Genomic DNA, 72,089 nt, shown 5'->3' with positions numbered 1-72,089 from the left:
GGATGATAAGCGATTCATCATCCCCAATACCACAAAAACATTACCGTGGGGGCATAAGGATATTGAGTTCTACCAAACCAGCCCTGAGGTGAATTTCAAATTCCTTATCGATGCCCTCAAAACTGTGCCTAATCATGAGGCGGATTCTGATGAAAAATTGGATCAACTCATAAGATTATTGGAGACGATTAGTTAATTCAATATGATAAATCTATACCTACGAAACTCTGAATTTATAATATATATATATATATATATATATATATATATATATACGCACACAATGTAACAACTAAATCATTCCTTAGTTGATTTCCATTGAATTTCAAATGTCACAATCCAGTATTGAAAAGATCAGTCACCAGATATATATTTTCCTGAAAAAAAAACAAATTAATAAAACCATTTAGATTTTATTCAAAATTATCCAATTACTAGGTGAGAGAATTGGAGAGGAGCTCATGAATTTTACCAAATGCAAATTTCAAAAATTAATTCTGTGAAATACAGAACATGAATTGTTATAAGACACCCAATATTAGATATTAGAGTTTGTTTATGAGTACAAACGGTTAATAAACTAAGTGTAGTTTGAGTGAAGTGCCAGAATTTACAAATTAGAAGATTTTGACAGCATCCAGAATTTTCCAAAATTGATTGCCAAGGAGATTTGGAGTCTGTTGAAAGGGGAAGCTAACAGGAGTCGATGATCAACGCTGGAACGACAAGCACGTAAAATTTTTGAAAGTTTTGAAAATTGAGAATCAATGAATCAAACCTATTAAAATACATATAGATTCAATTATAAACATATATATATATATATATATATATATATATATATATATATATATATATATATATATATATATATATATATATATATATAGTGGAAAGCAGATGATTGAACTTACCCATAGTACTAATTGGGAAAATTTGAGTTGAAAGAAGAAACATCCAGATCAATTCACCGCATCAAAAAGGAAAAGTTCAAGGTATTTAGAAATCATTTATAAAACTCAAACCGCGACTCACTGAACCTGTTTGCTGATAGAAGGAATTCAGGAGAGACATTTCAATTTCTCAGTGTTTGAAAACTCACTAAACATTCATTCACCATTTTAAAACACATTGAGAAAAATAACCATTTGTAAATTTGACATTAATGATTAATTTATAAACATTCACTGAGCAGCCATTTTAGTAATCTGTCATAAGGCAGATAACGTTGTAGCAGTTTATTTTCAACAAGGTTATACCACGGAACAGCAATTATTATAGAGTGGTACCTTTTTGTGTAATTCCATTCAGGATTTAAATTTTAAGATATTTTTCGCAGGTGTAGATAGGTTAAGGTTAATTGTATTAGTGCCATAATTTTTGAATTCAATATTATATTTATTATCCTTTTGAAATTTTATTTGGCACAATATCTTTGAAAACATCCAAGACTTTTCCAAGAACTCTACCTGTAGAGAGAAAGGGCGCTGCATGCTTATATAAATCCGACTCAGCTGAGCTAATCAAGGTAAGACGATCCGGGGCGGCGATGAAAAATTGGCGGAGATGGCAGCACGTAAACGACGATTTGAAGTTCGACAGGCGCAGCTAGTCGAACAGAAACGGCGTTTGTTGGCTGAACTGGCTGAGGTGGAAATCAGCATCAATGGGGTCGACGAGGAGTAGCGTGTTGAGGCGGATTCAACTAATCGGTACCGCATGGAGGTCGACGAAATGGGTGAGCGTGTTGAGGCTCTCAGGGAGCGAATCAGAAAAAAAGTTGATGTCGTTGGAACATAACCTTCATTTATTTCCTTTCCCTAGGTCCTTTTTTTCATGGAGTGCACGTGAGTTGGTTGGTGTACACAGGGCACTGCGTGGTTGAGGCAGTGTCCACTTCCCTCCCTTCTTTCCATTCCAGAAAAAAATATCTTGTGAACACTTCATTCCACATCATCCCCACTACCTCTCAAAATTATAAAAGTATGAATTATCTGATGGAATATTCAGTTGATCACCCACCTTCAACATGGAAGCCGATTCAACTACCGAGCCACATATCCTCCCGGAGCCTCAGTTACCATACTACATATCTCTCCAAGAAGGTTTCGTTCATTCGACCACTGCACCTCAGTGTTGGATTTGAAGACATGAATAATGATTATAGAATGCAGGTGCAGCATGTAACCGGTAGCGATGAAGCGGACCTATCTGATGGGGAGTATCCGGATCCTAACGGATGATGGGATACTGATTATTTGGACGATAACCCACTGCCCTGGGGAGACGATGAGTCTGAGGAAGTCGAGGTTAGTCCTCCACCATCCCCAATCCTCATCGAGGATAGTCGTCCACCATCCCCAATCCTTATCGAGGATAGTCCTCCACCATCCCCTATCCTATTTGATGACGATATGTGATCCTTTCTCCCACCCTTATTCCTTTCCTTCCACGGAGTACACACTTTTTGGTTGATATACACAAGGCACTGCGAGGTTGGGGCAGTGTCTTCCTTCCTCTCCCTTTTTAGTTTTACATAATAATCACTCAGAGTTTCTCATAATAATCACTCAAGAGTTTCATGAAGATCGTCATTCTTGTTGCTTTCGAATTTCAAACCCTGAATTGTTCTACATTTACACTTCACCCCCTGAAAATGATAACAATTAGTTTGTTGATTTTTTTTTCTAATTTAAAAATAAATTCTGACTAAAAAAATCTGCTTCTGCTTTTTTCCAACTATTATGCTGACATAACTACAAATTAGTCTGTTTGAAATGAAATTAAAGTAAATGTGGTTGAATGAAAATCATAAACACACCTATTAGGTATTCACCTCTCAATTATACTGCCGCCAGTAGTAAAAAGGCGGCAACTACAATTTTTAGTGATTTTCAGGTTTAATGGTCGGTAAATTGGTGAGACTGTTTTCAACCTATATACAAAGTTTAAAAGCGGTAAGAGTAGTCAGTATAGATAAAAAAGGCGAATCAAATTGGCCGTAAGTTCGGAGCGTCATCAGTTCAGGAAGTTAAACGGCGGCAAGTAGTAATTATTTAGTGAGAAAGCGAGAACTACAGAAAATGTTGTCAATTACCGCCTTTTTATTACAAACTTTTTGATTGATATATGTTAGTACTAACTGTTTTCTTGTCGGTGTCACAAATCGTGCTTATATTTTCTAAGTTAGCGTAACATTGTAGTGGTCAGTTCAGTAAATGAGTGACTGCTGAGTGGAATTGTTGATAAATAAAAATAGTGCAAAGAATCCACTTCTATCAATAGTGCATTTTGCTGAAATAATATTTCACTATAATGTCGACAAGTAGAGGTCATCTTCTAGTGGCCTTAGCTAGAAATGAAAGCCTAATGTCTAACATTGTAAAGTGTGAATCAGCGAAAACCAATGAAAATGATGATCCTACTTTTTCTCCCCCGGACAAATCTTGTTACCGAAGTAGTTGTCGTAGTAGTTTTCACTCTTCAAATATTCCTTGCACGCGAAAGGAGCTGCAGGAATTACAAAATATCAATTGCGACAGTCCCAACACTATTGATAATCTTATATATAAAAATAGATGTTTGTTGGTTGGTTGGTAAGTGATAAACTTCTACATCGCTCAACCGATCGTGATGAAACTTGACATATATAAGTAATTATTCATGGAGGTTTTCGGGCTATCAATTTTTCTGTAACCCGCACTAGATGGCGCTGTAGAACAATTTTTTGAAAGCATTGTTCTATAACTCTGCGCACGCCTAAATTCGTTGATTCTGATTCTGTCATTGGAACAGCAGCGATACAGCAACATAGTACTAGTATTCATATAAGACAAAGACAACAGGTTTATCATGATAATACGAAGACACACAAATGAAAATACACACAAATAGTAACAAAGACACAATAATCAATCCAGTGGTTGTGACAGAGAAGCCTTAAATGAAAATTTAATAAATCCTAACGGAAAGATACATCAACCCACAAAAGAAGTAATGATGAATAATGTCAATAAACAACCTATCAACAATAACTTTGAAATAAATACCAACAAAAGTAGTGATAAGGAAAATGAGGATAGACTTTGAAGGCCAACGGGTGCCAGCTCATCAAATGTTAGAATAAGCCCTTCCTCAGACAACGACATTATAAAACAATTCATGACGCTATTTACAGAAATTTCTCCCAACATTCAAGACACAGTAGTTAAACTGATAAATGAATCAAAAGCATATAGGGATCGGATTGTCCCAAATCATGAGCGGTAAATCTATCAATCTGGCTCCAATAGTTACTCTGGAAAATCTGAAGATCATTCGGTGGAATGTTAGAAGTGTGAATGCTAATAAACATAACTTGATCAAAATTATTAATGATTACAACTCTGACATTATATTATTAAATGAAACCTGGCTGAAACGTGGGTACACATTCACTATTAAATATTCAATATAATTAGAGCAGACAGAGATGATGGATATGGGGGGGTTGCAATTCTTATCAGATCGGGTTATAAATATAAAGTGATCATTTCTGATGAGAGAACTAATAATGATAACTACCAGTTTTTAGTAATACAAATAGGAAACATTCATATACTAAATTTGTACTGTACTCCGAATAATATTCCTTCAGAAAATATTTTGAACAGAATGATAGGTAATGTAGACAGGAAAATAATATGGATGGGAGACATGAATGCTCATCAGTCCATGTGAGGAAGCAATAATAGTAACTATAACGGAAATGTATTGATGTCAGTTTTAGAGGAAAACGATTAAGTTATATTGAATGATGGGTCCTCCGCCAGAGCCACTAACCCCTCCCAAACTCCTAGCCCACCAGACTCAACCATAGTATCGGCCGATATTGCTAATAAGTGTGACTGGGCAGTACTACTAGACTGTGGTAACAGTGATCACTATCCCACTATGTGTACATACAGAGAATATGAAAACGCAAATGTAATCACGAACAATAAAAACAATAGAATTAATCGCAAAGCCAACTGGGAAAAATATTATGATTATGTGTCGGATTGAATTGATAATAATCATAATTATACATATGAAAATATTATTGACATTATGAAAAATGCTGCAGATTAAGTATTCCTAAAAAAAAAAACAAATAAGAGCCCAAATCCTGTATGCCCATGGTGGAATAGTGATTGTGACATACAAGTAGAGGATAGGAAAAAAATTATATGAATATTCAAAAACACTCCATCATAAGAAAATTACATCTCAGTAAAGCAGATCATAGCTAGAACCAAAAGATTTTTAAAAAGAAAAAAAAAGTTGGGATTTCAAAAATTTTGTGTTTCATTAAATAGAGAAATGAACATTTCCTATGTATGGGGGGTCATTAAACATTTTTCGAATCAAAAAATAATTACAACTTTCTCAAATAAACTACCTGATAGTAATATTGCAAAATCCATTCTAGAAAAAAATCATGGTGTGCGACATTAATCCAGATTTCGAACTCTCTAACGAGACCAACTATTCTAAACCATTTCAGATTAACGAATTACATATCAGCCTCAGGTTAAGAAAGAAATCGGCTCCTGGTCGGGATAATATTCCGTATATCATGTTTCTCAAACTCCCAGAAATAATGAAATTCAAACTTTTAGAAGTATACAACCAAATCTGAAAAGGGCACAGTTTACCTCATGACTGAAAGGAATACCTTATATTAAGAATTGACAATCAACAAAATACAAGGACAGTCGCTGCGAGTTGCCGGTTTGAATTTAGAAAATCCATGTTTTTCTCATGGTCAACTCTACGTCGCTTGCTCCCGAGTAGGAATGCCAAAAACTTAATACATCTACGCACCAAACGAGAAGACCAAAAATATTGTATATCCACTCGCGTTACGATAGATTGGTTTTATTATCACAAGTTCCTTTCATCATATAGCAAAATTATTTTTCATTGATATTCATTCAAATACTGCTATTAAACTCTATATATTTTTTCATCAATTCTGTATGACTCATCTTCAATTTTTCCCCAGCACATTATCACCAATACCCAAGGATTGGAAAAATATAAAATCTAGTTTTTAGCTACAAAACTATATGATCCTAAGAAAACCAACATTCAAAGCATTTAAATGTTCAGATCTAGAGAAATTCATATTATGCATTGTGCTCTCGCGGCAAGGTAGGTAAAGCAGGCGTTAACCGAGGCGAGCGGGAAACGCTCGCTGGGATGGGAATTTTAGAAAGCGGAGAAAGCGATTGCATCAGTGCAGTTCGATCTGGCAGTTACTAAAGGCGTGCTTTGGAATGAGTGTGCAACTACGATTCGTTTTCTTTTGTTCAGCGCCCACGTGTTAGTTCCTTTGTTCAGTGCCACATGTATGTTAGTGAACTTTGAAAGTCACAGTATTCTAGAGTGACATAACTGCTGTATATAATAATAAACTGTTAAGTAGCAGCCGACTGAATTAAGTGTTAAGCCGCATTTTCACGTGTCAAGTAGCTAAAGCGAGTTACTAAAGCAAGTAACTAAATTTAGTAACTTGATTTAGTACTTGCGCAAGTACATAATTTAGTAAACTGTTTAGTCAAGTGAATAGAAAAAGTTCTATTTACTTGAGCAAGTTGCCTCTCCCACCTTCGCTTTCTAGCAACTACCAAGCCGACTAAACAAGTGTAGACAGCTCAGTTTAGGCAAGTTCATAGTACAGACTGCAAGGTTGGTTGTGTTTTAATTTGGTGGCGTGTTTTGAAAATGTCTCGTTGGAGTGAAGCGACTACAATAAAGTTTGTAGAAGAGTATCGGGAAAGGCGATGTCTATGGGATACAAAGGCTGTGATTTATGTACATATTATAATATTAATATTAAAGTAGGTATAGTCAAAATATCATCCGTTGCTGCCATGGCACCGCACCTTCGCCCACAAAGTACTGGCAGAGTCGATCTCGCAGTTCTCTTGCACGTCGTGACGAATGATTACTCCCCAAAGGTCTTATTGACGGCAAGGGTATATTACTGTCATTTCTCCAAGAACCTGGTCTAATCTGACCGCGTTCTCTATCTTCTTCATCTAACGATCCATTTGGTGTGTAAGTGTTCTGAGAAGTGATTCGCAAATAATTGTGTAGTGCGCAACTGGCCTTGATAATTTTGTCCACAGTTTCTGGTAAGCATGCCATAGGCTTTTCAAAAATGCGAAATCGGCTAAGCAGAATTCCGAACGCATTCTCTACTGTCCGTCTTGCCCGTGAAAGGCGGTAATTGAAAATTTTCTGATTTTCCGACAGTGTTACTTTTGAATAGGGTTTCATCAGATATGTTTTCAATGAAAATGCATCGTCACCTACGATGAAACCACCATCTGGTAATAAACCATTCTCTAGGGCTTCAAATAAAGATGATTGTTGGAAAACCCCACCATCGGATTGTCTTCCAGAACATCCAACATTAATATAGGAAAAACAATAGTTGTCATCTACCAGAGCTAACAGAATAATGCTGTGAGTACCCTTATAATTGAAGAATTCACTACCACAATTTGCCGGCGCATGAATCGTCACATGTTTCCCATCAATCGCACCGTAACATTTGGGGAAGTTCCACTTCAAACGAAACCCCTTTTCAATAACGTTCCATTCTTCTTGGGACTCCGGTACCTAAAATACATGATACGGTATATCTATTTGTTCTATTTCAGATGCAACGCGAAGAAGCAGTTGACGAACAACAACAACAAGATGAAGAGGCAATAATGACTGCCAGACAGGAAAAGTCTCAGGAACCACCACAGGAAAAGTCTCAGGAACCACCACAGGAAAAGTCTCAGGAACCACCACAGAAAAAAATCAGAGCTACGGCAAAATTGAGACAGGTTACTGCAGTAGTTAACGACCTAAAAAAAATAACCGAAACTATCACACATGACCCTGCCAATGAACATGAATACATAGCTTTTGGTCGCAGTGTTGCTGCACAATTAATGACGTTAACTGCTTTTTCTGCAATAAAAGCACAGGAACGTATTCAGTCTGTTCTTACCAGTTTTAAACTCCAAGACCTCCAGAGTATTCGGTACGACACAGACACACATACCAGCAGTGCTAACTCCCCATCTGCCATCTCTACACCAATGCAGTCCCCTACATATTCCGACATGCCTTCTTCGTATAGCGATGGCTTCAGCACTATAATCCATGCAGAAGCAAATCTTACCTATGACGACGATATTAGAAGATCACAGATGATAGCACATGCTTTTTCCAATATTTAACATGTTTTGTTCATCAACAACTTGTTCGCAATAAAAATATTCAAAAAATACATACCTTTATATATTTTCTCAGACTTTCAAAAATAGCATCACACACCTCGGGTATAAATTTGGAGATTGCAGGTGTTGACACACGAAATAACCTCTGCAACGTTCTATAACTATTCCCTGTGGCTAAATAGGACAATGTGATTTCCAATTTTATTCTAGCTGGAACAGCCGATCTCATTACAGTGTCGTATTTCGTAATTTGATGCGCAATTTGAGCCAGCAATATTTCAAACTGTTCTTGAGATATCCTCAGACAATTTCTATATTCTGGTGCGTCTTCAGCTGCTAATTCTCTTAATAACGTAGATGAAGCACCATATCTTTCTCTTCTACTCAGCCATTTACGTACCCAGCAACGCTTCTTTTTGTTTTTGTTCATTTCTTCTGCAAGTATTTCGGATACTACGCCACATAACGTCAATATACAATTTCGCACTGCTGCACGCGTCACTTTTCCTGCCATGTTTAATCTGTACTAAACAACTAAACAACAAAGCAGGTACCTACACATGTGAACGCTCACTAAAACGAACGGACTAAATTTTAGTTACTTGCTTTAGTAACTCGCTTTAGCTACTTGACACGTGAAAATGCGGCTTTAGTTTAAGGCAAGGCGCGCACTGAAGTGGTCAGCAAGTGCCGTGGCGGTGGCGTGATGACCAAGTGGCACGTGGAATCGGTAAAGTCTATGTAAACAAATGAAGACGCGCGTATCAAAATGGAATAGTGGTGAAGTGGTATTTTGCAGGTGGCGTGATGTCAGTCTGGTGCCACTGAGCTCGGACAAGCTTAATTTTCGAGTGGCAAGCGACTGGTGACGACGTGGATTTGTGAATAAAAATAAAATTATACGAAAACGAAAAAACATGCAAGATGACCATGAATTCAACATACATTTTGTAACCCTTGTAGAGGCATATCCCTGTCTATATGATAATACGCGGGAGGATTATCATATGAGCCATGTGCAAGAGCGGGCTTGGTCCAAAATTGCAAAAGACATAGGGAAAGAAGGTAAGTAATAAAAAATTTGGTTCTTTGAAAAATATATTGGTTTTTTGTGATTCTCCAGTACTCGCATGCCTATTGTTTATAAGTGTTAATACTTTTGTCTTCATACACAAAATCTTTTTTGACCTTCAAGTGAGCCGTCCACTGTGAAGAAAAAATCACAGAGTTTCGTTCGTGTAGCAATTGCTGGATTGGTAGCTCTTCTTTGATTTGAGAGTCTTGGATCACGCTGTTCTTCATTTTCTACTTCTATGTCATCATCGTTTCCTTTCTTTCCTCGTGGGCGCGAAAATACACCTTCCTCTTTTTTTATAAAATTATGCAATACGCATACTGCTTTAACAATACTGTCCACTGTATTTATATTAAGACCAATTGTTGTGTGTAAAATTCTGAACTTGGATGACATCATTCCGAACGCGCACTCAACTGATTTGCGACCTCTTGATAACCTTCCATTTAACATCCTTCTCCTATTTGTTAAGCCTCTTTTAGGGTAGGGCTTCATCATAGTACACATCAATGGAAAAGCTTCGTCTGCAGCAAAATAAAATGGAAAATTTGTGTCTTGTCCTGGTAATGGAGATGGATCTGGTAAGTCTAAAGTGCCGTTGGCTAATTTCTTTCCAAAATTACTTTCTTTTAATGCCCTCCCGTCACTGTTTCGGCCATACTCTCCTACATCAATGGCCAAAAAACATCCATCTGCATCTGATACAGCCATCAAAACAATGGAAAAATACCCTTTGTAATTTATAAATTCGGAACCTGACTTTGGTGGACGTTTGATCCTAATGTGTTTACCATCTATACTCCCAGCACAATTTGGCAGGTTCCATAACTCCCAGTATCTTTGAGCCGATTGTACCCATGTTTCTTTGGTAGGGTTAGGAAGATAAGTTGGTTGTAGAACTTCCCAAATTACTTCTGAAGTTCTCGCAATTATTTCCCTAATGGTAGTATGACCTCTCAAAAAATAACACGATAGTGCCTTTAGATTGCATCCGGTTGCGAAATACCTGGAAACAAAGACAATAATTTAGTAATTTGTTTTACCTTACAAGCGCAGCAAGCGGTATGGCATTTACTTTCCAAAATATAAGAAATTGCATTTTTTTTTCAATAGTGTCCAAAAAGCTAGGATGATTTGCATTTCCTTATGTATACATATATATATACATATATATATATATATATATATATATATATATATATATATATATATATATATATATATATGTTAATATTACAGCTACCGTTGCGGACTGCAAGAAAAGGTGGAAGAATCTACGTGGAAGTTACACAAAACATTTAAAGACATACGTGCCATCTGGATCTGGAGCATCAGTAAAACGCCCTTACTATCTCTCGGAGTACATATGTTTTGTTTTACCATTCACAAAGTCACGTCAACCTAAGGGTAATGTTGGCGCACCAAAGGATAATGAAGCGGCAGATATACTTGATGAAGAAATATTTACGGAAGACTTACAGACCGAAGAGCTTGAAAGTGAACAATTAGGAAGTGCAAAGAAAACTGGAACGTATGAAAATAATCAAGGGAGAAATAACGATAGTGATGGTGAACAGTCGATTACTGAAGAAGTCGACCAGAATGTATCAAATGTAAATGTAAAAAACGATTCCCGTGATCCAAAGCAAGGAAAACAAAAGAGAAGTGTATCCAGTTTGTCAGTACTCGGTGTAAAGAAACCTAAAATAATAAAAAATACTCAGAATCAAGTAACTTTGGAAGACGTTAACAAATCTGCATTGGAATATTTCAATAAAAAAAAGGAAGCATCCTATAGACCACCTGCTTTAACTAATGATGACGCCGATGTGCAGTTTTTGTTGAGTTTATTGCCAGACTTGAAAAAAATGACGGACAAGCAGAAAAGAAAATATAAAGTGGGAGTCCTAAATCTTGCCGGTGAAATCTTGGATGAACCTCTTACTTCTGCACCTCTCTTCTCCCCAACTCCTACTTATTCATCGCTTGCTGCAGACAGAATGTCTTCCATCCATTCATCTGCAGCATGTACTAACTGTACTCCACCTCGATGTGAGACAGCTGATTCACAGCCATCTTATGAAGATATTTCGTTTTCGACAGTACATCAGCTACCTACACAAGATACATTATTACCAAATAGTCAGTATAGTTATCTAAAAACCTTATTATTACCAGATACCTTCTAAGTATGCGTTACAAAATAATGTTTTATAAGTTTGCATTTGGTTAATAAATACTTATTATTTTAAGTGCTTATTATTTATATTTTCTATCGTACTTACCGCAGTGTTACTAGAAGTCTTTCTTCGGGAGACACACAATTTCTGAAGTTTGTATCCTTTTTTTGAAGCATAGAGCGTAGTTTTGTCAGCAACTTGCAAAATGTCCCTTTCTTCATTCGGTAGAAAAGTTTAAATTTTTGGTCGTCCAAGTTCAAATCCTTTTTATATACGTTAAAAATTCCAAATTCTTTATTTTTCTGCCATAGGGGATGAACCCAATAGTGTTTTTTCTCCTTCTCCTGATTTTTAGCATTCAGGTTACCAAGTTGCACAAGTAAAAGAACATCTTCATCCTCTGAGGACGACATGATGAATCGGTGACACCAACGTTGTTTGCCACTACAATGCGCTTTACACCATTTCCATACCACTTCGTTGCTATTTGATCGCCACGCCATATGCTCACCATCCCTATACCGCTCACCATTCCAATACCTCGCTACTACCACACTACTTCAGTGCGCGCCTTGCCTAAGAGAACATTCTTAGACTCAGAGTTCGGATAGAATCTTTTGGTCCGAGTTAATTATCAGACTTTGTTGCTCAGTCGAGCAACGGGTTTTGTTTATAAATCCATCACCGGAAAGGATTACTGCGGTTTTCCACCAGTTCCTTGGCTATTGGTTTGATTCTGTAGAATTGTGAACTCCAGAGGTTGCAAAGACTATTTCGAGTTGAGTGTGTGGGAGGTAATGTAACCCAAAAATTACCTTCAAAAAGAATTCGATCTGTTCACGCAGTGATAAACCAAACCAATCCGCTTTTGTCAAGGCAAAACCCGATTCACCGTTGTTCCTGCTTCCAGCGAGTAGGGGAGCCGTGCCGGGAGGAGTAGAAGAGCCGTGCCGGTACTGGGGTAAGCGATAGACATTTTCTTTTTATTGACTTTTGAAGTGAACCCACCTGGACTCTGCTGATCTTTTGTTTCATTTGTTTCTTGTGTAAAATTGTAGTGTAGTTGTTGTTTTTAGGAAATTTCAGGTAGTCAAATTTAGGACTTAGGTTAGAAAAATACAATTTCTCGTGCATATACATACATATATAATTTCATACAGGAAAGAGATCCTCCAGGAGTCAAAAAGGCTTCCTGGCACTGGTCTTCTGGGAGGCTCGGTGTCGACTGACGCACCCACTTGCCTAGCCGGGCACAAACGTCGACATTTATTTTTCCAAATTTAAAAAAAAATGGATCGTGAATTTCAAATTCACTCAACGCCGAGGCATCTACAACATGTTACATTCTTGATTACATACACATACAGGCATTCATTTTTATATATAGAGAGGTGCGTAGAGGCACGACGTCTGCCCGGGTTCGGCTAGTATCAATATAGAAATATGTGATGCAGATTTTCAACAAAATGATGACCTAGGTAAAAATCATTTTTTATATTACGAACTGATTATCTAATTGACACTCATTATTTCAAGATGTTGAATCTGATAAGATAACCGATTGTACTGAAATTAGAGATGTTATATTTGCAAGAACAACTTCAACGTCCGATCAGCTAGATGTTCTTAATGATATTCAAACAACTCCAATTGATGTTAATGGTGAGTTTATGACATTCTACTTGTGGTTTGGGGGTGGTTATTACTTACAATATTTGCAGACAATAGTTGGAATATTGATATCAACAGCATAAATGAAATAAATTTATGTCCGAGAGAGTAAGGATGATAGCAATTCAGGCGTCTTCAAATATGGTAAAAATGAGATACCATCAGGCTCAGCTGTGATATTGAAGGATACTAATTCTTTTACACATGAGCATGCACCATTTTTACCAGTCTCTAATGAGAATAGCAAGATTAACGTTATACAGCAGATTATAATAATACCGACACCAATCGTGAAAGTATATTCTGAAAACCAATTCAATCAAGAACATATTATGGATCCCTCGAATGGTCTTTTATTGGTCACTAAAAAAGGTAAATCCAGAAAAAAGCGTACTCTTTCGACGCCACTTGATGCGAGAAAAAAAGCCAAAAAAGATTAAAAACGAAAAGAATATTACGTTAAACCTCCGTGTTAAGTCAATTGTAGAAGAAAATGTATCTCGCATATAGATGAGAATGGGAGGATCCAGATAAATGATAAGATCTGGCAAATGAGCTGGGATGAACAACGTCAGTTTATTTTGAATAATACTCAAAGGTTGAACGTTAAAAGGCAAACTAACAGAGTTGATGTTTCTGCTAGGAAAAATAGCTACACCTATCACATGAAGAATGAAAATGGTACCATTTTTCAACTATGCAAACCATTCTTTCTGACTACCCTTGGTTTTAAGCCAAGCAACGACAAAGTTGTTCAGAACACTCTCAATATGTCTGTCAATCACCTTGTGTTTACACGCGATATGCGAGGTTTGTATATCATTTCGGTGTTTAATACAATTTTCCGCCTACCTCTATCCGAAGTATACATTTCCTGGCCTCAAAGTAGAAGGCAAAGTCGTACTTTGTTTTTTCCTCCTCCGCTACGCGACGGAAACTTCATACTCGGGTAGAAAAGTAAAACTTTTCTCCCTTGTCATACAAATAGCTATAATTCAATCAGTATTACTTTTCAGGAAAAAAGCCTTCTGCCAAAAAACTAGACAGAACTAAGATACGGCTCCATATTGAATCATTTCACCCCTCAATCTCTCATTATCGTAGAGAACATGCTCCCAATAGACGGTATCTACGAAGTCATTCAACTTTGACATATATGTGTAAGGAATTTAATAAGGATAATCCAAATTTTGAATGTTCGTATGACGTATATGTCTTGTATGTTTTGAAAGAACTCGAATATTGAGCCACGAAGTGGCCAAGTTTGGCAAAGGAAATATTGAGTGTGGAACATTTGATCAACACGAACACACTAAAGATAATCCGCAAGCAGATTGTATGCCAGATGCCAGGACCAATAAATGGACGGTTAAAATGATTTTTCATTTTACAGATTTGGCAATTGCAAATTCTTGGATCTTTTATCGAGAAGATGGAAAAATTTACCTGGATTGCTGTGTATACTCCTGACGTAATACTGTCTGTCACTTTGCAGCACTCATCTATTCGAGTACGTTGGGTTATTCAAACTAATGTAAAATGGTGATCCTCCGAACATTTATAGAACGTGGTTGAAGAAGAGGGGGGATGCACTTCTTTACCACAAGCTGGGTGTCCGAAAACACTACTCCAAAATAATGTTGTCTCTATCGCGTGACGTTGTTGGAGGTCATTCAAGGTCAGACACAAAACACTCACTCAAAGTCACCTTGGCTACGTTGTGTCGTGTAGGTTCAAAACTTCAAGAAAGCCCCGTAACTGGCTCGAGTTCATTCAGAGTCGAAGTCGCATTGTTGAATATATGGGAAGTTAATGAAGGTTATTCAAAGTCAAACCCAAAACACTGCCTCAAAGTTACCTTGCCTGCGTAATGTTGACCAAGGTCGTTCAAGGTCAAACTCGAAACAATCGTTCAAAGTCACCTTGGTTACTTTAGATCGTGTGATGCAAAACTAGCTCGAATTCATTGGAAGTCAAAGTCACCTTGTCGAAAATATACGGAAAGAATGAAGTTCATTCAAGGTTAAACCCAAAACAGCACCTCAATGTAATCTTGTCTGCGTTGCCGTATGAGGTAGGTCAAGGTCACTGAAGGTCAAACTCATAATACCTCCTCAAAGCCACCTATACGTCGCTACTTCGTGTGACGTAGAGGTAATTTCAAGGTTATAAGTGGTGGGGGGAGGTTCTGAAATCAGCTTAAATTAACTACTGGTCTTGTTCGTTTTTCTATCATCTTGAAAAGAATTATAAATGTATAAAGGTCTGCCAAACAATGTTCCTCAATACTTTGGGTATTGGAAAGTGGAACGTTCAGAATTGGAAGAATTAAATTCATAATAAACATTCACATAATCAACCCCTTTCGACCAACAAAGTTAGCGTGAGTACAAATGTTCACAATAATCGCTTTTTTCTTGCCGAAAACCAAGCCCTAGACTATTTCCTTGAAAAACTGCCGAAAATGGAGTCGCATTATTGCAGATAAACGATAAGGTCATTCCGGAAATGGATGACAAAAGCAAAAAGATAATTATATACACTGATGTATGCAAATACCAAAACAGAAATATCACAATGACAAATGCATTAATGAACCTAGCAATCTTACACGAAATCACCCATTGAGCAAAAATTCCTTGAAGTCGGCCATACTCAAATGGAGACCGACTCAATGCATGCCCAAATAGAAAGAAAACTGAAATCACGCATCATAAATATACCAGGTGAATATGCTGAAGTTTGTAGGTCAGCTCAAAAACAGCCAGGGACTTATGTCAAGTACCTAGACCACACCTTTTTCAAATCATTCGACTCATTGGTCTTTCATAAGTCTGTACGGCCTGGAAAGAAAAAAGAGGAATCTAAAGTTACTGACTTACGAGCATTACGTTATACACCACAGGGCGACATATTTTATAAATTGCGGTTCACTGAAGACTGCACACTTCTTCCTCAAAGAAAAAAACCACAATATTCTTGAAAGAAGCATTCAAGATCTGCAGCAACTTCATGAACATCGATTAGCGGTCAAAGCAAGAAAGTATAAAGATCTTCAAGATCTGCTGAGTGTTTTGCCGACAGATTATCATGAATTTTACAAAAATGTACCTCACGTAAATGTAAAAAGTATAACCTTCCAACTCCTTCATTTATCAATTATTTGACGATGTTGATTTTTTCAAATTCCTAAGTTTACTAACGAAAACTTAATAAAAATACGCATCAAATGGAGTTTTGAAACTCTTATATTGAAAAAGAAAAAACCGGAATATAGTTTTTTACTCCCCCTGTGAAATTTTGCCGAAGCAACATAGGAGTTTTGCGAATCAAGCCATCGATATGTTCATACATGAATTAAAAGAATTGATAAAAACAAAACTCCAATTCAACAATAATACTTTGAAAATTGGTATTGAAGCTTTTATCTGTGATGCTCCTGCAAGAGAATTTTTGATTAATGTCAAATCACATAGTGGTTTTAGTTCTTGTACCAAATGTATAACCCAAGGCGAATAATATGAGCGGCGTGTAATATTTCCCGATATAAAGAGTGATCAAAGGCCTGACCTGTCATTCAAATCTAAACAAGATGAAGATCATCACAAAGGGAACTCAGATTTAGAAACATTAGATATTGGAATGGTTATCCAGTTTACCTTGGATTACATGCATTTGGTTTGTTTGGGAGTGATGAAAAAAAAGTTTGTTACTATTGATCAAAGGTAAGATTTCCATAAGGTTACACAAAGAAACAATTGAGAGTTCAACTCTCAATGCAATATTTTAAATTGCAATATTGCATACCGTCAGAATTTGCTCGAAAACCAAGACCATTAGTTGAACTTGATCATTGGAAGGCCACCGAATATAGACAGTTTTTGTTATATACTGGGCCCATCATTTTGAGAGATAGTCTTCCTGAAGATCAGTACATACATTTCATGTCACTTAGGGTTGCTATTAGAATATTATGCCTTGAGGACAAAAAACTTTATTCATTAGGCCATTCTATCTTAGTGTATTTTGTTGATAATTTCGAAATTTGTTATGGCAAAGAGAATATAACATACAATGTTCATGGTATGATTCATCTCTATTCCGATGTGCAAAAGTTTGGAGCTTTTGATAATTTCAGTCCATTCAAGTATGAGAATGCACTTTTCAAATTGAAAAATGAGTTGAGACAAACTCATAAACCACTACAGCACATTTATAATAGAATTTGTAAAAGTTATTCACATATTCCAGTGTAAAATGTGCCAGTAACATATCCTTTCTTAGATACAGTTACGGTGAAAGATGGTCACTCTACTTTCAGATATATTAACTTTGAAAATTTTACCCTTCCCGTAGATTTCTCAATGATATTTGTATTTTTTGACAATATATTTTTACATAAAAAACATTTCTTGACAAAAAAACTATTCTTGACAAAACCTGATGTTTCTCGTTTGAATTTGTTTGTCATTAAATGTGGTAATTTTGTAGCCAAAATTGTGTATCTCTGTAACACAAATTGACCAAAATTGTTAAAAATTCAACATTGATTCAGAAAATTTTGTTACAGTACCATACATTCATCATATGGAAAAAAACATTTAATACAATAATTTAAACAATAATTGTAGTGTTTAAATTACAAATGAAGGAAGTTGAAGTCATTATTTGTTTATTTAATTCATGATTTTTTTTTTCAATATGGGAGTTTTCAGTTTGAATCAGTCAACGTGTTACGGGTTCAATTATACTGATACCTCCTAGTTGACTCATAACTTTAATAGCGCTCTCGTAAGCCAAAACATTATAAAATGTAATAAATCATTCAGGATGAATAACTTGAAGTCACTCGGTGATCTTGCACAGCAGAAAAATATCTGAAATAAAGTCATATTTTTAAAAATGTTCAATCAGCACAAGAAGTACTTTACCTACTTTGAATGCTTTCTCATTCAAGATACCAGTTTAGTTCATTGTGAATTTCCGAAAAGAATAAGAACATTATCTGTTTTATCACCATTCCTTAACTTTCCATTTTCATATAGGTTAGTTTGTTTTTGTTAGGATAGAGGTTATCTAAAAGATCCAACCCTGCTAAATATTCAAAATTTGACAAAAAGGATGTCATTCATCTTCAGTATTCTCAATTTTGATGAAATGTCACTAATATTCCTAGTTTGACCTCCAGAATTTATCTGTTTCCTTTTTCCTTTTTTATTGTGGGCTTATCAAAGTGGAACATGTGGTTCTGATTTTCTCAAGTTATAGAGGATTTTCTGAGTCTGAAAAATAAAAAGTAGTTGTAAAACCATCAAGAAAATTGTCATAGGATTGATATTTCAACCATCCAATGTGGATTTTGGTTTTCAACCAACCTTAAACGTTTCCTGACGAAACTCTCTCCGAGACCACCCTCCATCGAAGGTAGGTATTCTGCTGGGACACATTCTGGGGATTATCCTCTAATAAGTGCATTTCATATGTATTAATGAATCCACAGGTTAGTAACTTTTCTGTCTTTTCAGGTCTCTTTTTGTTTAGTACCTAGTTTTACGTTTTCTCTGTACGAAGGATATTACCAGCTCCCACATCATTATGTCTTATAGGTATACACCAATTTAGCTAGCATGCATGTTTAGAACTTTGCTTTTCACCTAACCGCTTGGAGACAGCTTCATCCCTACTTAGTAGATAGAGCTTGCTTGATTTCCTCTGCTAGTTAAAGTACAGACATCCCCCAATCCTGATAAACTGGACGGACCTTGTATAGAAAGCCGTTGTTGGGGATTGCAAAAGAAAGGACAACCTCCAAAGGAATATACAAGTAGGATCTACTTCATTTATTAATTTTGCCTTGTACAACTTTTGCTTCTTTTTAACATATAAGGAACATTTTATATCACCAAGAATATTCCGTGAACTCGTAAGAGCAAGTAGTGGTATTTTGTAGTTAGTAAATATTAGAACATAGTAAATATTAGTTATCAATTAACCTTATGCATTGAACTGACACCTTCATTATTTTAAATCAAAACTAGCTACTTACCAAGACGTCTGTGAACCAATAGTATATATACTAACGGGGAAAACATTCGTAAATAATATCATTCTTGTATTATTTGAAACATCTATATATATATTGTATTTATAATTGCAATTGCACATGCACCATATTGCAATTATTCAGACATTTGACAGTTTCTATTTAAGAATATAAAAATCGATCAGCTGATCGACCGTGGATTTATAGAGTAGAAGAATACGTTCCGATATACCGACGGCCCTAACATTCGGAAATTCTATCCAGGGTTACATTGTTACAGGAAAAGGGTATTTACCCAAAGAGGGAAATTATAAATATTGTTTTTTTTTGTTATCTTTAGTGTCAAATAATTTATTTTACCCACCAACCCTCTACCGGCTGACTAATTTTGATTTTAGAGTTTTGTTTTTGAGTTATTTCCATTACGCCCCAATAATTTGATTTTCCATCTTAGTCGGCGTAATAAACGAGTCATTTTTTTAAAGTTTCCCGTCGAACAAAATATTGACATTTATTTTGTAGTTGTTAAGTTTGTTTATAAGTTATCCATTTATACAGGGTCATTGTTATTTTAGTTTTTTCATAACTTTATCAGTCATGTATCACTCTTGATATATTAATGTGATACTGTATTTTATATAGATACCTTACTAGAAGATAAACCTATACACCTGGGGCGGATAGCGGTCCGTGAAAGGGATAAATTCAACCAATTTGCTTTAAATTATATATTTTTTGTGTAACCATTTCTTGATCAGTCTAATCCCACTTGTATTTAGTGCAATAATTTGCTTATTGGCTACATCACTGTAGTAGAGGTTCATTCAGAATTCCTTTTTTTTTAAATCTCAGTTTCTCGTTAAGTCTGATTATTGCAGTTATATCTCTACAGATTATCTCCTGTTATTTTGTTTACAGTATGTCTTATGCTGTGGTTTGCTTTCTTGATGAGAGTGAGGTAGACTCAGAAGTGGTGCCACTCAGGAGGTGCCACTAACATGGTTGAGAGAAGATAACACAATATGTTTATGGCCACTAACTAAACAATCCTACTACATTGCCAATGCAACACTGCCTACTGTTGGGTGGAAAAAATATAAAATTCAATGCGATGAAATATGTGGTTTGTACACAGATCCAAAAGATCAGCCAAATTGAATTTCTAAATTTTTCAGAATCTCACATTAGCGAGAAGACGGTGTCATAATGACACTTCTTCAGAGAAGAGAAAGGAAAGGGAAGTAGGAAAAAAATTCTGTCCAAGCACTTGACAGGTGAGATTTTAAAATTCACCTAATTTGTAAGTTTTTAAGTGACTCACAATATATGAAGGATGTTTATATGCGAAAAATTAAAAATTAAGGAAGTTTCATTTCTTATTTTTCATGATAATCGTCTACCACATAGTAACGGGTACATCCATCAATTTATGTTCATATGTGTTTTTAAGTGAAGAGATTGAGATCATTATTTCCACTGAACACAGGTCATATAGTTTTGTTTGACACAACTAAAAAGATATGAGTAATAATATAGTAAACCAATGAGATAAAATCATAGGTCGAACATTGAGATGTTCATTTACTACTATATGGATAATGATGCTAAGAAAGACAATTTTAAATGTTCCGTATTCGGGAGATAATAAAATTCATCACAAACGTAAACTCAATGTTTACAATGTTTATGGGATAAGTGCAATGAAAAAAAAAGCTAGTACTGAAGTGACCAGTTGTTTTTTGAAGTACATTTTTGATTTATCTGATAGCGAATCTCACATAGCATCTTTCAGTTATACGTGTGGAGAACAGAAACGTAATCAGTTCGTAATTGCAGCAATGTTGTATGATGTCAACAAAAAGCACAATTTGGAAACAATTGATTTGAAATATATGAAAGCAGGTCATTCTTATTTGCACGCAACGATTGAACGGAAGAGAAAATATATGAAAGTGTATACTACAAGAGAATGGGCCCTGTTGATAGCAAAATCAAGGATTAAACCGTCACCATATAAAGTGACAATGATGACATACACAGATTTTGTTGACATTAAAGCTGTTATTTCAGGAAATGTATTCAATGTTTAACCCTTCATTGCATTCTGTTGCAGAAATGCAACATACCGTTCAATCAGTTTAAGTTTCTATTCCAATAAGCAGAAGTATTCGTGCACGTTGTAACATATCTGCAACAATGTCTGGTACGGAATTTCGTACCTCAAAAAGCCCCTGAACGGCCCTGGTTTTAGTTTGAAATGTGTTTCCGTTGAGAGTGTGAGGTCAGAATTTCACTACCTGTTTATGGTGATATCTGATTTCTCTCCTAGTGTTCAAGAATACAAATAAATTACCAAACCATCAGGTAAGACACATTTTATGACATCCATAAATCGCAGGCTGTTTTTTTACATATTTTTTTTCGTTATGTTAAAAATATAGTTTGTTGTATATGTGCAACAACATGCGGTAAGTTCATATGAAATGTGTTTTTAGCATGACTGCTAAGAAATACCTCTCAGATAAGGATTTGGAAGAAATACTACAGAATCTGAGTGAAAGTAAAGACGGCTATTATTTTTCTGATGATAGCATCGCAGATCCAAATTTTCTGCCGAGCGATCAGGATTTGGAGAATTTTGTTTCAAATTTTGAAGATCAAGAAGGTGAAAACGAATTGGACTTGGATGATACAGCCGATGAAGAATGAACCCTTGATGAAACCCAGCAAGAAACTTTTTTGGGAACGATCAGGAAAAATAACTTCGAAACCAGTCAAAATCACAACTATGTTCGCCTTTGATAACATCATGACATTGGTTTCATATATCCCGAAAAAAAAAACGTAGTGCTAGTTTCAAGTCAGCACCACGACAATCGAATTGATGAAGCCACTGGAAAAACCGAGATAATAATCGACTACAACAGCACCAATAGTGGCGTAGACACAATAGGTAAGATGTGTGCAGCTTACGACTGTGTCAGGAATACAGCATTGTACAGACTACAGGTGCAAAAGGAATTCGGCAACAACAGGGAACAGAAAAATATTTTTTCCTGAGTGGAAACAAATACTGCAACTTGTAGTAACTTGTTTTCGTCTTAATAGAGTGCATTTCGTCGTTGAATACAGTCGGTCGAGAAGTGTGAAATAAATAGAAAAATGCCGTTTATGTGGACAAATGAGTTAGTGGTTGAATTAATCGAAAACTATAGGCTTTGTGAGTGGTTATGGAATAAAAAGCACGCCCAGTATAAATAAAGAAATGCGAAACATGATGCTTGGACAACATTGGAAGTTATTTTGCCATGGAACCATTCCTTCGGGTGACATAAAATATTGAGCAAATTCATCTCGAATTCGTTTAGCTTCCAACGTTGAATTACGTGCTTGCTTTCGCAGTGATGCAAAGATATTGTTGTTTATTTCTTTTTCCAAGAACCTGAGATCGTTTTGCCCGTATCTTTGTCTTCAGAATCAAACGTGCCAGGCGGTGAGTATAAATTCGGGAACATACACTGCTTCTCAGAAAATTATGGAGGCATACACAGGCAGCAACAACTAATTCAACTCTATCGGGTTCAAGTAGCATGTCTTTTCTCAATACCCTGAACCTGGCTGACATAATTCCAAAAACGTTCTCAGAAATACGCCTAGAGCGTGATACGCGATAATTAAAAATTCGTTTTGAGGAACCTTTCTCTTGAGTGCCAGGGTAAGGTTTCAATAAGTTTGGTGATAGGAGAAAGGCGTCATCTCCTAGAAAAACAAACGGAACAGCTTCGGTTCTTCCTTGCAATGGTTCTAATTCAGGTAAATTGAGCGTGTTTTCATGAAACGAGTACCGTAATTTGGGGTAACTTGAGACGTTGGGGTTACTTGGGACAATTTGCAGACACCATTATTTTTCGTGATGTTGGCAACCCTGTTGACATAGGTGATGTTGTTTTGTTCGCAAGAGGTGTGGAACGTGGTGTTATCAACCGATAATAATTGAACATTACATAACTTATGTCATAATTTCATGACTAATATATGAAAACAAGTAATTTTTGTAGAAAAGCTAACTTCTAATATCAATTGCAAAGTTTATGGTTGCTACAAAATATAAATTCACAACCTGACCATGATTGCGTAGCATGAGACAACTGTCTCAAGTTACCCCACCACAAATTATGTACTATAAAATCTTGTAGGTACCTACCTACTAATCAGAGTTTCATTGTTTCAGGTCAGTTATGATTCGAACCTGAAAAAAAGTTTTGGGGTCTCGTAATTACCGAAATTTCTCTAATGACCAACTGATTAAAACAGTGATTAAAACAGGTCTGGACTTTCTTTGAGAAAAGCGGAAGAACAGTTTGGTATACCACGATGCTCTATCAATAGAGCAATAAATGGGAAAAATACAGGGAAGGTCGGCAGACCATTTGTTTTGAATGAAAATGACCAGAATGCATTAACAATGTGTCTATGTTCAGTAGGGGATTGGGGCTTTTCCCTCACACTATACAACATTAGACTCATTGTTGAAGCCTCCCTGGACCGTTCTGGAAGAAATTAATATAGATTCAAAAACATACCAGGTCCAGATTTTGTTATGTCTTTCTTGAAGCGTCACCAGAACACATTAAGTAATAAAATGTGCCAGAACATAAAGAGAGCTCGAGCTCGACGCCAAAAATCTGTACTTTGATGAGTGGAACCATTCACTTGAGGGAGTTCTTCCTCATTATGTCATTCATTATGACGAAACAAATATTACAGACGACCCAGGCCGTAAAAAGGTTGTTGTTAGAAGAGGGTGCCGACATCCTGAAAGGATTATTGACTCCTCAAAGTCGAGCACTTCTGTTATATTTGCTGCTGCCGGGGACGGGACACGTCTCCCCCCCATATGTAACATATAAAGCTGAGAATCTTTATATTACCTGGACCGAACATGGCCCCAAGGGTACAGTTTATAACAGGAGTAAGAGTGGATGGTTTACTTTGGAGATTTTCGAAGACTGGTTTCGAAAAATTGCCTTGCCCTATTTCTTGAAGCAAGATAAAGAGGAGAAGAAAGTTATGATTGGGGATAATTTAGCGAGTCACATATCCCCATATGTAATAGAAGAATGTAAAAAACAACATCATCTTTATTCTACTTCCTCCAAACAACACTGGACTCACTCAGCCGTTAGATGTAGCATTTTTCTGTCCACTTAAAATCAAGTGGCGTGAAACTTTATCTTCATGGAATGCAAAAAATCGTGGAACTATTCCAAAAGATACATTTTCTCGTTTGTTTAAAAAATGTCAGGAGGAAATGGGAAAGGAAAATATTTCAAAAAACGTCAAAAGTGGATTTAGAGGAGCAGGATTAATTCCACTAAATCGAGAAGAGGTATTGAAGAGACTCCCAGGTAAAAAGGCAGTAGAAGAAGACAAAGAAAATGACAACACCGCCTGGGTGTCTACATTTCAAGAATATTTGGAAGAATGTAGAAGGAAAGAGACAGACGGTTTGAGAAAACAGACAAAAAAGAAATTATGTTCCTGCTGGTAGATGAATCAGTGAAGAGGATATCGTTATATCGGAAGACAACCCAAAGCAAGAAAAAAAGAAAAGAAAACAATTAATGGAAGATCAAAGTGTCATAAATGAAGAAAAACTAACTAAGAAAAGGCAGAAGCACATAAAGTACTTGAGTCCAGTGAAAGTGACGAAGACAGTTGAAATAATGAGGTTGTTCTTGACGACAGTTCAGATGATGACTGGGATTCATTTCGAGCAAAACAGATTATGAATATTGACGACAATATTGAAGAAAATAACCAAGAGAATATTTCCTCTCATCCTACTCTGCATCCAATAAATAAACAAGTTGAAAGTTTTGTTATAGTTCGGTATGATTCAAATTTTTATCCTGGGGTCATTGAGAAGCTCGACGATAAAGGCGCAATAATAAGTGCAATGACTAAAACAATACGAGAAAACTGGAAATGGCCTGAACATAAGGATGAACTCTATTATTGCTGGCAGGATATTGTAGGTGGCATTAAGCCTCCTAAAGCGCTGAATAAACGAGGTATTTTTTCAATACCAGATGTTTTGTATTTGATAAATGGACTGTAAAAAAATAGGAGTTCGCTATCTCAAAGAGTGTTTGACCGGTTTTATAAAGTTGCCTTTCAATGGCCAGAGAATAATGATGAGAATTTATTACACGAGACTGTGTTTTCCTACCTTGGAATCGTTCTGCATCCAGATCCAACGTTGATTGAATTCCTTTTCTTAGAGAGGAAACTGGGCATAAACACAAGTGTTTATATGAATAACTATTATTATCGAAGTCTTGCACTTGTAGAGCGAAATTATTATTATCGAGGTAGATCACTTATCGAGCCGTTGACAACCGATTCAAAAAGGTATCTGTTCACTTCTCTGCGAGCCAGCCTTCTCCGAACATGGAACGCACAGTCGTTCTCGCGATAATGAGAAAAAAAAATATGTGAAAAAATAATCAGACAAACACAATATCTCTTAATTATATGAACATAAAAAAAATGGAGGTGAAGACGGAACATAACCGCCCACCTAAAATGCAGAAGCATTTTACTATAACGATTCGGATAGTGGCAAAGGACAAATCTTCACCACTGATCGCTTAAACACTCCTTGAGGGGTTTTTACAGTTACCACCCGTACTACACCGTCAGTACCTGGGTGAATATCTAAGACACGGCCGAGCTGCCAGCGGGAAGGTGGTAGCGAATTGTGCCAATTTTAATATTGACAGTTGGATCTGTCCACTTGCCTCGCTGGTATAGTGTATGGAGATATTCTTTACTCCATCGAGACCAGAAGTCTTGGTGCAAGCGCTGAATTAACTGCCAGCGAGACAAATGGCTAAGCTTCAAATTTGAGAGGTCGTCATCAGGAGGAGAATTCAATGGCTCCAATGTCAGAAAGTGACCTGGAGTGAGGACCGAAATGTCATTGGGGTCTGTACTTGTTGGACAGATTGGTCTCGAATTCAAAAGCGATTCAATTTGTATGAGAAGCGTGTTAAATTCCTCATACGTGAGAATTTGCTCTCCAACAACTCTTGATATATGTGATTTTACCGATTTTATTCCCGCCTCCCATAAACCGCCAAAGTGGGGACTGGAGGGTGGAATAAAGTGCCATTCAATATCCTCCCGATGAGCTACCCCCTTTAAAGTTTTGAGTATACGGAATGCTCCAACAAAATTAGTTCCGTTGTCACTGTATATTTTTGAGACTCTACCGCGTCGAGAAATGAATCGTCTTAGAGCTGCCAAAAATGTTTCAGAAGACAGGTCGGTTACTAATTCCAAATGTAGTGCTTTGGTGGCAAAGCACACAAAAAGACAAATGTGAGCTTTCTGTGTTTTTGAACCTCGGTATCTACCAATAGACAAAGCATAAGGTCCACCAAAATAGACACCCACGCAAGAGAAGGGTTTAACCTGAGAAACACGCAGTGAAGGTGTCGTGAAACAAAACTGTTTGCTTTGTTTCCCGAGCCTCAGTGCAAGCTCCGCTCACTCTGAGGAAACTTGGAAAATGGAAAATTATGCTTTTATGATATTTTCAGCTTAGTATAGGTTACTCTGCATTGAAATATCATCTCCTGAGTGTTAGGAAATCTTTTGCAAGATGAATAGCATTCGTTTATTTTACATTAGGCGAAACCGGTCAGTTTCATGGAAATGCCGTTTTCACTTAGCTAGATAGGGAAATCGTGTTTTCTTCTAAGAGACATCGATAGAACTTTTAATTAGCTTTCGTTTGATACCAGAACGATTTCTGTAGCGTGTCTGGTTCAGATTTTATTTAGATTTTAGTCGGATTTGGAGTTTGAAGTATCGGAGGAATCGATTTTCGATAGCTTCGACCTAAAATCTTGGACTTAGAATTTCAAATGCATTTCACAGCCAAAAGTAATAGAAGGAATAGAGATATCGAAAAAAATTTCATCAATAGTTTCGTTTCGAATTGTTGAATACTATTCGAATATGAAGTTGAATTTTTTCAGAGAAAAAGTTGAAAAATCGCAAATTTCCGTTAAGAATTCCGTTAGGCGGTTGTTTGTTTGCAACGATCTTCGCCTCAGGGCATACTCACCCCACCGGCTAGCCGGTTTCTGATTAGCTGGAAGGAATGGTGTGATTATTGATTTTTTAGTCGATCGAACTGGACGTGACTTTTTGAGGGATATGATTGGCCGATTGGAGCTCGTCCACAAACATATAAATATACAGAGTTTTGCATGATTCGTTCAGATACTTTTCAGATCGAGAGTACGTTACATTGAGATTCGAAAAGACTTCTATACTTGCGATTATTTGACTGGCGATTGATATACTATTATTTGGCGAGCATTTGAAAGCTATTGCATTATTGGATTGTTGGATATTCTTCTGGAATTATTCAAAGGATTCATTGCGATTTGTTAGTTCTTTTTAGAACTAGGAGAATTCGATGTTTTATTAGTTCTTGTTAGAACTAACAGGAATTCGTAAATACTAATACAATTTTTCCGATTTCAGGTGGCTTTTGAGTCAAATAGAATTCGTATAATTTCTCTGGCTCTTTTCAGACCCAAATAGAGAAATACTTTCTTCGTTTTAGGGTTCTTTAAATGAATTCGTAGTCTCTGGTTCTTTTCAGAACTGAATAGAGACACTTGAGGATAGGAGTAAAAAGTCAATTGGACTTAGTTCTGGACATAGAGGATTTTCTTGGAGGATTGTTAGTTTCCGTTAGGATCTTCAAAAGAATTCGTTCTCTGGTCCTTTTCAGGACTCGATAGAGATAGTTTTCGGTAGGGATTTTCAGGAGGATTTTTCTAGGAGTTGTTATAGGAATTCCCTCCGTATTCCGACGCCGTGTTGGTTTGACTTGAGCAGACTTGGAGGTGCTGCGTTCCCAGAGTCGAGTGGACTCAGATCTGGTCGGATTGGTGGCCGGAATTTTTTTCGTTCCAGAGCACGGTTCCTTACGCCACGCCAGGGGAAGCAGTCCAAAATCCTACAAAGGAAGAGTAGGTCTCCACTAAAGTTGCCCGGGCTCAGTCCACCCGATCACCTAGCGGTGTTAAAGATCGAGGTGTTTAGAGCTTAAATTCGGGGGAGTCAAGCCATCATTAGACTAGCCTTTGGGCTGTCGACTCAACGTTACCGTTGGGACCCTCCAGGACAACGAAACCCTTTTTCCAAACTTCCTGCGGACGGCCCTCATCCTAGGGTGCGGTTCACCAGTTAGGCTCCTTGATCCTTATTTTTTAGCTCAGTTCACTCTGTAGGCCTTGTTAGGGAACTTAGTTTTCGCGAACAAGAGTGAACTTAGTATATTAGATTTCCGTGAATCCTCCCCTCTGTCTATCTCCAAGCCAGAGTCATTGTAGGGATTTTTCACAACCGAAAATGCAGACTAGGGCCCAAACGCGAGCAAACCTTGCAAGTGATACGACAGTGCAACAGCGCGTGGTCAACCGCTTCGACCAACTTGCATCCAATTCAGACAGCTTTAGTCGCCTTCGTGCGACTTCTTCGACAGAACAGCGAGAACCCCAAATGGAATCTGTGTTCGCTGGACACAGTATTCCCCGAACTCCAGCTGAGACATCTAGTCTGAGGATGTCTCAAGCTATTCGAAATACATCTGCCAATGAGGACATTAGCACCTCTTCCGTGGTCGCAGAGCGACAAAACCGTGGCACTTTCGGCTCCCTTGCAAGTCGTTTAGATAGAGACAGCGCAAATTCTCAAAGGACTCAGTCCTCAATTCGCGATAAACTTTCGCGCAGTCAAGAATTGCTAAACCGGATTAGGGCATTTAAAACTCCGGAAAACCAGCAGAACAGCATTTTCCAGGAGGAAAGTGTATCTAGAGAGCATCAGGAGATGACTCTCGAGAAGATTCCCAATAAGGGAAAATCGGCGAAACCACAAAGCGCACCCCAGTTAGGACTCCGCGCAATGCTGAGAGAGGCAAAAATTTCCGCAATACCGAGATCGGTAGCGACGAAGAAAGTGGAGGAAGGAATCCCTCCAACAAGGACAATTCTGTCTGACTTCCAAAAGAATTTCAGACAAAGAGAGGTGTTGGCTACATATGTAGAAACACCAAAGACAAACATGTACAGGGTGTACAGTCATCCTGTACCAATTGCAGAATGGAACACAAGTAGGCCATTGTCGACCTTAACGAAGAGTTCGTGCCGGAGCACAGAAGAAATCTTCAGGGAAGATTCGCCGGCGGGCGTTAAACGCAGAAACGGTTTCCGAAATACGGAGTATTTCGGAAATGAAGAGGAGTCGCCGGCGGGCGTAAAACGCAGAAATGGAGTAGAGATCGAGTCGATTAGACTCAGGTCTGGGTCGCCGGCGGGCGTAAAACGCGGAAACGAGACTTCCCGAAACACTAGGTGTTTCGGAAGCGAAGAGGACAGCATCAGGGACGAGTACCTAGAGGACGGGTACTCCGACGTGGGATGTGTTTTCGATGGGTCGCCGGCGGGCGTAAAACGTGAAAACGACGGAGCAGGACAGGTCGTCCGACGCCAGGCGTCGCGACGCCCCCAGACGCGAACCCTTAGCGGTTCCTGGGAGGGAGATGTTCGGCGCACAGGAGCGCCTTGCATCTCCTACAACGAAGCAACTGAGGCCCTAGCGGAAGTGCTAGGGGGAGGTGGAATGCCAGGGTGGCATCCTGAAGCAGTATGTAGCTTGGGGATGTCTTCATGGCGGGCGAGGTTGCTCACACAGATCCACGAGTACAACGAGCTAGTCCGTGGAAAACAACAACCTCCCGTCGAGCTCGGACAGAGTCTGGGTCCCGAAATCCCTGGGACTCAGGTCCGGGAGGCCAGCCGGCCGTCTCGACGTCGTGAGGCGGCAGCTGAAGTGTATGGCGGAGTCGGCGTTGCCGAGCACGCCTCCGCGCGCACCGAAGCACTTGGGTCGTGGGTAAAGGACGTCCAGTATACCCGGCTGGACTACGAGCTCCACCCCGAAGACCCCGCCGCCCAACGTTTTGGAGGACAAAGGGAGATTGCCCATCGGAGGACTGAACGAAATTGGATTTTGTCTCCAGCAACTGAGACACTTTGAAAGTATTTTGCGAATGGACCTCTTAGCAGAGATAATCCAATATTTCTGAAGTAGAAGAAAGTGAGTCATCTGAAAACCAGGATGAAGATATTGGCGATGGGTACTTTCGATAATCAAATCAGTGAGTCTGTGATGACTGGGGGGTAATATCGGATGACGCTTATCATATGAAAGTTGTGAGTTAGTGAGCCTACCGCCAACTCTCAGATTCCCATTGATATCGAGAAAGGGATTTAATTTGCGAAAAGATTTTGGTAATAATTTTCCACTCAGAAGTGAGGATATTTCTGAATGGAATACTCGACTCTGGACATATTTAATCAGTGACAATGAGGCTTGGTGAGTCTCCATGTAAGTGAGGTACGAGAAATTCCGCTGGGAATGAGGGACACGGCAGTTTTCAATGAAACGATGAATATAGCCAAGAATTCTTCGTATTTTAGGAAAGGAAGAAGAATTTTGTAACAATGTGTCGAAAAAGTCGTTATTATCGTCCTTTTGGGTGAACAGAGCCACCTTTCTTTCTTCTGTGAGACAGTCAGCCTTTAATTCAGAGGGAATTGACAAAGAAGGCCACAATGAAGGATGTTCGAGAAGCCAGGATGGCCCCGCCCACCATAGGGAATGCTCTACAATCTGGGCTGGAAACAGTCCACGAGAGGAACAGTCAGCAGGGTTTTGCTCGGATGGTACATAATACCATATCTCGGGAGGTAATTTCTCGTGGATTCGACTGACTCGATTGCTCACGAAAGTTTTCCACCTGTGGGGGGAAGAGCAAATCCAACAGAGGGTTGTTAAGGAATCAGACCAAGCGAGAATTTTTTCAATGTGAAAATGCCTTTCAAAAATAGGCAAGATGAAGGAAAAAAGATCAGATAAAAGGGTAGCGGCACATAGCTCGAGTTTCGAAATGGATAGAGTTTTCAAAGGAGAAACTTTCGATTTGGCACAAATTAGCTCTATTCGAATACAATCGACAGCGACAGATCTACAATATATAACAGCAGCGTAACCATGTTCACTGGCATCACTAAAACCGTGCAGGGTACATGACGTCATTGATGACAGAGACAAATGTCTTGGAATATTAATTTTTGAGAGAATTGGGAGTTCCTTTTTAAATCGACACCAGAGGTCTATGATATCGGGGGGTGGAGATTCGTCCCAACTCAGTCCAAGGGTCCACAGGCGTTGAATGAATTTTTTAGCTGATAGAGTGAGGGGGCTCAGAAACCCAAGGGGATCAAAAATCCGTGCGAGTTCAGAAAGGATATTTCTTTTAGAGCATGGAACATTTTGGGAAAAAATACTGAAAGAAAAACAGTCAGCAGAGGAGTTCCATTGCAAGCCTAAGACTTTGACAGTTGAGCTATTATCGAGATCAAGAGAAGTGGAAATTACGGGATCTCTCCCACAAATTTTGAATATTTCCCTTTCGACCACGAACTTTTTGGTACCTTTGTTTGGATTTGAAGGTCTGTGGGTCGTTTAGGTCCTCTAATAATGGGTGTTAAGATATCTATCAAGATTATGACCAAGTTTTTCATTTGTCTGAACAGTTTGACAAACTGACGTTCACTCAAGGCGAATGGATCTTCTGGGTTCGGTCTGTTATTCAACAAAGATTTATTTTCGAAATGTTACAAATTCTCCAGTAATATCAACTGAACTAATTCGTCCATTTTTATCGAAATTATACAATACAGTAAATCAGATTTAGAATTATAGTTTATTCCTATGAAGACAATATAATTGTGGTCGCAAAGTACAGTCATTCTCAATATCAAGTATTCTTTTCATGAAGAAGGGTCAAAAATTCAAAATATTCTTGCACTCTTACGAACTCGTACGATAATATCAAAGAGAAGGGTCAAAAATCGAGCCCCAGAGGAATTCGTAAGGATTTTCAGTTTGTGACATGCGCAAATATTTGGAGTGATCGAGTGATCCGATATCACGTTTGTTATGATTTTGGAATGTGGATTTGTTGGTTATGTTACGTACTAGAGAAACGAGAAACCAGAATAGAAATATTTAGTGACCTGATATTTGATTTAAAAATCTTGTTTTTTATAGAACGGCAATCCTCAAAACTGTCAATTTTTTCATATTTGCGTTTGGAAATTCAGGTAAGTGAAATGATTTTCTGTTTTTGAATGAAAATCATTTGGTGATTTTCAACCAAGCATCAACTATTTAACTCCATTATTGCAGGTAGGATTAGCCGAAATGTCATGAGAGTCATCAAGCTCTGAATCAAATTGGGGAAATAATTCTGAATTATCCAATGATGAGGAACTTGTCGAAATGCTGTTTCATCACCATGAGAGACCGAAAAATGAAGGCTACCTCGCGGTCACTGTACCACTGTACAATAACTAGGAATTTGTTGAACACTTTCGAGTTGGCAGACAAGTTGCACAGAATATTGCACATCAAAAAAACAGTGAATTTTTCAAATTTCAAACTGGGGGCAATGGAAAATTATCTGCCTTTGATCAAACCTTGATTTTTTTGTGGTTTGCTGGCCATGCAAGATCATCCTTCAGAGATATAGGAGACCGGTTCGATATAACAGTCAGCTGTGTATTTTATGTCCTCAGAAGGTTGATCAACTTCCTGAGTGGAATATCCTCAAACATCATCAAATGGCCATCAGACTTGAAAAAAGCTTATATTGAAAGTCATTTCAGAGAGAGACAAACCTACTATTGATCCAGACTGATATTTGAATAGGCCAGCCATAGAAACGAATTTCAACCTGAAGTTATCAACAAATCGGTATGTCATCGAACACTGCTTCGACTTATTGAAACAGAAGTGGAGACAACTGTGGCATGTCAAGTTGAGAAAAATGGATGATATAGTGCATTACATTCGTGCCAAGGGCTTCGCCAAGGGGAGGCAGGGAGGGGCAGCTGCCCCCCCCTAGAGATTCTAAAAAAGTTGCCAAATATAATGCAACCAAAGTCCTAAGTATTTGAGTTGATTTGCTTGAAGTTCAAGCCTTGAACAATCATTCCCGTGCGTCGAAACTCGAATGAATTCACCAATTCCACTCTTAATATTCCGTACTACGCTGCGCTCTGCTCTACTCTATCGTTGAAGCGGGAGAGAGGGAGTGGGGAAGCAAAGCAACATGTAACCGCGTGGCGCACGCGCCCCCCGCACAGCCGCCTTTTGTTTTATCGTCTGTCTGTCATTTATTCGTGCGTTAGCGTTGCCTGCCACTGCCCGCTTTTACGTTTGTTTTGTGCGCTATTATCACATCTAAATAGTTGCTGTGACCACGTAATCAATATGGACATCAGAAAGTTTTTTGGTGCGTTTAGCTTTCGTATTTTCCGTCCGTAAAATAACGTCAATTGATTTGATTATAAATGCTGATTTTGCATCTGTTTTTAAAATCGCAAAGATCCGTTTCTAGGCACGATATCCGATTCTTAAGGGTCGTCAGTTTAAACCAAAAGTAAAATTGCTCAATTTAATGGTTCAATCGAAAATAGGAGCGTATTAACATAGCTTAAAGTAGAAAATTGTATGAATGAATATCGGCAGTGCCGATTCGGCACAGTCGGCTCGCGTATGCTTGAGACTCCGGCGCGTGCGTGTCGTCGCGCCCGCTGTAGAGTGCTCGAGCGAGGATGCCCGAGACCGCGCGAGCATAGCCGCGGCTGTTAAACCGCTCGAAATAGCTAGGACTGTTGATATAAAAAATATCGTTATCGTTGACGCTAGTCCTTGCGCGGGCTCGAGCCTGCCGTCGTCTTGAAGGGCATTTATGCTTTCAATGTGAATTGCGGACCAGAAGGAGTTGTTGCTATTTCAAATATTTCATTTTGCAGTTTTAAAAAGAAAGAAACCTGAAGGAGCAAGCAGTGACAGCGATGATTCCGTGGGTGACCTGGCGAGACCTAGCACATCTAAAGAACCGAACTTAGTTCCCGACTCTTCGATAAATGACTGCAACGAAAATGACATCGGTAAATTTATTGGACAAGCATCAACGTTATCGACTGAAATGAAGAAAGAATTGCTTGAAAACACTTGGTCTCCGTCTGCGACGTATGACTTTGCGGAAGACGCTAAACATTTGAAGAGGAAATTCAATTATTCATGGTTGGAAACGTACTCTCCATGGTTGGCCTATTCCAGGCACCAAAAAGGAGCCTTTTGTAAATATTGTACATTGTTCCCGCCAAATCCAAATTCTTTTAGAGGCGTATTAGGGTCATTTATCGTAAGGCCGTTTTGTAAGTTCAAAGATATTCACGAGCATTGCAAAAAGCACATGGAAACCCACTTCCATAAGATGGCACTGGAAGCCGCTAAATCATTTCTTGGAAGTGTGCCTGTAGATTTACAACTCAACAAATACTCCCGAGGCATTATTGAAGAAAACCAAAAAATGATAACATCTATTATTTCCTGCATTACGTTTTGCGGGTCGCACGACTTAGCTCTGAGAGGAAAACATTATGGCGAAGGTATTCTCGAGGACTTATACAAGCTACGAATTGACGCGGGAGATTTAGTTTTGAAGAAACACATTGAGCATGGGAAAAAGAATGCAAGCTATCGGTCGATTCATATTCAAAATGAAATTATTGCAATTTGTGGAGATGTTATTAAGGCAGACATTGTGAAAAAAGTTAAAGAAGCAGAAGCTTATAGTGTGTTAGCAGACGAAACAGCTGATATTTCCGGTACTGAACAATTATCGATTGGGCTGCGATATTTTGACGAGGAAGCCAATGAATGAGGTCCAAGAAATGTTCGTCGGATTTGTTGAGCTGAAAGGTCTGGATGCGAAATCTATTGCATATTGCATCGATGAGTTTCTGACTAAAGACCTTAATCCTGCTGATAAATGCGTTGGTTTTGGATTTGACGGTTGTTCGACGATGTCCGGAAAAGACGGTGGAGTACAAGCGATCCTTCGCAAAAAATATACCAAAGCACTGTTCTTTCATTGCTCGTCACATAAACTGAATCTGGTAATAAATGATCTCAATATTCTTCCTGAAATTCGAAACACCATGGGAACCACTAAAGATATTAATTTTTTTCGGGAATCTGTTTTGAGAAGAAAATTGGTGCCTAATATTGCCAGGCTCTGCGAAACAAGATGGAGTGAGAAACATAAAACTATCAGAGTATTTAAGGAGAATTTTCCTGTTATATTGGAAGCCTTAGAAAACTTATCGCGTGAAGGAAACAGTGCTACTCGAAAAAATGCCTTTCAACTCCATGCGGCTGCTTTCAAAATTTCGTTTATACTTTGTATTACTTTGATAGCTAAATACTCTGCTTTGTTAGAACCTGTTGTCAACGCACTCCAATCCATAGCTTTGGATGTGGTTAAGGCCTCGCAACACGTCAAACGCATTTTGCAATTGCTTAAGAGCCACCGTGATAATCCCGAAAGAGTCACAGATGAAATAATAAAGGATGCTACTGTTGTTGCGGAGAAAGTCGGCCTGGAGGAGGATATCACTTCAATGCCGCGCATTGTTGGGAAACAACGTCATCGAAGCAATCACCCAGCAGAAAGCTCTTCAGAATTCTGGAAAAGATCATTAATAATACCATACTTGGACTCCGTTATTACATCGCTTGAAACACGCTTTGCTGAAGAAAATACTCCATCATTTGCTTTATCTAAATTACACCCCGCACAAATGCAAACGATGTCAGTCGAAAATCTCACAGAAACTTGTGAAACTATCGCTCAGTTTTATAATTTACCAAACATAAAAATTGAAGTCGAGCTTTGGCAGCAATTTTGGCATAATAAACCAAACTCAACAGATCAAATCGTTGTTGATATCCTAAAAGAAGCAAAAACCTTCTTTCCCGACACGGAAAAAGCGTTGAAAATTTTGATCGCTCTTCCATGCACGACGTGTACGGTAGAGCGATCGTTTAGCAGCCTTAGGAGACTAAAAACCTGGCTAAGAAGCACTATGAGTGAAAATCGCCTCAATGGTTTGGCCATGATGAGTGTGCACCGAAAACTTATACATGGAAACTTACAAGATTTTAATAATAAAGTGGTCGAGAAGTTTACAATGAATCCCCGAAAATTACATTTTAATTAACCTAATATAAACAAACAACGACCATTATAATATTAAAATCTGATTGATAATTAAAAAAAATACGCTGTACGCTTATTCAAATTCAAACTCCTTTTTATTCTATTTTTCTAATAAATGTTATTATAACTTATTTACATGTTATTTATTGCATAGTCAAGAGCTCGTGCTCGTGTAGCTTTACACATTGGACTCTGTACTGTCACAGAATACCTACAATTCTCATTCATAGAGAATGAGAAAAGTATGAATTGTAGTATGTAAAGTCAACTTGCCCCCCCCCCCCTGCGCCATCGGCTGGCGACGCCCTTGATTCGTGCTGTTGTGTGCTGCACAATTTATCCATTAGGGATCAATTTCCCATTGACGAAATTGAACCAAATGTGGAAAACGTCCTTTTACCCCCCAACAACGAGGAAGAAGATGAAGATAATCACATCAATAGAGATGCTGCAGACCACAGAAATTTTGTAGCTCGACAAGTTTTAAGATAGTAATAAAATTGTAATATTTCTGTTTGTTGATGTTCATTTCATTGTTTGGCATAGGTTTAATTAAAATCCATTCAGGTAAAATAAGAATGATTTTTAAAACAGTATAAAAATATAATTTGCTCAAAGGTGGGTTCTTTACGACCTGACTAAGAGTCCATTAAAATGATCGGTGCTGAGAATGACACCACATCCTGTCATTTGTTAGAGTGACAGCACAGCCCCAGCACCGATTATTTTAACGGGCTGTTAATCAGGTCGTAAAGTACCCACCCTAACACATGCAAATTTCTTCATGAAATGTTTGAAAGTATTCTTTTATTCAAATTTGAATATTCTTCAAAATTGAATAATATGAAACACGGTGGATAGTTTATTTGCTATTTATAAAAAACAAAGTATTAGGTACTATATAATAAACAAACATGAAACTTTATATATAAACTAATAACTTCTTTCTATATAATATCACATAACAGGAACTCTATGTATGACATAAGATATCAAACTAAATGCCTCATACTAACATATTGAATTCAGAATATGTTATCAATATCATCAACGTATTTGTCAGAGCAAATTATTTCTTGTTTCTAATTATTCAACACTGAATAATATGAAACACAGTGGGTAGTTTATTTGCTATTTATAAAAAACAAAGTATTAGGTACTATATAATGAACAAAATAAACAAACATGAAACTTTATATGCATATAAACTAATAACTTCTTTCTATATAATATCACATAACCGGAACTCTATGTATGACATAAGATATCAAACTAAATGCCTCATACTAACATATTGAATTCAGAATATGTTATCAACATCTGAACTCTTATTTTTGCGTATTTGTCAGAGCAAATTATTTCTTGTTTCTAATTATTCAACACTGAATAATATGAAACACAGTGGATAGTTTATTTGCTATTTATAAAAAACATATAAACTAATAACTTCTTTCTATATAATATCACATAACAGGAACTCTATGTATGACATGAGATATCAAACTAAATGCCTCATACTAATATATTGAATTCAGAATATGTTATCAACATCTGAATTCTTATTTTCGCTCACTTGTCCGAGCAAATTATTTCTTGTTTCTAATAATTCATTTCTCTTCTTTCTTATTTCTAACTTTTCTTTTTCCAATTTTAACATTTCTCCTATTTTGAATTTTTCCAGCTTTATTCTTTCATCTTGATATTGTTTCCTATCAATCCGTATTTGTTGTAAAATTGAATCTTTTTTATATTTGGGAGCGTGAATCCTTGTCTTCATTTTCTATGGTGTACAATTTACAGATGTCTTTGGTCATTTTTCATTGATCGTGTAAGTCCTCCCCCATCTACCAAGTCTGGTTCCATATTTTTGATTTTATTCTGTGTGTCTGCTAAATTGTCTGTTATCTTCCTTGGTGTTATGACACCAGATGAAGATAATAAAATTTCTGGGTAAATACTCCTTTTTCTTTAAATATGGCATCCAATTCTTCTGCAAATTCAAAATATCTTCTCTCCCTGCCAGTTTTTGAAATGTTTTCAATGTATTTCTTAATGTTTCTCTCTAGTACACGCCATCGATTTTCACAATTTCCTGCTAAATATTTCAACTTGTATTTATCATAAATGTAATTTGCAATGATTTCCCATATTTTTTTTAAATTGCGAATCTCCATACCACCTACTTTGTGCCTGAACATCTTGTAACAGTCTTATTAGAATTAGGGAATGATCTTTAGACCAATGGTGGTTCATCTCATCTTTACCTATGTCTTTACCAATGTCGTTTACTACTGCGAAGGTCCTGACTGTAGATACTGCCCTTGTAGAACTTCTAAGAACTTAGAACTTCTGTAGCACGTCTTGTGTTGGATGGGTGTGAGATAAATTCTGATAAATCTAAAAAAAACACATATTAGAACAAAACCTTAGAGAGAATGTACAACTCACCGTTAATATCAGTATTGTCCATTTTGGACAAGCCGATGACTATTCAAGCCAATTCAATATGTTTGTATTTTTATCGGTTTTCACCTTCACTTTTCGCTGCACAAAATATAAATCGTCGTTCGGACTGCAAAACCTCGTATCTGCATTTTTTTCCTAAATTAATATTTTTAATAAATTGGGATTCCAAGGGTGAAACGCGTATGTGTGCAAAATCTCGAAGCGCTTCGATATTCCTATAACGCCAAATATACTGGGTTCTTAACCGCGTATTTGAATATAGCGAACATAACCTCGTATTTGACGCAGTTCCATAGTTCCAATAAACTGGTAAGTATTAAATATTACAATTTAATGATTAGAGGGAAGCTTAAGGCCGTATATGCGTGCAGTAGTAAACAAACTCGGTTTTATGCTTTTCATACAGTTTTATTTCCATTTCAAATTATTGCATCATATACGAGTTTTTGACCGAAAATGTTTTTGGTTTACATTGCAGATACTTGATTTTGCACAATAAAAAGTCAATAAAGCCTATTTATGTATGCGTTATACATTATGATTTTATGGGCAGTTGTGACAGGTTTTCATTTAAGATTAAAAAAAACTAAAAAATATTAATTATTTTAATATTTTTGAATACTTGTATACTGTATACTGGACTAACTTTCAGTTAGTCTGCCGAAATAATGTTATTTTGACATTTATTTTGTCAATGACCTTACTATAGGGGCGCTTATTTGACTTTGCTCTAGCTGCTCATCCTCGAGTAAAATTATTTATCGGAAATATCAGCTTGAGTCTTGCTATGATTTGGACTCGTTTAAACTCCGTTGCGAAGGACGCAATAGGTACGACGCAATAGGTACCTATAATGCCTTAATTTTCCTGATTTTTTTTTGAAAATATAATACAGCGAAAAATAATATTTTACGACCTAGATAACTGCGACCGGCAAAGGAATGAGAAGGGTATTCAATTTTTGAATATACATATTGCCAAATGTTTTAAACTTATTTAGATTTGAATATTTCAAGGGAGAAACATTTGGCAAGTGTGTATTTGAAAAAAAACACCCTTCTGACGTCCTTAAAATTCTTTTGCCGGTCGCAGTTATCTTGGTCGTTTAAAACCTCTGGACTAAAATGTCTTTTTATCGCTTGAGGAATTGTATTCCTCCATTCAATCAGGATACAAACTTTCGGGATAAAAAGTTACACTTTAGTCTAGAGGTTTATAATAAACTATTATTTTCAGAAAATGTCCTTACCAAGGGGAAAAGTTATGGTGCTTGAAGCATTAGAACAAATTCATGATCAAGAGTGCCAGATGCCTGAAATTACCTTTGCTTGCGAAACGTCTTTACCCATTAACGAAATTTTCCCAGATATGGACATTCCTAACTTTTACATTGATAACAATGTAATAATAGAAGAGGTTGTGGCGTTAAACAATTCAACAGTAGTTGAATTCGACAAAGACATTAAACAGCATCAAGACAAGAATGCAAACAACGAAGACGGAATTGAAAACCTAGGTAACAATGAAGATAATGGAGATACATGTCACCCCGAAAATATTCCCCTTCAGGATGTAGAGAGTGACAACAACGACAGCGACCAAAACAGTGACAACGACGAGAGTGACCAAAAAAATGATCCTGACTGTATTCAACTAGAAGATGAAAACGACACCATCCAAGAAGAACTGCAGGATAACACAGCGGGATCCCAAAAGCAGGATAACGAAAATAACACAAATAAACGAAAATATAACAAAAATAACTCAGATAGTGATATAGAAGACGATGAATTAGAAAATGAAGATAGAACTCAAGAAGAAACGAAGGAACCCTCAAAGAAAAAAGGGAAACTGGTTACCAGAGAAGAAAGAGCAAAAAAACAAATATTTGCGAATGCGTGGAAAGTCATACAAAGGACTTAAGAAGGACACAGATGGTGAATATAAACTAATAAATGCAGTTGCTCCACGAAGTATTTGACAAACTTGTACTTCACAAAAGTGTCAAAAATCAAAGGTACTGAAATGTGAGATATTCACAGAAAGAGAAAGGGAAGAAATGTTTAAAAAGTTCTGGGAAGATTTAACGTGGGATATGAAAAGGACTTATATTAGCTCTCTTGTAGATACAGTCCCAGCAAAGAGAAAAAGCAAATTCAAGAAGAAATGAAACATTAATTTACAATCTAAAAAGGGGAACTGAGAAACTAAGAGTGTGCAAGAAAATGTTTCTTTCCACATTGGGAATAAAAGAATGGACTGTGAGAGAGTATAGTAGGAAGGCATTTGGAATGCATGTAGCTGTTGAAGAAAACTCAAATGACGCACGAACTAGACATTCTACTAAAGAAAAAAAGAAGGTCCTAAAGAATTTTTTTGATGTTTTGCCAAAAATGCCATCGCATTATTGCCGTGCCTCAACCACAAAATTATACTTAGAGCCTGTGTTTCAAAGCAAAATGGACCTATACCGAGAATATGTGAAGTATTGTGAAAAGCAAGGACAACAGTCTTTTTCAAAAAAAATATTATTTGACTCTCTCAAGGAAAAAAACATTAAGTTATACCGTCCAAGGAAAGATCAATGCGACGTTTGCATTGGACATAAAGTTGGCAATATAGCTGATGACATCTATAGTTCTCATTTGCAAAGAAAGGATATGGCACGTTCTTCCAAGGAAGAAGACAAAAAGGCTTGTCAAGAAAGTGATAGGAAGTTATTAGTATTAACAGTTGACGTACAAGCTGTTAAGCTAGCCCCTGTACTTAAAGCAAGTGCAATATACTACAAAACAAAACTCTGTGTGCATAATTATACCATTTACAACTTATTTGATGGAGAAGTGACGTGTTATTTATGGGATGAGAGCCATGGAGGCCTTGAGGCCAGTATCTTTGCGACAATGTTGTCTGATCACCTCCAGAATTATGTTTCAAAGTTTGCTGGTACAAAAGAAATAATCATTTACAGTGACGGATGTGGCTACCAAAACAAGAACTGTATATTATCGAATGCTCTTCTTAAATTTTCAGTTGAAAACCAAATAATAATATATCAAAAGTTTTTGAAAAAGGGCATAGTCAGATGGAAGTGGATTCGGTTCACAGCACGTTGGACAGAAAACTAAAAAACAGAGACATTTATTTGCCTACCGATTATATAAATGTTTGTCGCGAAGCTCGTCATAAAAATCCATACAACGTAAAATATATGCCTTATGATAATTTTAAAGATTTTTCTAAAATTGGTTATTATTCAACTATAAGACCTGGTTACAAAGCCGGAGATCCTAAAGTTTCGGAACTTCATGGTCTAATGTACCTTCCTGCCAGTGAAATAAAATACAAAATCAATTATAATGATATCTGGACAGAGTTTCCTAAAAGACCAAGGAGTAGAAATTATACAGTTAATCAGCTTTATAAAACTCGACCAAAAATTAAGACCGAAAAGTACAATCACTTACAATCTTTAAAAATGGTGCTAGGTAAGCAGTTTTGGAAATTTAATGACGATGTTCCACACTAATAGTGTTATTAATTTACATTTACGATTATGTTTACCTATATTTATCCAAAGAAATTTGTTTTTTGTTTACAAGTTCACGGAATCACCTTTTTTTCTTAATAATAACCATTTAGTTTGCTTGTGCCAGAACACGTATGTCGTTAAACAGTTTAAGAGTTTTTGTTCAAAACCTCGTAAGTTTTGTTATTTCGGAAAAAAATTGTTTTGATATTTGTGTTTCAATAAAACTAATTATAAAAGCCAAAGTAAGTGTATTTTGTTTCATTTAAAGCAAAATCTGTAGGTATTTGAATTTCAGTTCGAAAAAAAATCAAATTTATTGTTCTCCTGTAAAATTATTTAAAACGCAGATATGAGGTTTTGCAGTCCAGACGACGAAATTTCAAATTTCCAACTAATAAGTCAGTGCAAATGACAATTTGACAATTGACATTTATCAACACAAATAAGCGTTCTAGTAGGACATGAATCCCAAACTATTTGCAACCAGTCTCACGGCATACATGTGCAGTTGGCCAGTCCATAACACCAGCTTCCAACCATCCAAAATTTCATGCTAGAACAAACCTATTATATCAAATTGAAAATAAACATTCACTTATGCTTTTTTCAATTTTTTTTTTAATACAACTTTATACCTAGTTGCAAGAAAAGTCTACTCATAGAGTCATAGATACCTACAGATGAATATTACAGTATGCAGATAGATTTATTGCATTTTTTCAGAATTATTCTGAGAAGTAAGTAAGATTACACTTACATAAAATTTAACATCCATTTAAAATATCATGAAATTAATATCAGCATAAAATTTAAAACAAATAAAAAATTAAATTGAAATATCTGATTTGGTCATGTTCAACTATATCAACAATATATCTTAGTCATAGATTAAGTTTGAAAATCACTGACTTAGTAGGGCTCCATGTGAAACAAATAGTTCCCCAATCCTAGCAGAATGTTGTATATTTTTGAAATCCTGTAGAAAATTATTGTAGAACTCGAGGGTTTTGTACTGTGGAATTTTTTATTATTGGGGGTTAGAAGACGATCATGTATGATGAGAAACCCAATGTTCTCTTAAATATATGCTTGTAGTAATTGTTAGCATATAGAATTCCAAGCAACCAAACAGTATGCTCTTTTAACTGTACTCGTTCTCAATTGGTGATTTGAATGGTTTTATTTGTGCATTGTACCTGATCAAAATCTGTAATTTATAGGATGAAAACAAGAGGAAACAGTGGATGGATGCTGTCAGGAAATATCTGCCTGATGGTGATTTCGTTTGCTCAAAGCACTTTCCCATCCGTTTCATTGGTAAGAAAAAGCTATTGAAGGGTGCCAAACCATCATGCATGTGAGTATTCAGTTTCTACAGCACTACCTATAAATCCCATCGAAGATTTGTATATTTTTTCAAGGTGCAATTATAGAGAAGTACTTAATTGTATGAATTTCAAGAAAACGTGCACCATTTCCAGAATAAGTTTTCTAATAATTTCTGTAGTTGGAAAGTATCCGTTGAATAAGGTATCAGAAGCAAATGTGATCACATACAAACCAAGAGAGAACACTTGGTGTTATCAAAATGATAAATATCAAATTATTCATATATAAAATGATAAATAACCCCTTCTAGCTTTACCTATCTATAAAAAAAATTCTTTTCAACCGGCTGTTCTCTAACGGTGACCCTCAGAGAAGTTCACAGTTGGAAACGAACACTCTATGCCATTCATTTCTCTTGAAGATAAAAGATTGTTATTTTCACATGAGGCTCATAACGGACTATGAAGAAAGTTATTGATAACATAATATAAGAAGAGATATTTATGTAACCATTATTCAATATTTTACATTATATTTGCCTTTGATACCTATCATGAAAATACATCATTATTTAATACGGGCTAATAGGTGCTAATATCATTCTATAAATAACAGGTGTTAAGTGGAAGAAAGGGGTAAAGTTGAAGAACATTTTTTACAAATGTCTGATTCACAGAAAATTAACTTCACCCTGTATTTCCTAATATTTCATATTTGTCAATATCTGTGTAAGCGTACTGCTTACACATAGAAATAATAAATACGATATTATTATTATAAACAGCCTCTTCTGAGAACATAATCAGATAGAGGTGTATCGTTTAGAATCTTTCTTGTGACACGGTTATAATGAAATGCCAGTAGGAATTAAAAAAAAATAAAAGGTAAGATTTCATTAATCCCTGTTCGAAAAGTTTCGGCTTCTGAGGGCTGCCGTTCGTAGAGGAACGTCAGCTGGTTAACAGAAAAACCAATTTCAACCAATACCAATTTAGTTTATTGTCCATGTTAATTTACGGGGATCTCAATTTATTCATTTGTATATAGGTGAACCCCAATTTTTGTTTACAGTGAATTATATAACAAAGAAAGCTTGTACTGTACCACTTATACTACTACTATAATTATTATAGACACATTTATGTGTGTTTAATGAAGGACAATTAAAGTAATGAAAAATATTTACATGAGTGAGATTCTTAAAAATATTTTCATTATCACAAGAGAAATTGATTTCATCAGAGTAGTTATTTTCATGTCTCAACATTTTAGATATAGGAGAATGATACCATAGTTATTTATTTAAGTGATATGGTGTAATAAATAGCTTTATTTGTCTAATGGACGTCTATGGAAGATTGAAAGTTATAAGGGAGAGAGTTTCTGGGCAATCAATTACACCATTTATAATTTTGAATGGATAAACTAATGATTTAGTGTAACTTCGATTCTGAAATCTGCATATAATATTTCTAAAATCGAATTGAATGTATGAACCCATCCTGCCTAATTTCGTAATAGTTAGTTTCCTGGCTTTGCCCTAGTCATTTTCGGTAAAAATATTCGACTGCAACTGAGACAGTCATATTCAGTTGCGTTGATGAAGTAATCTTACAGAATAAAGTTGATACTGAAATTAGTTTCAATGAATATGTCGTGAAAAGTACTTCGTCAACGCCGATGAAGGTGACTGTCATAGTTACAGTCAAAACGTTTAGAGTTTACCAAAGAAGACAATAGCAAAACCTGAAAACCAACCAAAACATTGAAGTCAGTCATAAAATCATACATGAGCTATTGAAAATTATCTACGAAGGTTGCTGAAATTTTCCCGGATTCAAAGATTGATTTTAATTTTTTTATAACAGATTTTATTTTTCAGTTCGCAGTTGGATTATCCAGTGGAAAAAACTCCCTTTGAAACATGAACAACTGAAATACTTGAGTCCCCATATTCAGTTCTGTGGTCAGTTTTTTCAAAGAATATTTGATAAAGCATCTGCCAAAGATCTACTAAGAATTGTGTGATCATTTATATAGTTTGATTAATTTAATTAAATAACATGTATTGATCTAAAGGGTAAAACATGTTTTAGACAAGTAAATTTAGATTTTAGACAAGTTCTGTTGTGATAGTCATTTTTATAATAAAAATACGTATTCTGATTATTTTTTAGTGAAACCGCTCCTGAACTTTCACTTAACGCTTTTCCTGGTACATCCTGTAGTATTCTACCCGATTCACTAGACTCTGTCCCAAAACATCCATTGGTAAATTCTAGCAGTATTCAACTAGAGAATATTCCTAACCCCATCTAGGTTTCAAATACTTGATGACTTCCAGATTAAACCAAGATCATTTGGAGGTGATAAAGTTCACATATCCATAACAATTCCAATCAACTTTGTTGTTATAATTTTCAGCACTTTTTGGATGATGAGAGCTGCAGGTGGATGCAATACTCATCCCGAGTCAATTCAAGTTGGACAAATATTCCGCCTGAGACCCTCTATTTTCTGATAAAACCGCCCAGGGAAAGTAATGTCAATGGAGGAAAAATGATGAAATCCCTTCTTCATATTGGAAATCTGAATGAAAAAAAGCAAAAATTTATATTCTATATTGAAATAGAAGAAAATATCTCCGAAATTGAAGAGGTCTTCTCAGATATTGATAAAGCTGTTGCTTATTTCTGTGGATATGTTGCAAAAAAATTGAAAGCACCACCAAATGTGGAGAATGTGTGGATTCGATATTGGGGAAGGGAAATGAAATGTTCCATTCCCTCATAAGAAACAAGAGCAGGGGATTTTTAATATTTTCATCACAAAAAATCATTAGCTTTCTTCACGATGTTGAAGTCACAATATCAGGTGTTTTTGAGAGGAAACTTACAAGACTGTGCTAAAGAACAGGATGTAAGAGCCCTCGAAAATAAATCAAAATATTTTTCCCAAATGGCTAAATTGTATTGAAGTTGAACTTGAGAAAATCAATATCCTGATTCATAAGTAGAACTGCTAGGTATGATATACATACACCCATAGTCACTATGAGTAGATGTATTTTGTACTTATGTACATAGAAGTACTTATGAACTACGCCTTCTCTCTTATAATAACTCTATCCACAGCTCCACTGATCACACATCTTTTCAAATCATTCGAGGACGACTAAACAATAAGAACCCATTCGAAACCAACATAAAAGAAAAAATTTCACAATACGTCCAAGATCACACAGAAAATTTGAAAACCCTAAACGAAATAATTCATGCCAAACTAAAAGAAAAACAATCAAAGACATTACAAAAAGCGAACGAAAATCGACAACAAACATTAGATATTGACACCGAAGTAAATCTTTATAAAGTCCAAAAACGAGACGCCTCCCAAAGAAAAACGAAAAACAGATACGAGAAGATAGGAAACCCAATTGAAATAAGTGACAACAAAATAAAATCCAAATCCAAAACATACCACAAGAAAATATTAAAACCACAACGTGTTATTTCAGGTAGACGGAATGTACATCGTACTAATCCCCCTCGGATTAGGAGCAGTTACCTACCTACCTATGTACATGTACCTACCTACCTATGAGATCAAGTTTTATATTTCATAACAAATATAAAATATTAGCAATACAACACTTCACATCGTTTTTTCTGAAAGAAAATCATAAATCTTGAGATTTGAAGACACAAATTTCATGAGATCGAGTGTTATATTTCAAAACAAATAAAAAGTATTATTTATAGGACACTTTGCATCGTTTTTTCTGAAAGAAAAACATGTATCTACCGATTTGAAGACACATTCAACCAATTATATTTCAGTACGACCTACATACTTCATTTCATGAGATCAAGTGTTATGTTTCATAACCAATATAAAATATTAGTAATATGACACTTTACATCGGTTTTTTGAGAGAAAATCATAAATCTTGCGATTTAAAGAAAAATTGGACAAAATGTATTTCAGTATGACCCAAATATTCCATTTATAAGATCGATGGTTATATTTCATAACAATTAGCAATACAACACTTCACATATGTTTTTCTGAAAGAAAAATATGTATCTACAGATTTGAAGACACATTCAACAAATTGAATTTCAGTATGACCTACATATTTCATTTTATGAGATCAAGTTTTATATTTCATAACAAATATAAAATATTAGCAATACAACACATCGTTTTTTCTAAAAGAAAATTATAAATCTTGAGATTTGAAGGCACAAATTTCATTTCATGAGATCGAGTGTTACATTTCACAACTATAAACTATTAGCAATACAACACATCACATCGTTTTTTCTGAAAGAGTATCATATATCTTGCGATTTGAAGACACATTCAACAAATTGTATTTCAATACGCCATACATATTTCATTTCATGAGATCGACTGTAATATTTCATAACAAATATAAAATTTTAACAATAGGACACTTCGCATCGGTTTTTCTGAAAGAAAATCATGAATCTTGAGAATTGAAGACACAAATTTCGTTTCATGAGATCGAGTGTTATATTTCATAACAAATAAAAAATATTATTAATAGGGCACTTTGCATCGGTTTTATCATAAATCTTGCGGTTTGAAGAAAAATTGGACAAACTGTATTTCAGTATGACCCACATATTCGATGGTTATATTTCATAACAATTAGCAATACAACACTTCAAATATAAAATATTAGTAATACGACACTTATCATCGGTTTTCCTGAGAGAAAATCATAAATCTTGAGATTTGAAGACACATTCATGAGATCAAGTGTTTTATTACACAACAACTATAAAATATTAGCAATACAACACATCGTTTTTCCTGAAAGAGAATTATAGGGGTAAGTGTGCAAATGGCGGTCAGCGGGTAATGGCGGTCATCCCGATTGTGGGAAATCTATTCAATCTGGCAACATCCTATAACCGTCAACGTGTCACGACACTTAAGCCGCGGTCAGACTATGCTGTTTAGCAGCCGCTACTAACCAGCCGCTGGTAATATTGCCAGCAAGCAGCCTAGTCTGACCCAGAACCAGCGGCTGGTGAATGCCAGCGGACTAGCCACAATCGGAAGTTGAACATGTTTAACTTTTTAGCGCTGCCTACCATCCGCAGGCAGTCACGTGATCTCCTCGCTGGCGCCAGCCAGCCAATGTGAACCCCTAGTAGCTCACAAGCGGCTGGTGAATTAACACGTGTCTAGTTAAAAGAAGTGTTGGTTTTCTATATTTTTCTATTCTACTGTATTTTCTATTCATTTTTTCCAGTGAATATGGTCGACAGTAACAAGTGGTCGGGTAAAGATATAATTACTTTCCTAGATATATTCCAAAATTATCCTTGTCTGTGGGACGCTTCGTGTGCAGACTATATCAACAGAAATGCCAAAGACTCAGCATATAAGGAGTTATTGCAGAAACTTGAAGAACGAGGACTGAAAGTAGATTTGGCCCCACTGAAGAAAAAAATAAAAAGTTTGAGAGATACTTATCGAAATGAAGTGTACAAAATAAAAAAGTCAAAGAAGAGTGGTGCGGGAGCAGATGACGTCTACAAACCTAGACTGGTGTGGTTCTCGGCAGCCCAAATGTTCTGGAGCAGTAGTATTGTTGGTCGTGACTCATCATCGAATCTGGTAAGTTTAAAATTATAGCAACATACCTTAGATTTGTGTTAAAAATATAAAACTTAAAGATTATTCTTCAAAACTAAATTTTTATTACTTGTATAAATTTGTTAACTATTACTAAAGGTTTGTTTAATATTTGACGAAATGTACACAAAACATGTCAAGTATAAGCCTATACAGGAGCAAAATATTAGGGTTTTGAAAATTCATTTGAAAATGTTAAAAGTTGCCCCTCATTTTGGCTAAAACCAATAAAAACCATTGTATGCGTCAAAGTGCCAGTTAACTGGTTAAAGTTAATTTTAGTACAAATTTAATCTTTTTAAAGTAGTCTAAAAACTAATCTAGTACGGTAATCGTGGAATTTTTAAGGTAGAGACAATTACTTTTGGAAAACATTGTTTTTCTGCAAATTAAAGTTTATTTGGGAAAATGATGTACATACAAATACTGTCAATTTTCCTAAGAAACAAACATTTCTTCGTGTATATATCAGATAGTTCTTGGGCAAATTAGTCGCTTTCAGTACATTCATGTCCGATAGATTTCATTTGCCAAGGAACAGCCAAGGTTGTTGTAAACTCCTGGGTAAACCACTCTCGCACGTCATTTCCTTCTTGTTTGTAGTTGTTGGATGCATACAGTCTTTGTAATGGAGACATAGTGTTAGGGTCTTGGCGCCATTCACCTGGGTTTATAACTCCTGTCATCAAGTCCTCTTCATCAACTGATCCCGGGTCATATACGTCTGTGATGATGTCATTCTTAACCAGTTGTGCAGACCACAACTTACTTTTACAAGAATTTCCACTGTACCCACGTCCAACGGAATAGGTCTGCTGAATATGCGGAAACGGCTGGCCAAGATACCAAAGGCGTTTTCAGCAACACGCCTAGCTCGAGATAGTCTGTAATTGAAAATTTGCTCTTCCACAGAGAGACCTCTATGTGAATATGGTTTCAACATGTAAGACGTGAGACAAAATGCATCATCGGCAACGCAAAGTCCTCCTATAGGCCAGTTTAAAAGGTTTCTCTCAAGAGCAATTTTCAAAGTAGAATTGTTGTAAATGGTACTATCATTAGATCGGCCATCACATCCAACGTCAATATATCTGAAGCAGTATTCTGCATCCACCATGGCAAATAAAACAATACTATATGTCCCCTTGTAGTTATAAAATAGAGAAGTGCTGTTTGGAGGTCGTTGAATTTTGATATGTTTTCCGTCCAGTGCCCCACAGCAATCAGGAAAGTTCCACTTACATTCAAACGACTTTTGAATTTGTTTCCATTCAGCTATTCTATCAGGTACCTGAAATAGAACGTACAAAAGTAACAATTGTAATTTTCTTAAATGTACAGGGGGTTCCGTAAAAGTACCAAAACTTTCGTAGTTTGGTTGTCTGGGTCAAAATAAGCAAAAACGTTGATATGGACAAAAGTTCTATCTCGCTTCTCGCGTCTGTCGGCCTGTAAAGATTTTGAACAATCGTTACAGACTTTCGTATTTTTTTGTACAAAATCTGGAGAGACCGAAAGACGGGAAAACACGCGAGATCAAAGTTTTGTCAATATGAACTTTTTTGCTTATTTTGACCCAACGAAACACATTACGAATTTTGTGTAAGAGGTTCTTACTTACGGAACACTCTGTAAAAAATTTATATTAATTTATATTAATATAAAAAAATTATATTATATATTATATTATATATTATATTAGTATATAAAATTAATTTATAATAATTTTACCGTCTGGAAGTGTATATTTAATTGTTATAAGTTAAATTGTTATTTTCTTATCCTACTTTTTTTCAATTTTTTTATTTTTTAGGACCACATTACGGAGATGGCAATGCAAAATGAGGACGACTATCCATCTGAGGACACCGAAGCAATCACCTCTGTCAAGATTAACACTCCAAGCCCTTCAAAAAGAAATAAGTATTCAACGCCTTCTGCATCAGGTAATAAAGCAGCAAAAAGATCTCCTGAAAAAATGCTACCCCCATCTCGTCACTTGAATCATATTAAAACAACTTCTGGTAGTAAGAAACCTCAAACACGTTTTGAAAAGTCAGTGGATAAGTTGCATGATATAGGTAAATTAGTTGCTGAAAACGAAGATCAATTCGACAAATATGGCAAGTATATTGCTAGCCAATTAAGGGAGATGCCATTAAGAAATTTCATCGCCCTACAAAGCAAGATTAACACCCTTATCACAACAGAACGCTTGCTCTGTTTGGATAATGAGCAAGGACAGTGTTCGATGCAGCAGCGCTTGCAGTCACCATACAGCAGCGGTAGCTCTTGTTCGACCCCACATCCCCTGATGTCACCGTACAGCGGTAGCTCTTTTTCTCAGATGTCACCATTCAGTCACAACAGCTCTGGCCAAACACCAGGTATATCCAACCAAGACGACATTGGAGGTTTGGACATTGTATCCCAAGCCATGATTGGAATCTGTGATGCTGGGACCCACCTTGCCGATTTTAATAACTGACTTTCCAGAAACTAAAATATTTCCAGTTTGTTTTACATAACAAAATTAATTGTTATACACAGAGTGAAGAAGATTAATAAACTACATTATTGTTAAAAGTAAAATGTGCTTATAAATTCTTGTCCTAGGCCTCCTAACTCTCCTGTCAATTATTTTCTATTTGATAAGCTAACTACATATACAAATAGGAGTAAATAATGTACCTACTACTGTACCTTGATAAACTGCTGTAAAACCTCGTAAATACTGCTCAACACTTCTGGAACGAACACTGAAATTGAGTTATGAGGAACTCTAAACAGGTAGGCCAAAGACTTGTAACTGTCTCCAGTTGCTAGATAACGTAAAGTTATTTCTAGTTTTGTTTTACTTGGAATAGCCTGACGGAATTTGGTGTCTTTTTTCTGGATAACTGGAGTGACTTACTCTAATAGCTCTTTAAATTTTGGAACTGACATTCTTAAAATGTTTGCATAAGATGACGGATCTTCCAATTCTAGTTCCTTAAAAAGTCTTGCTGATGCCCCCAGATCGTTTCTTCTTAATATCCAGGATCTAACCCACCATCGCCTTTTCTTCCGTTTCAACATCTGTTCACACAACTCTTTTATTCCAATATTTAACACACGTCTCAGAACTTCACGACTCACACCAATAGATGACATGATGCACACAACACACCACACACGATGTTTTCAAGTCACCAACATCAACTGTACTAGCGGCTAGTTACCTTAAATGTGAACCCCTCAGATCCGCTGGCTGATGGCGATATTTACCAGCGGCTGGTTAGTAGCAGCTGCTAAACAGCATAGTCTGACCGCGGCTTAAGAGTTACTGTCTTGTGCCAGCAACTGGTATGCAAGCTACTTTCCCAAATTACTGGCATGTGTGTACCCGCCCTTAAGCGGCGTTTACATTGGTATAGTCACTAGTACAAGTAACTGGCCTGCTAGTGAGCTATCTCAATCCAAGGTAAGTAGGTGTCTACATTAATTTCGATACTAGTATCACTAGTAGCTAGTAAACATAGCGATAAACATGTCTCTTCGTCGTAGAAGTTCGCGTTCACAATATATTCGAATCAGAAAATGTATTTTAAATGTGTCCTGTGTCTAATTGAAGAAATCAATGACCTATATAATGATGAAGTGGAAGAAGGTACCAGAAAAAGAATGTGGACAAGACAATGGATAATGAGAAGAAATACTAGAGGAGCATCTGCATTACTTTTAAAAGAACTGTCAACAGAGGATCCTGAGGAATATAGATTGTGTATTCGGTTAACTCCTAAGCAATTAGAAACTTTGCTAACTATGGTATCACCAGTAATTCAACGTTCTGATACTCAAATGAGAGATGCCATACCTGCTCGGACAAAACTAGAAATAACTCTTCATTTTTTAGCTACGGGAAATAGTTATAGAACCATCCAACATTTGTTTCGTGTTCCGAAACCTACAATATCAAGATTCATACCAGAAGTTTGTGATGCAATTTTTGAAGCATTAAAAGATTTTGTAAAAGTAAGTATAAATTGGTTTTAACTTGTTTTTTGTTTTTATTGCCAAAATATACTATTTAAAGTAACATAGTATGGAATACAAAACTAAATCATTAACACTTACAAAAGTTCTTAAGTTCTTACGAAAGTTCAAAAACACATACTAGTGGTTAAACAGTTGCTATAAAAATAAAATACTTTAAATATCTCTTATGGCCTCTGCAACAATGGTACTTAAAGAATATTGATGGTTCTTGCCACGTTCATTGGAAGATGGCACATTGTAAGATAAATAGGGAGAAGGGGTTTGGGGAAAAGAAGAATTCGTATCATCAGCATCAGATGTATATCAGATGTATAATTAGAACCTTCAACCGCATAAGGACTGGACGAAGAACTTCTTGTAGAAGGAGTCATTGCATCTATCGGACTTACTGCCATAATGCGATACCGGTTTAATGTTGCCTGCAATTCTGTTTCGCATTGAAGTGCCAAATGAATTGGCATTTTTTTCAGGCTAAGTGCCAGATATCTTGCAAACGTGTCAAATTCGTCTTCCTCAGTGTCACGTGTTACAGACTCAGTCAGTTGGCGAAGTTCCGATACTGCTGCAGACAAATCTTGCAGACGCTTTTTTTTTTCCAGCTGAGGAAGATCTTGGAATGGGTTGTTTGCTGCTCTGAGGGGTATTTCGCAGAGTAACCTCGTTTTTGGTTATTTGGGAATTACTATCTGTCTCTGTGTTCTGTGGCCTTTCAGCGGTTTCCTCATTATAATGTAGTTGAGTCTCATTAGAATTGTCCTCCTGACTTTGCTGATCTAGTTTCTAGAATAAAATACTAATGATTTATTAGGGAATATCCAATAAAACTTGAAGTTGTCTCCACCAATTTAGTTCAAAACAAATTTTATTTAAACTTAGTTGAAAAAATAAATTGGTTAACACGTTGACTGCCACAATAGGAATGAAAAATACAAGACCACCCGGCCATATTTGGTTTTGTCCTGATTTCAATATTCTTTATTTCATAGATTACAGCTGTATTTGCCCGGTTACCGTAGACATTATTTTTTTGGATATATTCGCAAAATAAAATTAGGCACAGCATTAGTGCCTCGCGGCACAGAAAGTTACATACAAACCGTTCTTGCTGCGAGGTACGAATATTGTGCCTCAGTGACAAGAATCGACAAGTCTGTTTATGAGATCATGCAATTGCAGTTTTTTCGAGTCAGTTTCAGTTCGTGCGTACCTGAGTGAACACTGTATCATTATGAGTTACGAAAAAGAGCAAGCTGAGTTCCAAAAAATTTGGGACGGTATAATGTCAGAGGAGGAAGATGATCCATTCGGTACCGATGGATCGTCAGATGATTATTCGCCTGAAAGTGAGAGTGAGAGTGACAGCAAAAGTGAGAAAAGGCCTAAGAAAAAGCAGAGACGTGATGTGCATTATGTGACATCTAAAGACAAAACGGATGCAACTATTCCAAGCCTTTCTGTTTTGTCAGGCATGATAATACTTATTTTTGTAATGCATGCGGAGCATCTTTCTAATTCAGATTTGGTGTTTGATTCAAAATGTTTTTCAATTATCTGTTTTGTTTCAGAGCATTGTCAGTCTCATCAATCGGTTTCTCTGCCTTTAGAACCTTCGTGTTCTACCGCTAATTCTTCTAAGGAGAAATCCACTGACTTTTCACGTAAGATCACCAAAATTTTTTTTAGCATTCTACGTTATTTATTTTCCACTCATTATCATCAGTTATATACAATTTATTGACGGCTGAATTTTCACAGGTGAGCCCGACGCCAGTAAAACACATGATATCGATCACATCATAGAAGAAGTAAGTAGGAGATTTGAGCCGGTTCTAAGCCTCCCCCCACCACTATGACGTATTCATTGCTTTTTTATTGGTTGTTGTTTGGTGAAGTCAAGGTGATGTGACCTTGAAGTGTGTGGTGTATGGATCGTTCAGAAATTTTTTCCCGGTTCTAATCCTCCCCCCACCAATATGATGTGTTATTTGCTTTTTTTTGTTGTGCAGTGAAGTCAAGGCGTTGTGACCTTGAAGTGTCTGGTGCATGGATCGTTCAGATTTTTTTTTTCATATGAGATTTTGTGTGTGTATGTGTGTGTGTGTGTGTGAGAGAGAATGCACGGTACAGGGTTTCATCATGTGCTTGTTTGTCCAAGTAATGAATGCTCCATCGGTGTGAGGGCACCAAGTTAGTAGTGGAGTGACGTCACAGCAATAACCGTTCAACGGCTAGAGAGCGACATGTTCACTCCACGACGTGTGGCAGAGTAATGCGTATTTATCGGTCTGCTCTCACCTCCCTCGATGTAGTGAAGGATGTGACGTAACGCCCCAGACTCGCCATCAATGATGACACGCAGGCGGGCGAGGACTGTGCTAACGTCTGTCCTCTCCGAGAGCGCAACGACAATTGCTTGTTCGTATCGCTCTCGAAGCAGTGAATGATGTGACGTAACGCATCACCCTACCCTCGCTATTGATGGTGACACGCAGGCGGGCGAGGACTGTGCAAACGTCTGCCCTCTCCGAGAGCGCAACGACCACTGCTTGCTCGTGCCGGCAACTGTTATCGCATCAAATTGGGAGATGGGCTTGGCTGTGACGTCAGGCATCTCTAGTGGATGCATCGATGTGTCCTTACCTACCCTCACTCTCTACGGTGATGCGCAGGCGACGTGGATTATGGTATTTAAGAAGCGGGCGAGTGTTGGTTATGTCAGTTTCCATCGAGTGAGTTAGTGAGAACATATCATAGAAAATGTATTCTTGTGAATGTGGTAAATCTTTTACCCGTAGTGACAACCTTCGTCGTCATCAGCTCCAGAGTTGCCAAGGAGGTCCATCAGTAAAACGAGTGAGATTAGATGACGCTGCAGCACCTATGTACACATGTAATTGTTGTAATGTGATGATTCCATTGACTCAAGTGAATTCTCACAATAGAACTCTACAACATAAGAATAATACATGTGTTCAATTCAGTGATGGTGTTCAAATTATAAAGAGCGCCTTCAAACGTCGGATTGCGACATACAGGGTGTAGAGTTCCATTGTTTCCACCGATTACATGTTATTCTTTAATGAAATCAGGCAGAAAGTTATAGAATTATTGGAATCGGCCATCAGGGTTCACAAAATCATCAAAGTGAAAATGGAAGTATTTGGGAGTTATATTCTACAAACATAAGACCTGAAGGAATCCAAATCATTTAATTCACAGAATAGAACAGTTGATCAATCTAATTTCGAAATGGGATTATCGCTCAAACTACAGAATTCCAGGAACGTGATTCAGGTAAACATTTCTACCAAGTTTATATTGGATGGATTAGTAATATTGTTCTGTATTTAAGGTTGGACTTGTGAAAAAATCATGTTTCTGGAGTTGAACATTAATAAATACAGCCCGCTCAGTGGATGTTCATATGTGAAGCTGCCTGAATGTATTGAGCGTAGGAAGGCCGTGGTTAATGTCCGTAATGAAGATCAGCATTGTTTTGCATGGGCTATCACTTCAGCACTACATCCTGCAATCGATAGAACATCAGAAGTTTCATCGTATCCACATTTCAGTACAGTCATAGATGTAACAGGTATGAATTTTCCGGTAAAGCTGAAAGATATTGTGAAATTTGAAGACAAGAATGATATTTCAGTTAATGTGTATGGTTTAGAAAGTAAATTCGAGAAGGGTAAAATAATGTATGAAATAATTGGACCATTACGTTACTCTCAGAGAAGACTTAGACGACATGTCAATTTGTTACTTATCACAGATGATTTCGGTAATAATCATTATTGTTGGATCAAAGATCTTTCAAGATTAGTTTCAAGCCAATTATCGGCTCATGAACATAAGAAATATTTTTGTGATGACTGTTTATTATATTTTTCTAATGAAAAATTACTATTACGTCATAAGATAAATGATTGTAATCACTTGAGTACTACAACACCATCAACCAATTTCAAAGTCAATAAATATGGGGTAACGGTACCTGAAAATATACTAACTTTTGAAAACTTTGAGAAACAAATGAAGGTACCATTTGTAGTGTATGCCGATTTTGAATCAGTACTGAAGCCGATTCAAACCACTAAACCAAATCCTGAATACTCGTATTCGATCAAGACATTCAAACATGAGCCTTATTCATTTGCTTATTTGATTAAATGTTCATACAATGATGATTTATCAAAATTTGTTTCGTATAGGGGTGTGGATGCAGCCCAGAAATTCGTTAGCAAAATCGAAGATGATTTGGAAAATATTTATGAAAATCATCTCAGGTTTCCTATTCCTATGGATGTACAAACTCCTGAGGAAGAGGAACAGTTTGCTTCTGCCACAAATTGTGGCATTTGTTCCAAACAATTTAATGATGGCGAAGTCAAAGTGAGGGATCATTGTCACCTCACAGGAAAAAAAAGGTTCCCTGCTGCTCATTCATCTTGTAATTTGAATTTTAAATTGCCAAATTTCATTCCTATAATTTTTCACAATCTCAGTGGATATGATTGTCATTTATTCATAAAGGAATTGTATAAAAACAAAGATAAAGTGGATGCCATCCCACAAACTAATGAGAAATATATATCTTTCACAAAACATCTCTTTACACACTCCTATACGGATAAAGATGGTAGGGTGAAGAAGAATTATTTGAAAATGAGATTCATTGATAGTTTCAGATTCATGCCTAGTTCTTTGGAGAATTTAGGTGCAAATTTAACATCTGATCAGTGTATCGAGATGCGCAAACATTTCCCACAAATTGAAAATTTCAATTTGATGAGAAAGAAAGGTGTATTTCCCTATAGTTTTGTTGATGACATCGAAAAACTGAATCATCCAAGACTTCCAACCAAAAATCAATTTTATGATAAACTCAATTGTGAACATATATCAGATAATGATTATGGGAGAGCTCAACTTGTTTGGAATTTATTCGAATGTCAGGATTTGGGTGAATACTCTGATTTATATTTAAAGTCAGATGTGTTACTATTATGTGACATTTTTGAAAACTTTAGAAATATATCTGTTGATAAATATAAATTGGATCCGGCACAATACTTCACTGCACCCGGATTATCGTGGAATGCCATGTTGAAATATACTAATATTGAATTGGAATTACTAACTGATATTGATATGGTTCACTTCTTTCAAAAAGGTATTCGTGGTGGAATAAGTCAATGTAGTGAAAGGAAACATAAAGCAAACAATACATTTTTACCGGATTATAATCCAAATGAACCATCTTCATTCATTTCATATTTGGATGCAACAAATCTATATGGTCACAGCATGTCGCAACCATTACCAACAGGTGAATTTTCATGGTTAGCACCTCATGAAATTCTCAATCTTGATATAATGAATATGGATATTGATAGTCCTTATGGATATGTATTGGAAGTGGATATACATTATCCCCAAGAACTTCATGATAAACATTCCGATTTACCATTCTTAGTTGAACGTTTGATACCTCCATATGCAAAATCGAAAGTTCCCAAATTAATTCCAAATTTAAACGACAAAAGAAAATATATTGTTCACTATAGAAACTTACAGCAAGCTGTCAATCATGGTTTGATAGTGATGAACACACATAGAGTATTGAGGTTTAAGCAATCATGTTGGATGAAGCCTTGTATAGATTTGAATACTGAAATGCGTAATAGGTCTAATAACAAATCTGAAAAAGATTTCTACAAACTAATGAATAATGCAGTCTATGGAAAAACAATGGAAAACGTAGACAATAGAATTGATGTTAGACTCATTACACATTGGGAAAATATAAAAAGAACTATAGGTGCTAGTTGTCTCATATCGCGACCAAATTTAAAAAAATGCTCTATTTTTACAGAAAATTTTGTTGCCATTCAATTGGCTAGAGTAAAAGTTCATTATGATAAACCACTATATTTAGGATTTTCCATTCTAGAATTATCTAAAACAGTTATGTATGATTTTTTCTATGGATGTATCAAACAACAATTTGGAGAAGATGCGTCCTTACTCTACACTGATACCGACTCCCTTATTCTCAAAGTAAATACAGACAATTTCTATGAAATTATCAAAAAGTTATAAATAAGTTATAAAGAAGTTCGATACATCTAATTATAAAATAGGAAACCAATTCAATATTCCAGTGACAAAGTCAGTTCTGGGTAATTTCAAAGATGAATTCCCAAATGATCCAATAATCAGCTTTTACGGTACAGGTGCTAAAGCGTATTACGTGAAATCTGTTGATGGTGAACTGAAGAAGGCCAAAGGTGTGAAACGATCTGTTATAAAGAATGAATTTTGAAGAGAAACTATAAAGTCAGGCCATCATCATCAGGTGGACTGGGATATCCAGGACTGAACATTAATCCAAATCATAGAATAATACAACCAAAACCAACTGATGATGTATTAATGGAACCAACATGGTGAATGTATTCCTCGTTAGGTTAGGGTAATAGTTACGTTAGGTTAGCTGCATAGTTACGTTAGGTTAGCTGCATAGTTACGTTAGGTTAGTATTCCCTCGTTAGGTTAGGTTAACAGTTACGTTAGGTTAGCTGCATACTTACGTTAGGTTAATAGGCGATCGCGAAGCGATCGCTCAGCAGGCCGCTTCGCGGCCTGGGGCGCTCAACATCCACCACTTGCATCCGGGGCGCGTTTTTTGCCCCTTCTCGAAGCCCCGCCCCCTTTCCGAAGCCCCACCCCGCCCCTCCCCGAAGCCCCGCCCCCCCGACTCCCAACATTTGCGCATGTACACCCCTACCCTCAACGCGCATGTGCGCTCCCACCATTCACGCATCGAAGTCGATACCCTCCGGAGAGCACTCCACAACATTCAGTTCGAGAAGTCATCTCATCGGGAGCAGTCCACTCCACAACAAGGCAGTACCTTCCAACGACCAACTTGATATTTGAGTAAGTAAATTAAGTATGTTATTTTTTATATCAACTAACTTTGTATTATTTCTTCTTTTTCAGAATGGCAACCAATACACAGGAGGTGAATAATGCTGTGGCGTCTATTCTGCCGGTGTCCGCTGACCAGGAGGAGGCAGCATCTTCGGGAGCGGTGCCGGGTGACCAGGCAACCACTTCGCGTTCGCAAGTTAGGTGCAGATCTGCTAGCCCTGACTTATTCGAGGAGGAGGAGGAAGTCAGGCCTGTGAAGAAGGTTTGCCAACGACCTGCAGCGAAGGTTGGTCCTATTTCTAAGTACCGAGCTACTTGCAATAGGACTAATCCTTATGCAGGTAGTTGGTCGACCGCTCCAAACAGCTTAAGGCCCTCCACACCACCCGCAGCAGTAGTGGAACAACCTAGGGCGCCTTCTCCGGAGGAGCCACCAGTCGTATTGTCCCCATCGGAGGAGGCTCCCATCGTATTCACTCCGTCGGTGGTGCCGCTTTCGCCGATGCTGGCAACACCGGTGACGAATCCTGTGTTAGTGCCACAAGTGCGACAGCCTATCGGAGAGGTTAGTGAAATGTTGGACAGTTTTCTACAGAGATGTAAGGAAGCAGAACATGCTTCTCGATCTAGTGAGGCCGCGTTGGTTAAAAGGAAGCGCGAAATGGCTGAAATTGTTAACCGACGGAGGGAAGTGGAAAAAGAAATGGCCGAACTAGATCGGAAGTATGCATCTCTGGAGAAAAAGTGTGAAGCAGATACCTCTTCGATAGAGACTTATAAAAAGTTAGTGACTTTTATAAAAACTTTCCCATAGATTAAGTGTAAGTGTAGTAAGATTAGTTTTAGGTTAGTTAGGAATATTTAATTAAGATAGTTTTAAGTTTATGTTTGTAATTTTAGGAAATAAAAATAAAATAAAAAAAAAGAAGTGAAATTAAGGGTGTACATTGTTTTGGTTTGGACATTGAACATTGAACAATGCGATGATTGGAGCATTTTTCTTCACTTCGTCTTATTATTATTTCCTTTTTTTTATTTCAATTACAAGTTCTTCTATGCAAATACCTCACATCAATTTTTGTGTTCTCTAATCTATTGTAAATAATCTCTTGGGAAGAAAATATGTTTCATAATGAAATCAATAAGTATATTTCATATAATTCATATAGTATTTTCAATTTTCTCTTTCATGGAATATAGCTCATGTCATTTTTGAAATTCATTCCCACTTAATTCCCTCTCCTCCCCACTCCTCCCTGCCTAGGTCCGAAAGAGTGAAGATGTCCCTGTACGCCGACGACACGGCTCTACTCTCGTCTTCCATGGGGCGTGAGCTCGGCGTCGTCTATATGCAACGTGCATTGGACGACCTCGAGCGCTGGTACCTCAATTGGAAGATCCGAGTCAACCCGGAAAAGACTCAGGCGATAACCATGGGAAGATTACTATCTTCTCCGGCCAGAAAAGTGAGAATCTCTGGAAGGGAGATTGACTGGCAAGCGCGAGTAAAGTACCTCGGCCTTTTAATAGACCGTAGGCTCACTTGGAACCCGCACATTATGTACATTAAATCCAAGATCGAGGGTCGGATAGCTAGACTGTACCCTCTGATCAACAGGAAATCTAAATTGAGTTTAAAGAACAAGATCACGATCTACAACACGATGTTCAAGCCTGTCATCATGTACGCTTCAGGCGTCTGGGGACAAGCGGCTCCGTCCAACATTTCCATTTTGGAAAGGTTGCAAAATAAGCTAATTAGGATGATTGTGAATGCTCCTTGGTTCGTGCGGAACGAAGCCATCCGCAGAGATTTGCAGCTGCCTTCCATTCGGCAGTCCATTCAGTCGAGGAATGAGAGAGTTTTCGAAAAAACGGAAACTCACGAAAACCTGTTAGTTAGGGAAGCCACAGATTACGCTGTAGACGACCCCTCCCGATATAGAAGGCCCCGACACTCTGTCGAATGAGGCCCTCATGTCCTCCGTTAAAGGATGAATAACTTCTTCATCCATCCCACCCCAGCCAGGTAGGGGTATCCCGTGAAGGGCGGCACTGATGTCTAAGAACTTCATGCCGTCACCCATCAGTCATGTACCCATTGGTCCCTCTCAAGGCCAATGATCAGCCAAAAGGGTAGGGGAGCTGGTCTCCAAACCTGAATGAAATTAAGATGGATTTCGTCTGGAATATTAAGTTGATCAGCCACCTTCAACATGGAACCTGATTCAACTACTGAGCCGTACAGTGACCCAGCGCATCAACATCCTTACTGGGCTTCTATCCATGAAGGTTTCGTTACCTCCACGACGGCACCTCACTCGATGAATTATGATAACATAATTTATGATGATCGGATACAAGTGCTTCACGTTACTGGAACCGATCAAGCGGACCTGTCTGATGGGGATTATCCAGATCCCTATGATTGGCGGAATGATTCCGAATGGGATACACAGTCCGGAAACACAGACGACGACGACAGCGATGACGATGATGACGGTGACGCTGACAATGAGTCCGATGATAGTCCTCCACCATCCCCTATCCTGATTGATGAAGTCCTGAATTCAGACGATGATATGTAATCGTTTCCTCGTTTCTCCCATCCTTTCTATTCCTTTCCTTTCCTTCCACGGAGTACACACTTTTTGGTTGGTGTACACGAGGCACTGCGAGGTTGGGGCAGTGTCTTTTTCCCTCTCCCTTATTAGTTTTTTTATAATAATCACTCAGAGTTTCTCATAATAATAATCACTTAGAATTTCAAGAAAATTGTCATTCTTATTGGTTTCGAATTTCAAACACTGAATTGTTCTACATTTACACTTCACCCCCTCCTTTTTTTTCCAATATAAATAAAGCATCAATCCCAGTTCTATATCATTCTTCCACAATGTCGAGTGCTGATTCCACCACCGAACCGATGAGTGTACCAGAGTATTCTATGACGAGTACAGGCCCCATCCAGGTACATGGAATAGATTCAACGTTCGATCATTTCAGTACAAATTTTGCACAAATGCTGCAACGTATCTATGATCTACCTGATGATTTCCCGGCACGTATGGAAGAAGGTATGCAAGAGGAAGTAGAGGCAGAGTTAGAGATGGATGTCAATGAGTTAGACGATCTAGAGGATAACGAGCTAGATAATTATGCTAATGATGATGCCATTAGTATATCGTCTGATTCAGATGATTATGAGGATGACATCATCAGTATATCATCAGATACAGATGATGATACAATCATCATTGTTTCTGATGATGATGAGGAGCGTTAGTCCATACCATTGCATGGATTAATAAAAAAAACAGCCCTTTTCAGGGCTACAATTGAAGACTGAAACAATAAAAAAAATAGCTCTTTTCAGAGCTATCATTATACTTTCAAACAGAAACAGGTTCATACCATTGTTAACATTATAGTCTCAAACAAAATGTATGTATGTAAAAGTATTCATCATTATATGCATACAATGATTGACAAAATGCCAACTTCAACTTTCATTTAAAGTAGTACTCATCATATGCATAGATATTCAATGACTATCAAATTCCAAATATCGACTTTTCAGTCAAAGTAGTAATTTATTTGTCATATAATATATAGATATTCAAAGACTAACAAATTTCCAACTTAGACTTTTTATGGTTCAAAGTATTCATTTGTCATATAATCTATGAATACTAATACAACTAACTACTGTTTGTGTGAATAATGTAGCCCAAAGGGCTGTTGTTTTTTTTTTTACCAATAGGTCCAGGGTTATTCTGCCACAGGTTTCACATTATTGCATATTACGCAAGCTGATACTCTCGTGAAATTCGTAAGCGGTCTTTCACATGCCTCACACCAATATTGACCCATCTCCATCATAGAGACCGTATCGTGGATATAAACGTGTTGATACCAGCCACCGTTATTGTTCCTTATTGAATAAAATCGGAAACAGCACCAACATAACTTTTTTATGCTGCCATCAATCGTTTCGATCTGCACATGCGCATTCATCACGCAATATAAATCGGCAGGATCTTCTAAGGTATCGGTGATGTTGAGCATTCGGTGACCGATTCTCAAAGCGCTATCCACCTTCAGATGAGTCTGCTACAACCCCTTCATCTTCACCTTCACCATCCACGACTTGCTCAACGACCATGTCTTCATCTTCATCGCTCTCAGCCTCAATTTCAACTTCGTTGACTTCAAGGTCAATCTCCACTTCATCGACTCCAACACCTTCTTCAACTCCAACACCTTCTTCAAGTATCACTTCCTCTAGCGGAATGTTGACATCCTCATCATCTGTCTCTTCTATCCAATTATTTATATCAATAGCAGATATTCTGTTTAATGCAGCAACTATTTTTTGAGTATTCATCTTAACGTTTTCTCACAGTTGCAGAGTGAATGAATGAACTCTAGGTTTGCAAGTCGACTTATATAGGTAGTGATGCGACTCCCACTTGACTCGTTTAGGGTGGAAGAGTAGGAGAAGTTATCCCACTATACTTTCACATGATGTTGATTTGTATAAATAGAGATCGTAGGTATAGGAGAGAGCATTCAGAGTTTCTGTAAGTCATCTCTTAATATTTCTAATCGAATTAGTGAAATGCCGTTTCCAAAAGAGTGGAATGAAAAACCAAAAGTGTGTGTCTATCCAATGATGATTGCAGGGGCTATTGTGTGCTACTTTTGTCAAATAAGTAGACCTAAGGATTCAATCAATCCATGTACTGGTATGTGTAGTGATTGCGTGTTGCGGATTCAACTATCGCCTCCTTCTCATCCACCGAAGCGAATAAAAATGGATTATCGTCAACAACAGTTACAGTGTCTGAAGTGTTCCGAACCTATAATATTTAACAATATAGGTATCTGTAGAAATATTTGTGGTACCTGTGCTGCCGTTCCAGCTCCACTGCAATGTTGTTTGCGTTGTGATACATATTCCATGAATTGTTGGAATCATGTATGCAATGCATGTAGAAGTACTTGGGATCTGTGTGAGAAGGTTGGTCAACTCTACCCCAATAGGAGAATCCATTTTTTTCAATGTTGGTGTTTGACGCACGAGCAACAACTATTGAGGAATAGAATCAAAGAACGTTCCACATCCACAGAGACATATTAACATTTTTCATTTTATATTTTTTATTATCGTTATTGTCCTCTATTATTAATAAATATATATATATATATATATATATATATATATATATATATATATATATATATATATATATTTGCGCTAGTTTATTTTCTTCTATAAATGGTGAGGTCTCAGTAACATCATCACCTTTCCTATCCACATTCTATTGCTATCACATATCATTCCTCAGACCTTAATAATCATGAGCTCTATGCCGCTATTGATTGCTGAAGATGGTTCACCACTTGTTGATATCGATCAGACTGATTTTGAAAATATTCCAGTATTACATTTATCGAGTCAAGATTCGATAAATGATTTTGATATTAACGACTTCGTTAACTTTGCAGATGTGCCAGAACCAAATGAGCAAATTATTATTGAAAATCCGATCGTTTCGCAATTATCATCACTCAAACACTCTTCATCTACCCTTCCTCTTGGTGTTGATAAGAAATCTAGAACAATAACGAGGAAGGTTACTAAGGCATCTTCATCGATTGTCACTGACTTTAAAGAAAAGAAAGAATCCAAAAGTGTTGTGCGACAGAAAAAACCCGTAACGAAAAGTGACAGATCGAAGAGGAAGCCAAAAGGTACTCCTAAAGAAATGAAGAGTGATTTGAAAGCTGAACCGCTATCTTCTTTCAGTCCCCTCCATCGGTTTGGGGAAATGAAAAGGAAAGCAAAATGCCGTCTTGTAAAGGCACAGATGACTATTGCTGAACTTGAAAAGAGTGAGCGAGCTATTAATGCTAATAATAAAACTCTTGAAGCATTAGATGCCAAGATTGCATTAGCGAAGGTTGAATTGGCTAGAATGTCTAAAGATGCTGATGAACTCCGTTCAAAAATTGGTAAAGATAAGCAATTCCATCAACGTTCGAGAATGCAAGCTCAGGCTGAGCTTGAGGAGTCGACTAAGCTTTATGAGACGGCATTATCAGTGAGAGATAATTGGCAAAAAGAGTTGGATACTGCATTTCAAAGTGACGGTGATTAGTTTTGGGAATGATAATGTGTTTTCAATATCGTGAGTTGAAAAATATAAGCGGGAATGGAGTATACAATTAATTTGGTTTGGTATACACAGAACGTTGCGAATGGCTGGGGCAACGTTTACCGCTGCAATATTTTTCAATTCACATACTTATAATTGAAATGAAAACAATAATGAACTTTAATATTACTTTATTCATAAATACACTATTAGATACATTTAAACCATATTTGATTCATCAATCCAAGAATTTTGTTCGCTAGGAAGGCCTAACCACTTTACATATACTTTATTTTTTCTTCTCTTCAACACCTTCTCAATCAGATATACGTCAGGATTCTCGGTTCGTAATAACTCTTCTTCGTAAAAATATCCTCTAATCGGCTGTTCATTCATATCTTCGAGATTATAAATCGTTGGGATGGTTTTATTAATTTTAACAATTTTGAATAGCTCCGTGGTAAGACTTTTCAAAAATATTTTTGTATTTACTTATACGTACAATATCATTCAATTGGAATTTGGATTTACTTTGTCTTCCTCCAATTCCATTGATACCCTTGAATTTCAATTTTGTTGTTGAATCAACATTGATGGGTGCCATACCTATTGTACGATGAACTTTATTATTATATCTACTAGTTATAATTGGAAGAATATCAAGCCATTTGTGGTGACCTCTCATCGAAAATTCCTTGTAGAGCCATGCCTTTATTGTACGAATCACTCTTTCTGCTATAGCTGCCTTCTTTGTGCTGAATGTTGAATAATGATTGATATTATATTCTCGCATGAGAGATGAGAAGCTTCTATTAAAAAATTCTTTCCCTTGATCGCTTTGTATATGTTTAGGGGAAAATTTGGCTTCCTTCAGTACATATTTCATTGCATTAGTTATTGTACTACCTGTATTATCTTTAACTGGCACAGTCCATAGATATTTTGAGTAACAATCAATTACTACAAGTATATATCGGTATCCTTCATTACTTTTTGCATAAGGTTGTAGTTCAGCTAGATCTATTTGCCATAGAACTGCAAAACCTTTGACGGTAGTTATTCTTCTACGAAAATTACGGCTTGCATGTCTATGTAATTCATTAACAACTTGTCGTTTGATATCACTTACTTCATTAGTCATTCTATTTCAATATGATTAAAGAGAAAAAAAGTGATAATGTTACTGCATTGAATGATGATGTGACAGTGATCATTACTTGTGGATATATATATTAATATATTATACCTTCTTCACGTAATTCTTCAATTATTGAAATTATTTCATTATCATGTCCGGAGCAATTAACTCTTTCGGTGAATTCCAGTACACATAATTCGCAGGTTTAGAATTATATGTTTTCTCCATTTTCACTCGTTTGAGTGCTCCACCAATTTTACTTCTACTCCTTATTGAATATTGTCGTGAGTCTGATAGTGGTTTGATAACTTCACGAAATTTTTTAGAATTTGTATTTTTAAAACCATTCTTCAGATGATATTGTTTATATGGAGCATTCGTTATTTTCAATATTTTGGAATATACTTGACGAGTTTCTTCATTATCAACATCTTGTGGATTCTTCAAAAAGATCATATCATACAATTCTGGACTACCTGCGCATTCATATTTTTTCACTTTATTAGCATTCCAAAATGAAATGTTTCCATCTTTGAAATGTACCACTAGACTTCCCATTTTCAGCTTTTGTGTAATTGGATCCATACGTACGCCAAATGTTCCATCATATGCTGGATTTCTAGATTTTACATTATTCAAATGTTTCATCAAAACATCTTCACCACTTTCATTCATAACAGGTAAGATGTCAGGATCCGAGGAATCGATGTGGGACGATGATGGTGTTTCGAATAGAGTTGTTCTCATATCGTCTTGAAGTGTGCTCGTGTCACTATTCACAGATGATACACCATCAAAAGATTGTTTTCTTCCTATTGGAGTACTCATGGGATAATTTGAAGTAGATTGAACAGATCCACGATTTGGTGATAACACTGCTGATTTAGAAGTAGCGTTTGATGATAAAACATTCAATGGTTTCATTATGGGCTCATACAATCTTTCAAGTGTCGTACGATTTTCAATATTATCATTCTTGATAGAGTTGAATTTCTGTCTGACAGCTTCTGTTGTCTCTACTAGTTGACGTTTCAAATTCATTTCATTGTTTTTATGTTCAGAATAGTTTTTTATATTCATAATGCCCTTTTTAAATTATAGCTCAATTCGTTGATGAAGTGACCTCTACAATATTCAGTGATCGAATAAGTTTCAAAAACATGATCATGGGTATATAAAACTATCGAATCCTTTGCGATATCTACCTTCATCTATTTTTCTATCCTTATCAATTACTAGAAATCCATATTGATCCTCCCAGCATTTAACACACATCAATTGGAATTGTTTGAATGTTACATCGGGTGAAACATGATCTGAATAAATGTGATGTAAATTCGTCTCATCTTGTTTGAACATTATAATGAAATTGGTATTGTCACGCACTAACTGTTTGGGTACCCGTGAATATGTCTGTGCTAGATAAAAACAATCAACATCCTTATGACGTCCCATACAGAAATATGATCTAATAATATCTTGCTTTTCACATATCACATCATCGAAAATGAAAACAGAATTAGGCTTTGCGTCGGAGGGTTCCACTATTTCTGCATTATTGCTGAATGTATAAAAACCTAATCCTTTTATAGGTTCCAAAACACTTCGCAAGTACTGATATTTAGGTTGATTGAGTGATTTCGAATAGAGATACACATTTCTAAATCTCAATCCTTGTGGATGTGTTAATAGTGATATCATTGCATTCGTCTTTCCACAATTTGAAGGTCCTATAATGAGTCCTCGAACTGATGATGGAAGTAGTGGACCATGTCTGAATACTCTTTGTCCATTCAATCCACACCCAAATTTCTCATCTAGATTATCTACAGCAAACTTTTCTTTCTGTTTCACAATGCGCATCGTGCCGTGGTTGGAGACTATATAAATGTTATTAGCTTATTCATTTCAATGTGTACCATCAACGATACGGACGTATTGAAAGTGATCGTAAAATTAAAAGAGGTTGTGGTTTTGTTAATGATTTAATAAACAAACTTCCTTTCGAATTACATCTACCCGGAGGATATCAATACTGTGGACCGGGTACAAAATTGAAACAACGTTTAGCTCGTAACGATCCTGGAATCAATAAATTAGATATTGAATGCAAAAAACACGATATTCAATATTCTGAGCATCCATCTGATCTTGCAGCAAGACATTTAGCCGACAAAGAACTTGAATACAGCGCTTGGGATAGGGTTAAATCGAAGGACGCGAGTATTGGGGAAAGAGCAGCTGCATTACTTGTCACCAACATTATGAAAGCGAAAAGACATATGGGCATGGGTTGTAGTACCAATAAGAAAAAATGTAAGAGGAAACAAATGAAAAAAAATAATTATAAAAAAGTTGCATTTGGTGCTGGGATAGTCCATAAAGTGCGAAATGTATTGAAGAAAGCTGATGGGAATCAATTTGTGACGAATAATAGCAAAAAAGCTATCACTGTGGCATTGCAGGCGGCACGTAAATACCTTAAAGCTGCCGGTGGAAAGAAAAAAATCCGCACACCACGCATAATTCCTGTTCCCAAGATCGGTGGACTTTTACCATTGATACCAATTTTTGCTGGACTATCCGCACTAGGAAGTTTGGCGGGAGCCGCTGCTGGTATTACCAAGGCCGTGAATTCGGCAAAAGCCAGCAGAGCGGCTTTAATGGAAGCCAATCGTCACAATAAAACCATGGAAGCTGTAGCATTAGGCAAACGCGGAAGTGGAATATATCTCAAACCATACCGTAAAGGTTTAGGACTATATTTAAAACCATACAAAGCCACAAACAAAACAAAAAACTAATTGAACCCCTACCTCAGAGGCCTCTTACTGATCTCGATCTCAGTTATTATGCACAAAAAATGAAAATTCCACATTTTCGTGGTGTTTTTATGCGTGATAGATTACCATCTTCAGGTCCAAAACAAAACGAGACAGCTATTGTTAATTTAGATGGAATAAGTGGACCAGGAACACATTGGGTGGCATATAAAAAATGTGGGAAAGAAGTCACATATTTCGATAGTTTTGGAGATCACCCCCACCATTGGAATTGACTCGATTCTTTCGAAAATGTTCGAATGTAAAAATCAAATATAACTATGATCGACAACAGAAATTTAATACAGTTCTCTGTGGTCACTTGTGCTTGCAGTTTCTCTCTAAATAATTTTCCAAATAAAAATGGATTCAACACCAAAACTGGATCGGGAAGCTATCAAGGGAATGGGGTTTTCACTTAGAATGTTTTCAAAATATGGTACCTTGAAAAAAATGGATAAAGTGATGCTTGCAAATATGCCTAAGGAAGTGATACTTGCATGTGTTGCACATGAGATTGCATATGTTTGGGAAAAGTTGCCTAAGCATCTGCAAGATGACATCGATATAATGAAACATAGATATTGTTATGAGCACCACCACGATCAAAATTCAGATTCGGATGTTAATGATGGTCCTATACCTCGAAAATCTATGTGTTGTATTTGTAATATAGAGGATGTGAATATTGGTATCAATAAAAATGATACTTATTACAATACAACACCTTCCAAAAAGTGTAAATTGTCTCAAATGTGCTGTTGCTGTGTACAATAATAAATTGAAATGTATTTCAAAATATTCATCAGTCATGTCACGAAAGTTCGAGCTACAAGCTGTCGGGACAAGTGTCTTGAGTGCGGATTTTTTTCCACCAATTGAATTGGATAGGAACAGTCGTTATGGATTAGGACTTTTGGGATTCTATGGATGCAATACAATCAATAATATAACTGAAGCTAATAACTTAGTTAGTTTTAGAATCAGTAATGACAACTCATCGATACCCCAAAAGTTGACAATTGAAATTCCATGTGGTGCTTACGAAATAGAAGAGATCAATGCCGTCATACAGAAACATATCATGTTCAGATTGTTTCATGATAAAAAACCAAATGATGTCGTTGCAGATGATATTTTCTATCTACACGCCAATAATAATACATTCAAATGTGAAATGCGATCCAAATATGAAATTGATCTGACACATCCAAATTCTATAGCAGAAATGATGGGGTTCGCTCATGGAATATTTCCACCAAATCAGATACATGAATCATCATTACCAATAAACATTACAACTGTGAGACTTATCCGCTTAGATTGCAATATAATATCTGGTTCATATATAAATGGTGAAGAATCTCACATTCTTTTCTCATTCGATATTGATGTTGAACCTGGCTACAATCTTACTAAAGAACCACACAGTATTATATTCACAACATTACAGTGCGTATTTTGGATGAAAAAAATAACCTTATCGATTTTGGAAGTGAAGAAGAGATTTTCATTATTTTGGAATTGA

General features: G+C 36.8%; 4 protein-coding genes and 2 long non-coding RNA genes across 7 annotated transcripts; 3 read left to right on the top strand and 3 right to left on the bottom strand.

Moving 5' to 3' along the window:
- Positions 1–12,102: 12,102 nt before the first annotated feature.
- LOC141483147 (uncharacterized) lies at positions 12,103–18,810 on the bottom strand. Of its 2 annotated transcripts, none has more exons than XR_012465938.1 (3): positions 18,566–18,810; positions 18,122–18,472; positions 12,103–18,067 (listed from the first exon to the last, which is right to left on the bottom strand). It is a non-coding gene; the product is annotated as an uncharacterized lncRNA (long non-coding RNA). The 2 variants fall into 2 exon arrangements; XR_012465935.1 differs by having other exon boundaries at positions 18,126–18,472.
- Positions 18,811–35,135: 16,325 nt separating this feature from the next.
- LOC141482383 (52 kDa repressor of the inhibitor of the protein kinase-like) lies at positions 35,136–36,955 on the top strand. Its single transcript, XM_074175521.1, has 2 exons — positions 35,136–36,275; positions 36,719–36,955. The coding sequence occupies exons 1-2, from the start codon at positions 35,136–35,138 to the stop codon at positions 36,953–36,955; spliced, it is 1,377 nt and encodes a 458-aa protein (XP_074031622.1).
- Positions 36,956–37,613: 658 nt separating this feature from the next.
- On the bottom strand, positions 37,614–39,786 carry LOC141483142 (uncharacterized). Its single transcript, XR_012465931.1, has 2 exons — positions 38,912–39,786; positions 37,614–38,860 (listed from the first exon to the last, which is right to left on the bottom strand). It is a non-coding gene; the product is annotated as an uncharacterized lncRNA (long non-coding RNA).
- Positions 39,787–48,751: 8,965 nt separating this feature from the next.
- Positions 48,752–51,961, top strand: LOC141483129 (uncharacterized). Its single transcript, XM_074177515.1, has 2 exons — positions 48,752–49,445; positions 51,277–51,961. Exons 1-2 carry the CDS (start codon positions 49,083–49,085, stop codon positions 51,949–51,951), a joined length of 1,038 nt encoding a protein of 345 aa, XP_074033616.1. The 5' UTR covers positions 48,752–49,082; the 3' UTR covers positions 51,952–51,961.
- LOC141483138 (uncharacterized) lies at positions 49,539–52,363 on the bottom strand. Its single transcript, XM_074177558.1, has 2 exons — positions 52,167–52,363; positions 49,539–50,754 (listed from the first exon to the last, which is right to left on the bottom strand). Exon 2 carries the CDS (start codon positions 50,578–50,580, stop codon positions 50,149–50,151), a length of 432 nt encoding a protein of 143 aa, XP_074033659.1. The 5' UTR covers positions 50,581–50,754; positions 52,167–52,363; the 3' UTR covers positions 49,539–50,148.
- Positions 52,364–60,319: 7,956 nt separating this feature from the next.
- LOC141483135 (uncharacterized) lies at positions 60,320–61,323 on the top strand. Its single transcript, XM_074177541.1, has 2 exons — positions 60,320–60,446; positions 60,510–61,323. Exon 2 carries the CDS (start codon positions 60,511–60,513, stop codon positions 61,252–61,254), a length of 744 nt encoding a protein of 247 aa, XP_074033642.1. The 5' UTR covers positions 60,320–60,446; position 60,510; the 3' UTR covers positions 61,255–61,323.
- Positions 61,324–72,089: the final 10,766 nt, after the last annotated feature.

The sequence above is a fragment of the Leptinotarsa decemlineata genome, unplaced genomic scaffold (genome assembly GCF_025532065.1).
Source record: "Leptinotarsa decemlineata unplaced genomic scaffold, Ldec_3_MD MMD2_P_RNA_scaffold_14, whole genome shotgun sequence".
NCBI lineage: Eukaryota > Metazoa > Arthropoda > Insecta > Coleoptera > Chrysomelidae > Leptinotarsa > Leptinotarsa decemlineata.
The sequence above is the reverse complement of the archived record's forward strand: the minus strand, read 5'-3'. Positions and strand labels throughout refer to the sequence as shown.

What these genes read in the sequence shown, in the direction of transcription:
- LOC141483129 (XM_074177515.1), top strand. Translation starts at nt 49,083, where the DNA reads ATGGTCGACAGTAACAAGTGGTCGGGTAAAGATATAATTACTTTCCTA. An exon ending in GTGACTCATCATCGAATCTG is followed by an intron (nt 49,446 to 51,276) that starts GTAAGTTTAAAA and finishes TTTATTTTTTAG; the next exon opens with GACCACATTACGGAGATGGC.
- LOC141483135 (XM_074177541.1), top strand. Translation starts at nt 60,511, where the DNA reads ATGGCAACCAATACACAGGAGGTGAATAATGCTGTGGCGTCTATTCTG.
- LOC141482383 (XM_074175521.1), top strand. Translation starts at nt 35,136, where the DNA reads ATGTTCGTCGGATTTGTTGAGCTGAAAGGTCTGGATGCGAAATCTATT. An exon ending in TTCCATGCACGACGTGTACG is followed by an intron (nt 36,276 to 36,718) that starts GTAGAGCGATCG and finishes TATGAATTGTAG; the next exon opens with TATGTAAAGTCAACTTGCCC.
- LOC141483138 (XM_074177558.1), bottom strand. Translation starts at nt 50,580, where the DNA reads ATGGTGGATGCAGAATACTGCTTCAGATATATTGACGTTGGATGTGAT.